The 57,344-nt window shown below is 49.3% G+C and overlaps 1 protein-coding gene across 1 annotated transcript; it reads right to left on the bottom strand.

The window, feature by feature from the left end:
• Positions 1-10,730: 10,730 nt before the first annotated feature.
• TMPRSS13 (transmembrane serine protease 13) lies at positions 10,731-39,266 on the bottom strand. The gene is made up of 13 exons (XM_041772025.1): positions 39,179-39,266; positions 28,156-28,390; positions 26,982-27,086; positions 24,549-24,671; positions 23,483-23,612; positions 21,601-21,693; positions 20,541-20,584; positions 19,089-19,251; positions 18,019-18,191; positions 15,373-15,471; positions 12,996-13,138; positions 12,683-12,835; positions 10,731-12,039 (listed from the first exon to the last, which is right to left on the bottom strand). Exons 1-13 carry the CDS (start codon positions 39,197-39,199, stop codon positions 12,013-12,015), a joined length of 1,509 nt encoding a protein of 502 aa, XP_041627959.1. The 5' UTR covers positions 39,200-39,266; the 3' UTR covers positions 10,731-12,012.
• Positions 39,267-57,344: the final 18,078 nt, after the last annotated feature.

The following is a 57,344-nucleotide window of genomic DNA, read 5'->3' as shown; positions in this document are numbered from 1 at the left end:
TACACCCTCGGACATACATGCCAGACACAAGGTCCTGCAGCTTCTTCAGCGTCCATGGGCCCCACTCCCCCCTTGGATCTCTGGGCTCCGACCTTTCCAGCCTTTGCATTCCTCAAACTGTGCTCCTCCTCCTGCTTCAGGAGGGAAAATAGGTGGGAAAACAGCAAACTGAGGAAGAAAGGCAGGAATGTGGGGAATGGCAGGAGATTCTCCTGGCAAGATGGCTCCCACTGAGGGTAGAAGAAGAGATATAAAGCTCTCTCTTCACCTGGAACACGTGTCTTTGGCTAGTGCCTCCTTAACCTTTGGATGTTAACTCTAATAGCCCTTTTTCAAGGAAACCTTTCCTGATTTCCTCTACTACCCTGGCCACCATCACTAGACCACAGCAGAGCCTAGTTATAAGTGGACATATCTTTTTTTTTTTGGACATATCTTCATATAGTTTTTATTCATGTGATTATGGCAGGGTTTGTAAAACTTTTAATTTTTTAAAAAGATTTTGTTGATTTATTTGAGAGAGAGAATGAATTGAGAGAGAGATAATGAGCAGGGAAAGAGGAAGAGGGAAAAGCAGACTCCCTGCCAAGCAGGGAGCTGGACACAAGGTCACAAGGTCAATCTCAGGATCCTGGGGTCATGACCTGAACCAAAAGACACTCAACCAACTAAGCCACCCAGGCGCCCTGGCAAGGTTTTTCTTTTTTTTTTTTTTTTTGTCTTTTGTTTTGTTTTGTTTTGTTTTGTTAATGTTTGACCCTATGAGAAAGGGGATCATGCTGAGTTTCTCACAGTTGCATCCCTACCTGGGCATCTACCTCATGGTAGATGCTCAGAAACCTTTGTTAAATGAATAAATGAACTCTCATACATGAGGGCAGCTCACACATACAGCAGGTATTCACACAAGAACACATTCACATGTACTCCCTCAAGTTTGCCCTCAGCATTCTTTGAAGAATAAGGTAGCCAACTTGGACACGTTTGAGGCATAGGAGTTAACGCAACTTTTCTGAAAAACAGCTCAGCATTTAGAATAGAAATGTAAGCAATCTTACTTATTGGAATTTACTTAGAAGACAATCACCTCAGAATAAAGCTGTGTGCAAAGAAATTCATGGCAACAGTGTTTATAAAGCAAACACTGGAAACTACCCCTACTTAGATGTCCACAGAGGAATATCCTATACAACGGAATATCCTACAACTGTTAAAGATGATAATATCCATCCCTTTGGGGAACATGCTTATTTCATGTTGTTGAGAAAATGAAGTCAAGATACAAAATAATCTGTAAAATATGATCTCATTTACATAAAACTGTAGCCCTCCCTCTATGGATGCATAGAGTTGTAGAAAGATATTGCCAAAATGCTAATAACATTTACCTTTGGAGGTGGGATTTTAAAAAATATTTTATTTATTTATTTGAGAGAGAGAGAGACCATGTGTGAGGTGGAGGGGCAGAGGAAGAGGGAGAAGCAGACTTCCCCCTGAGTGGGGCTGGATCCCAGCACCCTAAGATCATGACCTGAGCCAAAGGCAGGTGCTCAACCGACTGAGCCACCCAGGTGCCCCAGATGGTGAGGTTTAAAGTGATTTTTACTTTCTTCTTTGCAATAGCAAAGTTATATTGTTGTTATATTGTTATATTGTTGTTGAGAAATTAAATGAGATACAGTGTGTGATGATATGGAGAGTTTATCGTGTTATATTGTTATATTGTTGAGAAATTAAATGAGATAAAGTTATATTGTTGTTATATTGTTATATTATATATTGTTATATTATATATTGTTATATTGTTATATTATATTGTTGTTGAGAAATTAAATGAGATAAAGTGTGTGATTGTGATGATATGGAGAGTTTATCGCATGATAAACTCTTGGCACAAACAGTTCTCCTTATATTATTTGTATAGTTTCCAGGATTGTTTGGATTTTTAAAAATTCTCTTGTAATGAGAGATAAGTTACAAAATCACAAAGACAATGAAGCTTTTAAAAATAGATCCAGCTGGAAAGGGCCAAGGAGAAGACGCCATGATAAATGACAGATATGTGTCCTCTACCCCTACCTCAAATCCCACTTGCAGCATTTAACACAGTCCTCAGTACTAGTAAGGTACTTGTGACAATTTGTTGAATTTAACTGGATTTGGAGCATCCATTAGTCCAGTGAGAAAGTTTATCAGAGAAGAACCTGACAGAGTAGTGATCTCTAGTCCACCACAAGGCAGACCCCACCAAGACTTAATTGTTGATATTGAAGGCATTAGCCATGCTTCCCCAGTGAGGTAGAGGGATTGGAGTGTTTCTCTCTCTCTCTCTCTCTCTCTCTCTCTCTCTTCTTTAAAGATTCTATCTATTTATTTGAAAGAGAGAGAGCAAAGATTGAAAGGACAAGCAGGGAGTGGTGTGAGGGGCAGAGGGAGAAGCAAACTGCCTGCTGAGTGGGGAGCCCCATGTAGGACTGGATGCCAGAATCACGATGCGAGCCAATGGCAGACTCTTAACCAACGGAGCCACTCTGCTAACCCAATTAGAGTATCTCTAACTAGAATTAGAGCCCTTGCCTGGGATGCATCAAACCCAGGAAATTAAGGAAATGCAAATCCCCACTCTTCTTTCTCCCACCCACTGAGCTCTTCATTAAACTGCAGTTAAATTAACATCTCTCTTCTTCAACAAGACCCAACCATCACCACATAAAGCTGAAGAGCCTTGGGCTCCTTTAGGTGAGAGATGGTACGCTTTTTCCTGAAAATGGGCAGTGGAGGTAAGATAGACATGGTTCCCATAGAATTTCCAGGAAGTGACTATCCAAAGTCAACAGCTGTAAATTTCCATGTTTTGTCTTGTTGTGCAGTCTAATGTAGCAGCCCTCCAAGTGTGGGGGTGCCTGAGACATTCTCAGGGGATCAGCAGGTCAAAACTATTTTCATAATAATACTATGATGTCATTTGCCTTTTTCACTCTGTTGACATTTGTACCAATGGCACAAAAGCAATGGTGGGCAAACTGTTGGCTCCTTCACATGAGTCAAAGCAATGGCACCAAACTGTACTTCTTTTTTTTTTTTTTTTTTCTTTTTTTAAAATTTTCATTTATTTATGATAGTCACAGAGAGAGAGAGAGAGAGAGAGAGGCAGAGACACAGGCAGAGGGAGAAGCAGGCTCCATGCACCGGGAGCCCGACGTGGGATCCGATCCCGGGTCTCCAGGATCACGCCCTGGGCCAAAGGCAGGCGCCAAACCGCTGCGCCACCCAGGGATCCCCCAAACTGTACTTCTAGTCACTTTACCACCCCACACTGGCCAGTTTCCCTAAGGAACATCTTTGATGAAGCAGTAGATATTATTAATTATTAAAAGTTACTAATTTATTGATATTGCAATCCCAAATATATGTCTTTTCAATATTTAGTATGAAAAAAAATGAAAGCACTTCTGCCGTATATACCAAAATTCTAAGGTTGTTTCAAGAAAAAGCACTTGTATGTCTCAGCTGCAGGCTGAACTAGCCACTTTTTTCATGAAACACCATCCTTCCTTGAAAGAAGATTGACAAACTATGATTACTCTGACGTGATAGTTGGCAATCATTTTCTCAAAAATGAACAAAATGAGATTGTCACCTCAAAGAAAACATCTGACAGTGTTTGTTACTAATGATATAAACTTTCAATTGAAAATTAGAATTTTAGAAAATTTGGATCCTTCACCATGAGCTTCCCAATCCTTAAAGAATTTTCTGAATAGATATTATTTTTTATATTGTATAATGAAATGTGTCAACATTTGGAAGACATTCAGAACTCAGAACTAATATTTTCCAATTGATCGATGCATGATGTTACAAAATTAGGCATAGGTAAAACCCAAACAACATATCATAACACATCAAATACTGAAGCAAGTATGAGAATCCAGGTATCTTTTGTTAAAGCCAGATATTAAAGAGATTTGCAAAAATGTAAAACAATGCCGCTATTCTTATTTTTTGTTTAGAAAAAATATAGTTATTTTAATAAAATTATTATTTATATTAACATGTTATTAAATGTTTAGTTATAAATGTAATGAAATAGGTACAGGATCTGTATGCTGAAAACTATAAAACTTAAATGAAAGAAATAAAGAGAAATAAAGAGGAAAAAAAAAAAGAAAGAAATCAAGGAAAATCTAAATAAGTGTATAACACAGAGCATATGGGTGGCTCAGTCAGTTAAGCATCTTCCTTTGGCTCAGGTCATAATCCCAGGGTCCTGGGATGAGTCTGGCATCCACACTCTCTGCTCATCCGGGAACCTGCTTCTCCCTCTCCCTCAGCCTCTCCCCCTCACTTGTGCTTTCTCTCTTGCTCTCTTTCTCTCAAATAAATAAATAAAATCTTTATAAATAAGTAAATAAATAAAACACCATCCATGTTCATGGTTTGGAAGACTCAATAATTAACATGTTAATTCTCTCCAAATGGATTATAGATTTACCACAATCCCAATAAAAATTTCAACAGGATTCTTTGTAGATAGAGACAAGCTGGTTCTAAAACTTGTATGGAAATACAAGGAACCAGAATATCCAAAATTATTTTGAAAAAAATTTGGAGGACTCACCCTACCCACCTTTAAGACATATGGTAAAGCTGAGGTAGTTAAGTCAGGGTGGCATTTGTGAAAGGATGGACACATAGATCAATGGAATATTAGAGAGGCTAGAAATATACTCACACAAATATGCTCAATTGACTTTTGACAAAATGAAAAGGCAACTGAGTGGGAAAAGTGCAGTCTTCAATAAGTAGTGCTGGAACAACTGGACGTCCATTAACAAACAAATGAACCTCAGTCTAGATCACAATGATATCCAAAAGTTAACTAAATGGATCCCAATCCAAATAAAAAACATAAACAACAACATTCTCAAGAGGAAACATCAGAGAAAATCTTCATGAGCTCAGATTTGGCCAAGAGTTCTTAGCACAATCCAAAAGAAAAAAAAAAAAAGATCAATTGGAATTCAGTAAACTCACTTTTGCTCTAGAAGAGCACAATTAAGAGGATGAAAAGACAAGCCACAAAGAGAGAAAATATTTACAAATCACATAGTCAACAAAGACTAGTATCTAGAATATATAAAGACTTTCGGAATTCAATAATAATAAACAAACAACCCAACAAAGAAACAAGATCTGCACAGCCACTTAGTCAAAGAGGATCTACAGATGACACAATAACATATAAAAAGATGCTCAACATCATTAGTCATTAGAGAAATGCAAATTAAAACCACAATGAGATACCACTACACACCTATTAAAATGGCTACCATAAAAAATACAGACAATACCAATTACCAACTGGGAGGATGAGGAGCAAGTGGAACTCCTATACTGCAGGTGGGAATGCAGAATGGTACAGATCCTCTGAAAACAGCCTGGCAGTTTCTCATAAAGTTAAACATATGATCACCATATGGCCCAACAATCCCACCTATTGAATTTATCTGAGAGGAATGAAAACTTCAGTTACCTGAAAATCTGTACACTAGCATTGAAATCTATGCTCATCTGGATTTCTGCCATGATCTTATCAAAAAGGAATGGCTTTGACTCAAAAGAGAATGTATAGGCCTTTGTGTGATGTTGATGACAGACTGCCTGAACTGTCTCCAAGGAGAAGGGATTTGGGGGCTGAAGAGAGGACAGCTGCTAGATCCTGACCCAGGGAGAGGTAGATTCTCAAGTCTAGGGGTACAGAGAGCTGCAGAGTCAAGAGCTATTGCCCATCCCTATAAAATCCTCCAAGGGGCACCTGTGAGGGCTGCAGATTGAGCACCCAGCCTAGAAAGCAGGGTGCAAGCTCCTTCAAAGCATAGCATCCTGGGGAAGAATGGGATGAGGAATGCTTTCCTGGCTGGTAAGTTCAGAGTCAGATTTTAATCTACTTTTAAAAACAAAGGTGACATCATTTTTTTTTTTTTTAATTCAGACACACAGAGAGAGGTAGAGACATAGGCAGAGGGAGAAGCAGGTTCCCTGCGGAGAGCCCAGTGTGGGACTCGATCCCAGGACTCCGGGAACACAACCTGAGCCAAAGGCAGATGCTCAATTACTGAGCCACCCAGGCATACCAAGGTGATATCTCTTGTACCTTTCTGGCATGGAGCAAATTCCTACTGTCTCCATAGGGTGTTGGCTGGAACCCCAAAGAGCTAAAGGTGGTGTCCTGAGGAACTCTGCTTATGGAGCTTGTGGGAGACAGAAGAAGGAGCAGCCAAGGGCCAGAAGGAAGAGCTTAATGCCACAGAAGCTATGGCAATTTCACAAAGTAGGGAGTATTCAACAATTAAGTGCTGCAGGGAGTTCCAGTTGGATGAGTGCCATTGGATTTGGCAACTTGGTGGCTCACTGACATGATGGGGCAGGATCCAGACGGCTATGACTTGAGGAGTCCCCTCATAGTCCTTCACAGCCCTGAACCATCAGCTCCATTGGCTGAGCAGCCAAGTGCTACTGGGGCAGGGCCAGGGCCAGGTACCCATCCTGGTCCTGTTAGTGGCAAGAGAGAGCAGAGTAAGCTCAACCCAGTGGAGCTCCATGACTTGGAGAAACCACGAGTAGGAGATGTCCTACTCCCAGGTGGTAGTGTCACTTTCATAGAAGATCACCCCACTGCTATAAAACTAAGAGGAAGGTGGGCACCTGGGTGGCTCAATCACTTAGGCATTTGCCTTCAGCTCAGCTCGTGATCCCTTGTGTTCCAGGATGGAGCCCCACGTTGGAGTCCCTGCTCAGTGGGGAGTCTGTTTCTCCCCACCACCCCCCCTGCCCCGCTCCTGTGCTCTCTCTCTTTCTCAAGCAAATAAATACTTTTTTTTTTAAGATTTTATTTATTTATTGTCATGACAGACACACACGGAGAGAGGCAGAGACACAGGCAAGAGGGAGAAGTAGGCTCCATGCAGGGAGCCTGACATGGGACTCAATCCTGGATCTCCAGAATCACACCCAGGGCTAAAGGCGTCGCTAAACCATTGGGCCACCGAGGCTGCCCATAAATAAATACATTCTTAAAAAAAACCCAAAAACACAACTAAGAGGATTTATACAGAGAAACGCAAATTTCCTAAGAAACCTGAACCCTTTGAAGATTTATTGAAATTCTCCTCTCCTGTCTCATTTGTTTGCTGAAGCAGTGGAGATAGAGGTGAGGGATCTGGCCCTTTTGCTGCAAATTCAACATTTGTTTAGAGGTCTCAATAGGCCACTCACTTTGTCCTGCGTGTTTACAGATATCCTCCCATTTAATCCTGCAACAGCATGTGGGAGAGATACACCCACGTTGCATGAGGAAACAGAGAGGTTGGCTTGCCCAAGATCACATAGCGAAGTAAGTGGTGTAGCTGGAATTTGTGCCTCCAGGTACCTCGATTCCAACTTCGCTGCTCTCTCCACTAAAACATAGTGTAATTAGGAGGAATTCAAAGTAGATTCCTAGCTCCCTCCTTGTATGAAAAGTGAAGATCTTATCATGGGACGCAGGCCTTGGGCAGAGGAAGTATCCTGTTATGTCCACACCCTACATCCCACCGGCAGGAAATGAGCCATGTGGAACCAAAAGCCAGGCCGTGCCCTCCTCGTTGCCAAGGACTCATCTGAGAAAATCTCTGCCTGGATGATCCCGGCTGCTTATCTCCAGAGCATGGTCCTCCAGGTTCTGAGTGGACCCATTGTTAGGCCAGCGTGAGCTTGCTGCCCAGGTTGGGCAGCAGAATTCCAAGGAACAGGAAGCCTGGGTCAGTGCGGAGGAGGTAGAGAATGAGTGGCATGAGCCTCCCAGAGCCACCCACCCACACTGAGGAGACACGGAGGTATCCCGGGGTGACAGCTTGTTATGGCAGAGGAGAGCCTCCCAGAAACCATCCACTTGGGACGTGGGTGCAAGAGGAGTCAGGGGACCTCCTCCCATTCATAATGCATTTGTCTCAGGTTCTGGAAACTGCATGAGCTAAGCCTGCAGTCATGTGACACTTGGAGAGGTGTGCCCAGCCTTCTCCGTGAAGCCCTCCCGCCCTGCCCCTCCCGCGGCAGAGGCCTGGTGGAGAATGGAAAGATACTGAGAGGCAAGTGGCAGATCCCATGAGGTCACAGCTAGGAGCAACCTACCTGACTTGGGAAAGCAGCTTTTAAAATCAGACAGCCTGGATTCAAAGGCCAACGCGCCCACTTAGCTGCTGTGTAGTTCCGGCAAGCTTATTTCGCTTCCCTTGGCCTTTGCATCCTCATCCATTAAACAAGGATAATAGTGCCTACTCCGTGCTTTCAGGAGATAAGACACAGCGGGTGGTTAGCACATCATCTGGCACATAGCACGCATTCAGCAAATGCTAGCTAGCTCTTATCATCATTATCCTCATCATTATTATTACAGGGAGCTCTCCACGTGCAGCTCCCAATGTCCCCCCAAGTGCATCAGGACATTGGCTAAGCAATTATGGGAAACAATAGCCCTTGGGAATCTAACCAAACTCCAGAGGCAGCTGGATGGGCAGCGAGGCTGTAACTGGCTCTGTCTCCAGAAAACTATCATCTGCCCCACTCCCAACACACTCGCGTGGCCCTCCCCTCCTTCCCCAGGGTAAATTCAGCAGTCAATGGAGTTGACAAAGCCAGAGAGTCTGAGTGGTACCTGAAGATGCCTGGGATCCAGGGACAAGAGGACAATGTTACCAGCAACTCTCTCTTCACGCCCCCCACCCCCCCAACAAGTCCCAACCAACACATACACACACCTTCCTGGAAATTCTGGACCAATTTGGGAAGTCCCATCACCCCCTTCCATGATTCTTATGCCCTCTATAAATGTCCTGGGTTTAAGGAATGTGTTTTCCTTTTCCTACTGAGATACTGCCTTTTCTCTACCTTCTCTCTCCTACAACATGGACACCCCTGCATCCCTGCAAGTCACTTCTGCCCTAGGAAACCGGAAAGAAAGAGAGAGAAGGGCCCGGTTTCTAGGGAGAAAGGAACAGAAATGGCCCCAACTCTCGGCCACAAGGCCCAGCTTCTGAACTATGACCCGCTTCCTCTGGTGGGCGCAGATAGCTGGCTGTCCTCCCTTGTGAGTGCCTGCTCTTGCATGGGAGCTGACCAAGGACTGCATTTCCCTGTCCCATTTCATCTGGGTGGTGCCTAGATGTTGATACCTGTCACTTGGGAGTGGAAACGACAAGTATCACCTGTGGGTCACAGCATATTAAAAAGTAGATGTGTGCCCTTTGTGGTTTTTTCTCCCCTCCTTCCTGTGACAAGAAGAAGACAAAATCACATGGTAGAAAGAATCTGAGTCCCTAAAAAATAATGTAGAAGGAAGCCTCCTCACTGGATGTTTAGATGGATGAGAAAGCCACCGAGGTTGTGGAAAACTGTGGGATATTATTAGGGTAGCTGTACTATCTCTCCTGCTAGTACACTAAGCCTGGCACCTGCCCCTCCCCCATACCTTTTTGTTGGGATGGAGCCAGAAGAGAATTGAAGGAGGGACTTCCCCTCATACTGACATGAGAGAGTAACGAAAACAAATCTGAGGTGTCCAAAGGCCAGGCTCATGGGCACAGGCCTGGAAAATTCTGTGTTCATGGTCAGGAGCGGGAATGTACAGTGCAGCACTGGCCATTCATCAGTGGGATCATAATGATGGCAGTTAATATATTAAATGCACTAAAAGTAAGTGTGGAGCAAGAAGGGATAGACCTGGGGATCCCTGGATGGCTTAGTGGTTTAGTGGTTGCCTTGGGCCCAGGGCATGATCCTGGAGTCCCAGGATCGAGTCCCACATCAGGCTTCTGCACGGAATCTGCTTCTCCCTCTGCCTGTGTCTCTGCCTCTCTCTCTGTCTCTAATGAATAAATAAATAAAAATCTTAAAAAAAAAAAAAAAAGGAAGGGATAGATCTTTCAGAAGTCAATGGGACCACCTATCTAAGTTTCTTGGAAATGCTTGAGTAAGCTTTCGGGCTTTCTTATAATCATACTTCTTGCCGAGTTTGATAAAGGCAGAGGTAGAGAAAGAGGAAGAAGGAAAAGGAGAAAGAACAAGCACTGGAGTGCCCTTCACCCACCTCTGTCTGTTTTTTTGTGAAGGTTTACTTACTTTTTAAAGATTCCTTTCAAGCCTCACCTCCTCTGTGAAACCCTCCCTGACTTCTCCAAGTGCGATTGGTAGCTTCTAATCATGGTGTCCATACTCATCATAGCTTCCTACACTGGACCACAATCGTGAGTTCCTGAGGACACTGTCCTCATCTTTGTACCCCTGGGCTTGGCATGAGTACCTGGTTCAGAGTAGACACTGATATGGTGGGTAGGTGGCTGGCTGGCTAAATAAATATGCAGAACCCACAGCTGAGGAATCAAAGCTAAGAATCCAAACTGAGGCTGTCTGGGCACCTGGGTGGGCAATCTCAATTTTCAACCTTGGCATCAGGATATCCAATCACAAATTTTTCAGGTCACAAACATTTATTGCCAAAGATCATCGCCGGGGCTGCCGTAGACATGAATGTTGCCCAACCCCACCCCTACCCCCGCCCCCCCAGCCCTGATAACATGCAGCCAGCCCCCTCGGACTCTACCCAGCTTTGCTAACTAACTCCAGCCTGCTCTTCCAGGGTGGTCTAGCCCCCGGGGCAGCTGCCTGCCTGAGCTGGGCTGACCTGCTTGGACCTTGCCCCTGAGAGTCATAGCACCATGATGCAGGCCCAAGGAAAGAGAGAGAATGGACGGAGCAAGGAACAGGTGCCCCAGAGGGAAGGCTGGGGAAGGCCTGGGCCTCTAGCTGCATGGACGCCAGGCATGCTGATGGCTTATAGGAACAGGGCAACCCAGATCCTGAACATGGCTGTTCCGAGGGCCTGGGGACAGTGTCAGCTTTCTCTCCACGGCAGTGTTCATGGCAGTTCCTGGTTTCTGAAACAACTGAAACATTGAAAGGCGGAGAGGCTGGAAAGAAACTGCAAGGCCTGGGACAGCGCTGGGTACAAGGTGGGGGCCTGTCCACCTCGACTCTCTCAGGCTCTGAGGCCCACAGAGAAGCAGCAGCCATTTCTTCATATCCTGGTTGTGGCCTTTGGATGCAGCAACGGTGTGGTTCTCTGTGATGGATCTGCTCGCCAGCCCACATATGGACTCCCTTCCCTGAGTTCCCCAAAGGGGCTCCTTCCTCTGGTCCTCTGATGTCAGGAATATTAGCAGAGCTCTGGAATGTCGCAACTCCCATGAGTCCCTTGGAGTTTGGGGGGTGATGGATGCTGGCTCATCAGGCTCCCGGAATTTCTGGAGTATCTTTAAAAAATGCATCTACTTCCATTTCTTGAATATAAAAATAAAATAAAAATCTGCTCCAACTGCCTGTGACCAGACAAGAACAGTTGTGAGCCTGGACAGCCACAGTGCAGCCCACCTGTGTACCAGCAGGAGGTCTAAGAAAGGGCAGGAGACTGGTAATGCCAACGGGAGCATCTTCTGCTAGGGACAGCCCAGGTACTCCAACACTTGGCTGTCACCTGGGCTGCTGGTGGCTACTCCATCTGGGCTAGTCTCTGAGTCAGGGTCAGAAGAGCAAGAATTCTTGATGGGAACTTCCAGGCCCTTCTCTGGGCCCTGTTTGGGCTTCTCCTCCTTCTATTATGGATGCCCCTGCAGGAACCTCCACAGTGCCCAAACTGTTAACGCCAGGTGCTTTCCAGCCTGGGATTTGGGAAGAACTGATGGCTCTCCTGGTTTCTGAAGACCTTGGGAAAGCAACAAACACATACATGTGTGCATGCATGCACACGAACACACACATGCACACACGTGTGCACATTCACAGAGGCAGCAGATGGTGGAGGTGGGAGTAACAAAGGTGCCTGGTGGCCTTTAGCCCAGATGACACTGCAGGTGGCCCAGTCACTCCGGTCAGAGTCTTTGCAGCAGCCAGTGCTGTGAGGTGGGACAGGATAGCTGCTTAGGATTTCCGGAAGTGCACCTCCCTCTGAGGAGAGAACAGGGTGAGGCTGGCTCAGGGATACAGGTGTCGAAGGTGGGGGTTCAGGGCCTAAAATTCAGCCCAGCTGTCACAGGCACTGCTCCTCAGAGAGAGGTAGCAGGGAGGAGCCATGGAAGCAGGGAGACCCACTAGGTGGATTTCTGGAGCAGCCACCTGAGCTCTCTGCACTCCCCCCCTCGCTCAGGCAGAGGAGGGAAGGTGAATATACGCTCCTGCTTTACAGCGAAGGTGGCAGGTGCAGGGAAGGCAGGACCACCCTGGGTCAGCAGCAGGGGGGATGATCTGCTGTGAGACTAACTTCCTGCTAGGAGGGAGGCCTCCTACACACGTGTGTTCTCCAATGGGCTGTGTGAGCTCACGCGTTGGCCAGCCCTGCAGAGAGGACGGTGCTCCCAGGCCAGCACCCAGCCTGGGCCCACCCCTTCCAGCCCTTCAGAGGAAGGAAACGGAGGGAAACACAGGCAGCTGGGGCTGGCCCCACATTTGATTCCTGTCCTGTCCCGATCTTCCATACTTTCTGAACATCCCCAAACACAAGGGGGTGAGGGGAGGCCTGGGCCCTCTTCCAGGAACCCCACCTTGGGAGTTCCCAGTCTGCCCCGTGCAGTGCCCCCATGCAGGCTCTCACCTCCATCTTGCTGTAAATCCAGGGGAGGACTTCTGTCACTTTGGTGTACACACCGGGCTTGTTTCTCTGGCCACAGCCCGTGCCCCAGCTAGTGACTCCTGCCAGGTACCAGCGGTTGTTCTGCTCGCAGACCAGGGGTCCCCCGCTGTCTCCCTGTGAGGGGAGCACACATCTCAGCAGGGTGGGAGAGGTGGTCCTTGAGCAGGAAGTGGTGGGCACCTGATTCTCACCCCGAACCCAGCACCCCAGCCTTCCCCCACCACCCCTAGCCCCCGGCCCCCAGGACCTGAGCCCCACCCAGATGCAGCCTCACCTGGCAGGAGTCTCTGCCTCCCCGCAGGTCCCCAGCACACATCATCCTTGGGGTAAGGTAACTGTCATAGACCAAGAAGTCGTTGCATTTCTTAAAGTCGATGAGGTTGACCTGCACCTCCCGGAGGAAGGGAGAGGTCTTCTCTTCAGTGAAGTTGAGTTGAGGAAAGAGATGATGGGAAACGAGTGAGACCAGATCTGGACAGCTTCTCGACCTTTTAGTTGCTCTCCAGTGACTCAGACTCACTCCTTCCTGGGAGTGGAGGGTACCAGTCCCATGGCTGGCCACCCAGGACATATGGGCACTCACAGCCTCGCACCACACACAAGCCCCTACACGTAACACAGACACATACACGTGCAGAGACAAGCTCACGAGCCTATCGCGCTGCCTTCATGTTGCACAGTGCTATCCTGTATTCCAAGCATCATCAAATACATCATTTCGTTCATATCCAGTAACTATGTGCCCTAAAGAGGTATAATTAATCCATTTACAGTTGGAGAAACTCATGGCCGAAGGAGTGACTTGCCCACAGTTGCACAACTAGTCAGTTATGGAGCTGAGACCAGAACAAGGCTGCTCCTGGGCCAGTCACCACTCCATCTTGTTGAGCAAGGGAAAGGTGGCCCTGACCCCCGCAATTGGTCAAAGGCTGACAATGAGGCCAGCCAGGTACTCTGGAGCCAAGCATAAACAATCCTATAGAACCAACATCAGAGAATACCACTCTCTAATAGTGATGAAGGAAGGCAGAAGAAGACCGCTTCGTAATCTTGTTTAAGCATAAATGAAAACAAGGTAGGCTACAAACCACAAAAAAGCTAACCGTCCCTTCTCCGAGCCAATACGAGTGGCTACTGCTTCTTCACTGATTATAGTTTCAGATTCGGTTTATTCTTAACTCCTATTCTTAAATCCTAGATGGGATTATTAGGATGTCGAATCATTGAATTAACCCTGCTTCCTGAAAGCATCCAATCTAGAGAAATCTTCCACTTCTTTGAACCACCCCCCCCCCACCCGTCCCCAAACCATCCAGGTCCTCTGAGAAGTCCTTTCTAGCACTCTGTTATTAAGATTTCCATGGTTCTCCATGGTATATGGTCCCCTCAGTGCAGTGAGAAATGAACCCAACATGTTCGACTACAGGGGGTCTCCAGGTAGTCTTGGCTGGAGGGCATCGTCATACCAACGGCTTTGACATAGACTCAGGTAAATATACAGATTTCTCTCAGGTTAGTTTATAGGCTCTTACTTTGGAGCGCTCTGTGCCAAGCTGTTTAGGGGGGCACAGACACCTGGTGTGGTCTGCATTTAGGGGGACACAGGTACCTGGTATGGTCTGCATGTAGGGGGATGTAGAAACTTGGTGTGGTCTGCATTTAGAGGGTCACGGGAACCTAGTGCTGAGGTCTGAATTTAGGGGCCACAGGCACCTGGTGTGATCTGAATTTAGGGGGCCATAGGCACCTCGTGTGGTCTGCGTTGATGGAAGGATCTTAGCCAACCAAGTGGTGCCTACATGGTCTGAATACAGAATGCACAGTGTTGTCAATCCTGGAAATACTCTTCCTCTTTTTGTTAAGATACGTGAGTGAAGTGTTGGTATCTTCACCAGGAGGTGGCACCTGAGGGTTCTGGGGAAATAAACGTATAGGTCCCTATGAACAGATCTGTATATAAACACATTTTGTATACACTTATAGGAGAGCTTTTTTGAACTTCTATAGCTGTATGTAAAAGTACCTAAGATTGGTTAAGCCTGTGTCAACAGTTGGTATTTTTTTCACTTGTACATTTGGTACTTTTTCTTTTGATTGACTAAAGCTGCATATGCTAAAAAAACAAGCAAAAAAGTCTTTTTTTTCATTTTCTTTTCACTTTTTAAAAAAATTCAGAGTAATTTCAATTTAATGGGGGTCTTTCTCAACAGAAGTGTCAACCCAGAGCGTAGGAAACAACTGAGGCTCTGTGAGAAAGTGGTATGTATGATGCAGATAGCACCAGCCAACAGGTTCTAGATTATTCTAGACTTAGTTCTGTCTATCAGAAACTACCAGGGTGACCCTGGGCAAGTGACATAGCCCCAAAGGTCTTCAGTTTCCTCATTTGTAAAATGGGGAGAACGGGTCAAGGGTGGAATTCAGGAAACCAAAAGTTTCTAATAGGTGCTCTGAGATGTGACATAAACTGGTCTGCTGTGTGTAGGGGTGAGGCGAACACACACATCCACACCCAGGCCCATGGAGCTCTCTGCCCAAAACCTCATCTAGATAGGCCCTCCTCTATATACCCCGACACATCACCCGCACACTCTCCATACAGACACATGTGTACACACACAGAGACACAGCCTAGCATCTCTGCCTCTCACCATCAGTCTCCTTGGTCTTGCCAAAACCTGTGATCCAGCAGGTTTCATTGAGATTGAAGGTCTGTCCATGCATAGGGAGGCAGGCAGGGTGAATGTGAGCTGCAATAAGACCTCAAGGCATCAGAGCAGGGACAAGGCTGGATGTTTCAGCTGGGGTGGTAGTGTGAAAGGACAGGGGTATCAATGTCCAAGGACCCTCCCTCCTTGCCCCCAGTGTGGTTCTGAATCTTCCAGGGCCTCAAACTGACCAGGCAAGAAACTCAGTCACTTTATCTTGGCCCTCAGCATTCAAGTTGCTGCTGGAGTCCCTCAAGCATTCTGATCTCAGTGGGGGCCATGTGGGCAGAAGCATATGCCTTGGAAGCTCCCCAATGTCAAGCCAATCCCAATGGTCATAAGGGTCTCCCTTCTAAAGAGTGAGCTTCCTCCATGCCCACCCATCAGAGGAAGGAGCAGCAGCAGGCTAAGTCCCAGGCATTATCACCATGGCATCTCTCAGTCATGTGTCCAGCCTGGTTTGGGGACAGCACCTCCGGGCTGGTAATGGCCTGAGACACTCCCTCCAGGTCATACAAGCTCTCCAAGTGGGAAGAGCACATCCCTAGAGGCACAGAACCACTGCTCACTTGCTGCATTTAGAAGGTACTATTGTACACCTTGTCACAGCCCCCTCTAGGACTGGGATCTTTAGACAAACTAGGGCACAGACCACCAAACTCCAATTTGCAAGACAAAAATATCACTTGATAGAATGTTTGCAGTGTTCCCAAGTGTTTGTTATGCTCACCGCAGCTTACTGCACCTAGAATAGTGCCTGACACAAACTACTCAACAAACCTAAGGAAGAAAGGAAGAAGCGACATAGTGGAAGGGAGTGTGGGAGAGGGAATGAACTCTAGATTCTTCTACTACAAATTGGGCTCAAGTATTGGGGTCTAACATATTTGTCTGCTAGAGAATTAACAAACAAAAAAGAAATAAAGGTATGGCATCAATTATTAGCCAAAAAAATGCAAAACATAATTTCTTAAAATATGCTCATTTTTAAGATGTAGGGTCTTCAAAACATGTGATACAATTATATCCTCCATTCGTTTTTATGAGGAAGTTAAATTCATAAGTGAGTTTTCACAAGTCTTCTCAGATAGTATTGTGACTTGAAAGGGCTCTCCGCCCGCCAGAGGAGTTTAAGAAACTCTGCCCTGATTTCTAAACCAAAATTTAGGGCACGTGGTCTGATCAGAAGACTACGTAAATCTAAGCCGTGATTCTCAGACTGGAGGTGTGCTTCCTACGCAGGAGCCTATCAGAGTCTGGAGAGGGACTGCCATTGTCTGAAAAGCATATGCAACGTTATAATAGCTTTACAAATTACTTAATTTGATCTGGAATTCCAAATAACATTAAGGAGAGTTGGAAGTGATGGGAGATCTGGATGGTTAGTCAAATGGAGTCTGGGTTTGGCAAGGTTGGAAAGGCCTGTTCTGGTCCTGCAGACTGACGGGCCCCTCTTAGGTGAGCAGAGGACCACCCCTCACCTTGTAGTCCCAGGGGCTCCACGGAACAGACTGGGAGGCCCAGCAGAGGAGGAGTGGTTGGGGGGGATGCTGGCCCGCAGGTGGGCGGGGCTCTAGTGCCCTTTCCCCCTCCTCGTCACCCCACTCTGATGACCTAGTGTCTGACTCATAACGGACACCGCCTCTGTAATTAATGTGCCAGGAAAGACCAGCTCACAGGCTCAGAGCACGAGAAAGGCTGGACTAACCAGAGATCCCTCCAAGGCTTCCAGGAAACTCGGTCCACCTTACCTATCATTTTTCAGAGAAGCCCCATTTATGCCTCCTGGGCTCCCTCAGCTGTCCCCACCATCGTGTCATTGGTCTCTACTGTGTGTGTGTGTGTTACCCATTTTGTTCTCTTTGCCACTGCAAGTGCACGGTGCACTGCATAGCAGCAGACACACAGTAAGTATCCGATGAGGACACACAGGAGTGAGTGAATTAATGGATGAAACCTTCTTTAATCTCCTCCTGACAACTCCTCTAGCATCTCTATCGTGTGGCCAACCTCATGCCAATTCACTGTCTGTACCTGTGCTCGTTTTGTGTGCCCAACTGCAGTGATAGCAATTTGCCAGCAGAGAGCCTGGTGTGAAGAGCATTGCTCGGGAAGCAGACAGACCAGGATCCCGTCCTGGAGCTGCCACTTATTACTTCGTGGCCTTGGGAAATTTTCTCTCCCTAAAGCTCCATCTCCTCAAATATAAAACGAAGCTAATAATAGTACCTGCTCCACAGGATTGCCTGTGAAGAGTAAGTGATACCGCGGATGTAAAATGCCTACCGCAGAGCCCAGCCCCTGTTAAGTGCTCAATAAAGGAGTGAAACAATTCAGTGTATTTATATTGGTGAAGACCGGTATCCAAGACTTATCTCTGTCACCAACTTGCAATGTAAGATGTGTCATTTGGGACAACCTTATTTCCAGCCTCTGGGCCTCAGTGTCTCCCATGGTAAAGCAGAGATGTTCCATTAAATGATCCCCAAGAGCCTCTCACTTCCACCATGCTGAGGCTCTGGGACCCCTGGATGCTGCAAGGCTGGGCCCCAGGGGCTGCCTGGAGGAGCTGGGGTGGCTGTGACTCACCAGATAGGGTCAGGGGCTTGGAGAGCCGCATGAGGGCGATGTCATAGTCGTCCTCCTCATCCGTGTAGTTCCCGTTGATGATGATCTGGGAGATGGAGGCTGCCTCAGGCAGCTGGAGGAGGTTGCTGGTACCTGCGTAGACCTTCCAGCCTTCCAGGATCTTCTCCCGGGTCCTGCAAGAGCCACAAGGGAGCATAGTCTAGCTTCTTGTCTGGCGGAGGCCCCCTGGCAGCATCTGCCACGTAAGAGAAGCTGCAGCTGCAACACCAGCTCACAGGCAGGGGGATGGATGAAATGACCTCTGAAGGGAGCCTTCCATCTTAGCCCAGGGCTCCAGAACAATCCCCTGTCTCCAAAATCCTGTCTGGAATTGGCCACCCAGCAGCTCACAAAAATAAAGAGGAGGGATGGGCGCAATCTCTAAGCATCGACCCCATTGTCTCCTCTGCACGCCACCAACCTTCCTGTGAGGTGGACAGGACACTTCTCAGCAGTATTATCCTCAGTAGAAATGGAGCTTTAGACAGAACAAAAGGGACCTGCCGAAGACTCACTCACTGCTGGGGAAGCCAATGCCCCTGAGGCCTTGTCCTTAGAGCCCTTTCCTGCCCACCAGCCCAAAGGGACAAGCCTGGCTGGTGACAGTTAGAAGCTGACTGCACCACGCTGCCTGCGATCCCCATCCCTCCATTCCCGGGACAGCATTCCTGAGTCCTCAGGCTCCTCTCCTGGAAGCTCCGGTTGGAGGAAGTGGCAACAAACCCAAAGCCTCTTTATTTCACCCCGTTCTTCAGGGATAGGCTCGTGAGCCTGTCTCACCCTCCTCCAGGCCATCAAGGTTAATTTTCTCATTCTGGGCCTCGCTCAGAGCGAGTAACCCCAATGCATGGTCCCAGGACCAAATGGCAACTGCAGATCATGGCCCCGGCCACACCAGCACTGCCTGGTCCTGGGGGCCCCATCTCCCGACCCAAGCCCTCCTCCGCAGAGAGACAAGTCAGTCTGCCAGGAGCCCTGCCTGGTGCTCCCGACCCTGGGGGCACAGAGGCACCCACCCCTCGGGCACTTACACAAAGAAGCAGTGGGCGGCGGTGAGCACCCACTGGGCGTCGATCAGCGTGCCCCCGCAAATGTGTGTGGTGCCATAGTGTAGACTGACTTGCCAGGGCCACTTGCTCTCTGGGGCCAGCGCCCCTCCCACGATCCGCCCGGTCAGGGCCCTCAGCCCACAGTCTGGGGAGAAGCAGAAGAGATGAACCGTGACCTCTGCTGCTCTCAGAGCCGCCCCCGTGCTCCCTGGGCCTGGGCCAGGCTTAGGCAGCCCCCTGCTGAGGGCACCCCTCGGCCCACGGACACAGCTTTGCTCACTGAATCTGATGTGGCCTGGCTGTTTCCTGCCAGGACAGAGGTCCCACCGGGAGGGTCAGATTTCTGGGATCGCCTGGTGGGAAGTTCCATCCTAGGCAGCTTCCTCGTCCCCCACCCCCTACTCAGTCATTCTTTCCTTAACTTGACCAGCGCTCTCTCAGTGCCTGAAGCTTGGGGCACTGTACCAAGCACCAAGGTCATGATGGTGAATCCCAGGGTTGCCATCAGGAGCCTGGGGAGGCAGACCAAGTCTGATGTGACCCTGAATTGATGAGCCCTGTCACAGCATTTCAGAACAAAGGAGAAATTAACTTTCCATGATATGCAGGTGGGTCTATGCCCATATGGATCCCCAGAGGGTCATTTAGTGCTACTGGGGACCCTGCACGTACCCCCAAGGAAACACTTCCAAGCATGTTCTGGAGTCATCCCCCCAAAATTGTGGACAAGGCAGTCCTTGGAGTTTGTTCAGACATGTGCCCTTTTTTCTTCGAAGGGGGAGAATGGTCTGAGGGGTGGACACTCTGTCCACAGCAACCCTGTCCATAGCCCTGTGCCCACCTGCTCTGGGGAGCATCCCCCGCCCTTCATCACTGAGAACACAGCACTTGTAGGCTGGTTAACAGCTTGGGCTTTGGGGTCAGGCCCAAGGTCAGATACCAGCTCCTCACCTACCAGCAGTCTGACCGTAGGCAAGACAAACATTTTGGTCTCTTATCAGTAAGTGGGCAGTGATGGCACCTGCCTCACGAGAACCAGAAGCAATTGTTTATCAAGAGTCAGTAAGAGTAGAATATACTCAGTAAATGTTGGCCCTAGATCCAGTTCCACATCTATTGATCTGAGAGCTTTCTGCTGATCCAGACTAGCTCCCCCAGTCCTCCCTACCACCCAGCTTCCAAGAGATTTGAATGGCTGCCCCCCTATGAACAAGGTTGCTAGGCTGAGCGGAGTCAGGAGAAGGGGAAGTGCTACCCTGACACTGTCCTAGTGCCTTACAGGGAACCCAGCCCCTAAGCAGGCCTGCTGGTTAAGACCATCTTCCTGGCCGGGACGCCCACGGCTGGCCATCTCCCCCACAGAGGCCCCACCCCTCTGCTCCCTGACTCCCACCCCACACAGGCCACAGTCCAGGAGGAAGAGCATCTTCTTACGGGAACACTGGAGAGAGACATACCGCTGGGAAGGGCATTCAGACCTGCACGAAGGGACACGGAAGATGGGGAAAGGGCACATTAGATATCTCCTCCAGGAAGCCTTCCCTGATTGACTCCTTCTAAGTTCCTATGCCATTTCCTTTGCTTGAGATTAAAGATTCTGATCTCCCTCCAAGAGAGACAGACCCTTCTGGTGCTTTCTTCAGGAATGGGGATGGCTCAGTGCAAACCATCCCCACTCTTGTCCCCACCTCCACCCCCACTTTTCTTATGGTAGATTGCACACATTGGGTAGATAGATCCACGTCCTCTATACCCATGACTTCATTGTCCCAGCACCTTTCCACAGCTGAGCAGGTAGCCTGACCCTCCTCTGCCAGTTCCTCAGTGCTCCACCGGCAATGCAGCATGCAAAACAGCTAGCAGGAAGCAAGCAGCTGGGCTGCAGCTAATTCCCTTCTCCTCCCTCCCCTCTCCATCCCTTTTTCTCTGGGAGCCTGGCTCGGTCTTTCCCTCCCCAAGGTAAACACTGCTAGCTGGTGGAGCCCCCCCTCCACCCTCCCCTCAGTGGGCTGGGGACAAGGGCAGGGCCATAGTGCACAGATGACAGATGGCAAGGCCCAGGAGGGGGCTGGTGCCTCTCAGCCACGCCTCCCTGTCCCTGACCACATGCGCCTGGCCCTCCTCCTGTGGCTGCTCCCCCTCCCACTAACCCTAATGATGTTTTCCCTCCTCACTCCAAGCCCACTCCCTACAGTAGCTTCCAATCCAAACACCTGGCGGGCTGGCAGCCCCAAGGTTTATTCATTCTCTCTGGCACCCAGATAAATGCTTGGGCCACCCTGGACCTTGAGGCTGTCTCTGCTCCAAGCTTCGGTAAGAACTTTCAAGTCAGGAGACAGATGGCAAATGAAGACTGTTTTTGGAATGCTCAGGACATGCACAATGGACTCCAGGAGGCAGGGTCCCCAAAAAGCCAAAGGGGCAAGACTCCCTGACTCAAAGCCCTCCCCATTTCCCTGCCCACAGGCCCACAGCCTGGCCCATACTGCCACACCTGTAGAGGCTTTCCTGGAGGGTAGAGTTGTATTTGGAGATGGAGAAGCTGTGGACAAGATCCCTATGGGCCACCTCGGTTGTCCGGTAAGCACTGTAAGAGAGGGGAGCAAAAGAAGAATGAGCCCCCTTGAGACAAACTGCCCTCCTTCCCGGTGCCCCAGAGGCATCATAGTCCTGCTGGCAGCGACCAGAGGTGGTTAAGGCCCAATACACTCAGTTCCCACCCACTGTCCCCAGGAGCCCTGTGCACTCGCCTGATAGCGGAATTAGCACCCCCTGGGAACTTGTTAGAAATGCAAATTCTTGGGTCCTCGTAACCCTAGACCCACTGAATCAGAAACTCTGGTTCTATATTTTAGCTGGTTCTCCTCCGGGTAATTCTGATTCATATGCAAGTTCGAGAAACACTAACCTGGCCCTTTTCTAGCCAAACTGTGATCCACGGGCCAGCAGCAGTAGGACCCCAAACCTGCTGAGCCAGACTCTGCATTTTAAAGATCTCCAAGTTATGGCTTTGCACGTTAAAGTCTGAGCACCTTGCACTTGCCTCCTGGATCTCAGACCACAGTGCACATAAGAATCGCCTTGGGGCATTTGTTAAGCAGGTTTTAAATCCTAATCCAGAGATTCTGATTTTGGGGGTGCATTTTAACAATTCTGATGGGGTTGATCTATGGACCACTATCAGTGTGGCACTTCTGTGCATTTCTAGAACACGGTGTGCCCTTGCATGAGAGTGTGCCTTTTGCGTGGGCTGTTCCTCTCCCTAGGGGCTCCTCCGTTCCCTGCCCTCCGCCAGGTGCAGTCAGGTGCCCTCTGTTGCGTGCCTACAGCGCTTCTCGCAGATCCTTATCCTCACACATAGCACCGTGCTGTGGTTATCGGGTTAAGCCTCTCCCACCAAACACCTTGTTGGAGGTTCTCCAGGGGCAGGGATCTTGTCAGGGTGCCACATGGTCTCTGGCCCATATCAAATCTCAATTGTGTTCTTTGAACAAATGACACTATCTTCTGAAGCCCAAGGGAGGCTCCGATTTGCATAAGGTCGCACGACTCAGTGATAAAAGTTATTCTGACTTCTTCCAGCCAGATCCCCCAGATTCCCCTCTCCCAGGTCAGAACTCTGCAGCAGAGGTGAGAGCGGAGGGCAGCATCTAAGTCCTAGCCTCTGAGCCCTGGTCTTCAGGTGCTTCTTCTGCAGAGAGTCCGCACTGACAGCCTAAACCCTCTTCGCCACAACCTCACACACATTGGTGAACCCCAAAACTCAGAGAGGAAAGATGGACTTGGCAATGTGGCCTGGAAACAAGGGGAGCACAGGGGACTGTTTCAAAGGGGAAGACTGTCATAATCCTGCTCCCTGCTCCTCCCACCAGCATCTGCTTTGGTGTAAAATCTTTAGAGCCAAAGATTTTAAGACTTTGGCTGGCCTCAGCTGCCCCTCTCCATCCCCCTTTGATGAGGTCCAGCTCAAGCCACAGCTGCTGTAGCTCAGAGCCTGAGCCTCTATCTCCCAGCTGTGAGGACAAGACAAGGCCTGCCCAAAGCCCTACCTGCCCCCCAACAGGGCCACCATGATCATTAAATGTGATCACGGACACAAGGCCGCTTTGATGCAGAGATCATGCAGGACTGTGCTCCTACTGCATGTCTACAAATCATGACTTTGGCCTCATGAGGAACACTTGCTCCCAGACTTCGGCTCCTAGGGCCACTGTCCCTTTGAATAACTCAAGAGTGTCCTGAGCTAGGGCCTCCACCCTGGTCCTCAAGAGTCCTTTTAACAGGAGTTTCCCATGATGAGCCTGAGACGCCCTTGCAAAGAGCACAAGACATCCCTGAAGCTGGGATCCCCGGCGCAGGGAGGGGAGGAGGTTTACCTCACGAAACCCAGCTGCTGGCAGGTCTTCTCCGAGTAGGAATCATTCCAGCTGTCACTGCAAATGGGAAGCCACTGGTGGGAGGACCCAGAGTAGACTTGAAGCAGAGACTTGTCCCAGTCAAACCTCACTGCCGGACAAGAGAAGGGCAGAGCAGGTCTCAGTACCCAGTTCTTGAGCAATGTACCGAGTAAGGCTCTGAGATGCTCCTGTCCTGAGTCTCAATGCAGGTCTTTGGAGTAAAATCGCTGAGGCCTGGGGAAGGTCAGGGAGCCAGACCCAGGAGGTAATGATCACCAGCCAGGGCTCAGAAGCCCCGGATGCTAAGGAAAGGCAGAGCCAAGGCAGGGGCGGGGGGCCATGCAGAGAGCTGTCTATGCAACAGACCCCAAGGGACTGTTGCTGGGAAAAGGGGTGAGCACTGCCAGGAGCCATCACCCCAAGGAGGCAGTGACATGCCCGAACAAGAGAGTGAGGAGGGGAATACAGGCTATGATCGGACCACGTGTTCAGTCACAGAGAGATGTGGTCATGGGCAATGACACACAGGTGAAAGGCCCCCAAAGACACCGACATGATGCTGGACACAGACAAGGCACCAAAAAACCACCAAAGATCAGAGCTCAAAGAGATCTTTGGGCTCACCTAGGCCAGCCCTTGACAAACTGACCTTTATGAAACCATAGGGGTGCCAGGTCGGAGGTCACCTGCTAGGCAAAGACGAGGGACATGTAGACCGGGCCCTGGACCCCACGCCTGCCTCCAGCCAGAGTAGCTGTATTTTATCTGATACTCAGGAGCGGTCAAATTCTGAGAACCCACTAATCTTGTTCAGTTCACTCGTTTCAAATTTGGAAAATGAAGCCCAGAGAAGGTAAGTGACTTGCCCGAGTCACACAGCACTCAAAGCCAGTTTCAGACCCCAGTCTACTATGACTAGAAAGCTCCGACTCTCTGTCCATTGGCTCCCATGTGAGCTGATACACATTTTTCAGTCACCAGAGTACACACACACACACAGACACACACCCTCAAGCACACATGCACTCATGCCCCGCGTCCTTACCACAGCCCAGCTCATCACTCCTCAGCTTACAGTCCACGACCCCATCACAGCGCACAGCATGGGTGGGGCAGCTCTCCACCGGCTCCTTGTACTTGATCCCCGTGTGGCCTCGCCAGAAGTAGACTGGAAAACAGTGAAGCAGACAGCTGGGTCACCACCAGCCCCGGGAGACAAGACACTAAGCAGCCCGAGGCCCTGGGGGTTCGGAGACACCGACCTGCAATCCCTCTCGGACTCTGGGGCTCTCTTCCCCCATCTGTATGGAGAGAAAGGCTGCTCAGGAATGCTCCAGAAAGCTCTGGAAAGCTCCTGCAAGCAGGGCAGCACCAGGCAGACTCGAGCAGCCCCCCAGAGAGAGAGAGGTGGGGAGAGAGGGAGGGAGGTGCAGAGGTGGGCACTGGAAGCTCCAGTGCCCTACATTGGCCAGAGTGGCAACCAGAGAAAGCCCTCCTCCAGAATCCCAGAGCCAGCCTCTCAGAGCCCCCCTGGCATCCCGTCATCCCTGTGCTCTGTGGGTCACAGCAGAGAAATTTCTGTCTCCACAGTCCATACACACAAGCACTACCCATGCTGTCTTCTCAAAGGCTGGTCTTTTGGTCCCAGAAGCTCCTGGATCTTCATCCTCCCTCTCCCCTAAACAAGCAATGTCCTCTTTGCTCAGCTCTCACCCCATTGTTTGTCTTTATGCCTTAAAATGTCTGTCCTTTCAAAGGGCAAATTGAGGTGGCTGATTCCCAAGACCCCAGGCTTTACAAACTATGCGTGAAAGTCAGCCTCGTGACCCCCTCTGTCTGGAACAGTAACCTCTTCTCAAGCTAGGATCCCTTCCCTCCTGCCTGGAGACACCTTGCCTTGGATGCCCAAGAAACCTGAGTTCTAACTCCTTGCACTGCCCCTCATCCTCAGCCTGACCCCCGCTGGCCCTACCATGCACTCGGGCACCCATGGTGAAGGTCACCCTGTGTGTCTGCCCCTTGCAGACCTGGACACCAATGCCACCTAATGTTTTGCACTTGTCCCTCCTGGAATGCCCGCAGAGCCACCATGCAAGGGTCACCTTGACAGTCAGTGGATGCCAGGACGCGTTGTGAAACCACACTGTGATTATAACTATAACCGGAAAAAAAAAAAAAAATAACTATAACCGGGAGGCCACCCTTGGATGCCATCTCATCCCTCCATGCGTTGGTCATTCCTACTGCTCCGAGGACTACCAGGGGTGGGAGGGGCAGGAAAAGCAGAGCAGCGCATCCTGGCTGGAGGTTCACATGGACACCATGTGGCAGGCACTGTGCTGAGGCCTTTATGTGCATTGTGACAATGATGCTAGCACCTTGTCAGGCAGGTGGTGGGACCCCGAGGCTTGGAAAGTTAATTAATTTGCTTCAGTCACACAGCTGGCAAGTGGCAGAGCCAGGATGCTATGGGGGAGCCGTGCCGTGCCCTTAACCAGCTCGCTACCTCCTCCCGCGTCATGCTCGTCCTGGAGCAGCCTTGCCAGTCCTGGTTTCCGTACACTCACGCACCTGGCTCCTCCCCACACTGTGCTGCCTCTTGAACAGAAGGCTTCCCCGCTAGCCTGGCCTTTGAAGCTCTCTACCTTGCAGCTCAGCCTTACCCAACCAGGCAGACAGACCCCAAGTCCCCAAATACTCTTTTCCTCTATGGCTAAGCAGTTCCCTTCCTCCTCCCCGGGCTGACCTTGCCACGGTCCCCTACATTTCCCGCAGCTGCGTATCCCACTCAGATGCTCTCCCATCTTCCGGGCCATCACCTGACCCTTCACGAGCTGGTCTCTGCCACCCCGGCCCACATAGCTGTCACCTCTTCTCGACAGTCACATTTGGCCTCCCCTCTGCAGAGAGCCCTGGGCCATGTCCTATCTTTTCCAAAGTGTGTGTGTGTTTGGGTGGAGGGTGGGGAGGGGGCTGAGGAGGCCTGAACCCTGGAACCCTTTATCCCATTGTCTGGAAATACCCCAGAGACTTTCTATAATCAGTGCTCATATTTTTTTTTAATAATTAGCATTTATAGATTTTGTGCCAGGCACTGTGCCATTATGTCATTTACGGCTCGTAACCCAGTGAAGTCTTTATGAGAGCTGACTGGGCATGTGCATAGTCAGTCAAATGCATTGAATGAAAGAAATCCCACTCAAGGATGCAGAAACTGAGCCCAGAGTGTCTAACTCTCCCAAGCAAGATGGGCAGGAAGTAGCACCAGTGCAGCCTGAGCCCGGTTCCCCCAACCTAGCTGCTCAAAGGGCCTGGAGACACTGTGGTCCACGGCCTTTCGCAGGAGTGTCTGTGGGGCACAGTAGCCAGGCGAGTGTGTGTTCCCCACTCCTGGCTCCCTGCTGTGTGCCCCCATCCGGGGACCCCAACCCACCCCACCATGACCAGAACCTTCCCCCGGTCCCTCCCTTGAACTCACGGAGAATGATGAGTGACACCACGAGGGCGATGAGGAGGAGGACACATCCGATGAGCGGCAGCCGCTTCTGGCCCTCCTGCCAGGTGAACTTGGGCAAGCCGATACCTAGGAGTGGCCGCAGCAGGGGGTGGTAAGGCCATGGGTGAGAGGTCTGGTACAGAGGAGGAGGGGGAGGGAGGCAGGCTGGCCCGGGAGGGCCCGTTAGGACCGCTCCACTCAAGGATATGGCACCACCCCGACCCCCGACAGCTCCCTTAGCTGAGCATCTCCGACGGGCCAGCCGGGCACTTGCGAGTGTCCTCCGGTGGAATTCTCACAGCAACCGTGTGAGCTGGGTGCTGTTGCCCTCATTTTATAGGTGGGGAGACGGAGGTTCACGAAAGTTAAAGAACTTGCTCGAGGGTGCTGGACTAGTGAACAGCAGGGCGGGATGTCCCATGATGTGTGCCTCATGCCAGAGGCCACCACACCAGAGTGCCTCACCAACCCTTGCGAGGGCAGGACGGTGAGAGGGGCCCCAAATATGGGATCCTCGGCCCGGCCAGTTTGTATGGTGATGGTGGGGACAGTCTGAAGTCTATGACAGGCAGAGGGCAGCGCTGAGATGGGCAGAAACCCTGTTTCGTCAGGGGCAGAGCCAGCCCCAAGGCCCATCCAGCAGCTCTGGCTTCCAGCAGCTGACCCAGGTAGGCCAGGTTGAAAAGACGGAGGTGGAGAGTGCCTGCCTGGTCAGAATTTCCTCCTTCCCTCCTCTCCCCATAGATGGGCCCAGGATCAGGACCCTGCTCCAGGGCAGACCCCTGCCTCCCAGCACATCCACGGGGCAGCCTAAGGGAAGGACTCCAGTCTCCCGCCAGAGTCCTTGCTCTTGAAATCCGCACTCTGACTCACACTGCGCAGCCTCCAAAGTCACAGCTGCTTTGTTGGTCCTGGTTTCTTCTCCCCTACCCCATTTGCCCCAATTTTCCACTGTGTTGGGCCTGCATGTAATGGCTCCTTTCTGCCCCCCACCTCCCCAGGCCCCCCACTGCCCACACCTGACTACTCCCCCTGCTTCCCACACATCACTAGCCAAGGGATAGAGGAAGAGCAGGGAGTGCCAACTCTGAGATTTCCTCCCCACCCGTCACCTGCTTCCCCGTTCCTCTCCCTCCCCTGCAGTGTCCCCCCTTACCTGTGCTCTCCTCGGTGGCTCTGGTGGCTGGCGCTGACCTGGCAGGAGATGCCCGGATGGGCACGGCCCCCACTGGTGTTGCTCTAACAAGGTACACTCTCGTTGGAGAGGATGTCGTGGAGGCTGACCTGGCAGACGATGACCTGGAAGGGGAGGCCCGGGCTGGAGTTCCCCGGGCTGGGGACGCCCCGGCTGGAGACGTCCTTGCTGGAGATGTCCTGGCTGGGGAAGCATTCTGAAAGCAGAGTGAAGGGTATCCCTTAGGCTGCTCCCCTGAGGACCCACCCAGCTATCAGCCCAGCTGAGCCAAGAGATACATGCTCTGGGGCAAGCAGCTAGGTGGGGAGCAAACCGCCCCTGCCATCACCACTGCCATCACCTCCTCACCCTGGCAGGGAAGCAGTTGAGAAGAGAGTGTCCCGGGATGGAGTGCAAGTTCAAAGAGCCTGCACTTGCCAGCTCCCTACAGTCTCCCTGCATCACAGGGACCTGCGGAGGTGGGCAGAGAGCAGTGGGCCATCTGCCTGGGGCTTGGGGACCCTTGCTTTGGCTACATGTGTCTAGGGACCCTCCTTCTGAGGGTTGCTCAAGATGTAAAAGCTGGTGTGGCAGGACCAAGGTCTCCCTCTGATCAGCCACTGGACCCCTCCTCATCTCAAGAAGAAGGAAGGTGAAAACAGGCTCTTCTGGGAAACCCGGAGGGACCAGTCCTAGTCCCAGTCCCAGCTCTCCCTAGACATACAACTTTGAGGAAGCCACATAAAGAACAAAGATAACTTCAGAGAAAACACTTTAACACTACTGCCCAGGTGTGTAAGGATTTTTAGTGAGAAAGCTCATGCAACTTGCATCTCCATTGGGCCATTGGGACTTGGCTTCCAGGTCCCAGACAAAGAACTCTTTTTCTAGAATCTGTTTGGAAAGTAAAAAATTGCTCAAGGAGGTGGGGAGACTAATCACCCTTCCCTCCCTCTCCACTTCCACACCCCCCACACCCCTGCCCTTTCCTCGTGTGTGCGCCAGATTTGTAAAACCCCATTCTTACTATGAGCTGTCATCAAAAAGCGTGAAAAGCATTGCTTAAGAAAAGCCCTGGCCTGCCTTGTACCCCACCATTCTCAGCAATTCCAGACTTGTCTTGCTCACTCGGACACCTGTATGCACACCACACACACTCACACACACATGTGCTCACTCACCAATGCATCAGGGAGAGCGGAGAGGCAAAATCGGAAGAAGGTATAGGCTGGGGTAGCAGTCCACACCACTCTTCGACAAGATCCTTAGCCCGACTCAGCTCCAGGGGGAGTGGTTTGTTCATTCAGATTTAACACTCTAATGGCTGGTTATAGAAGACTTTGCATGCTCCAAGGGCTTTGTATGTGTTTACTCACTTAATCCTCAGAACAGAACCACTCCCATTTTGCAGAGAGACAAAGCGATGGGATCAAGTTGTCATAGCCGGGGACTGCTTCTGTGAGCTGGAGAGCCGGAGTGTGAGTCCAGAAAGCCAGGCTCGGAGGCCAGCTCAACCTTGAGGCATTGCTGCCTCTCTGAGGAGCGACTCCTTATGTAATCCAGCAGCCAGCTGGCCTTAGTCGGCAATCAGGGAACACTGGTCCTGTTTCTCCCTGGAAAGTGGAGCCTTTGGGGTGCTCTAAATCTAAGAGGGAGCAGTCCAGGGAACGAACAGGAGTGGCATGGATGGTGAGGGCAGCGCACCTGTGCTGGGGGCACAGTCAGCAGGGCTGTGCAGAGGGGGCAGGCTCTGGACCCCTGGCACCTGTTTCCATCCCTCATCTGCCACCGTGCTTAACACTGGACACGATTAGGAAGCAAACCAGTTCAGGAAAAGCCCTCGTTGTTAGAACACCAGCCCAAGTCAACACCATCATCCCTATCAGGCAGGGGTTTGGATTTAACTTTTTATTTTTATTTTATTTATTTATTCATGAGAGACACAGAGAGAGAGGCAGAGACATAGGCAGAGGGAGAAGCAGGCTCCCTGTGGGGGGGGGGGGGGATGCGGGACTCAATTCCAGGACCCCGGGATCATGAACTGAGCCAAAGGCAGATGCTTAACTGCTGAGCCACGCAGGTGCCCCTGGTTTTACTATTTTTAACTCTCTTTTCTAAGAGTCAGAAGGAACTGATTTGGTCACTGCCTCATTGTTCTGGAGGTCGCAAAATGGATTCAAGGAGGAACCTCGAGTCTCTGGCCACACTCAGCTTAGTATGGGCAGGGACCAGGACCCATTACTCCAGGGAGTTACTGGGGTTAATTAATGGATATCCGTAAGAGATCCAGGTGCTTGGGCCAGCCAAGCAGGGACACAGTTGTGTGTGTTTAGGGATCTGAAGGGCATGCAGCTGGCCCAGCTGGCCCAGAGCTCAGATTCCCCTCTCACCTCCCCTATCTAGAGACTAGATCTCCAGAAGGGGAAAACAGATGAGCCCGCAGATGCTTCAAGGGGAGCAGGACTGGGGTTGGGGGCAAGGAGAGGCAGAGAGGAAATGCTGAAATATAGCATGCATCAGCCGACAGCACTGGCTTTGGAGTCAGGCAGATCCAGGGCACCATCCTACCTCCAGGTGTGTCACCTCGGGCAGGACACTTAACCTTCCTTTTTCTTTTTCTTTTTTCTTTTTTTTTTGAAATATATTTTATTTTTTTTTAATTAACTTTTATTGGTGTTCAATTTACCAACATACAGAAAAAACACCCAGTGCTCATCCCGTCAAGTGTCCACCTCAGTGCCCGTCACCCATTCCCCTCCAACACCCGCCCTCCTCCCCTTCCACCACCCCTAGTTCGTTTCCCCGAGTTAGGAGTCTTTATGTTCTGTCTCCCTTCCTGATATTTCCCAACATTTCTTTTCCCTTCCTTTATATTCCCTTTCACTATTATTCATATTCCCCAAATAAATGAGAACATACACTGTTTGTCCTTCTCCGATTGACTTATTTCACTCAGCATAATACCCTCCAGTTCCATCCACGTTGAAGCAAATGTGGAACAATCCACAAAAACAAGGACTGAATAGATATGATGACACTAAACCTTTTTCTTTTTCTTAATTTGTAGAATAGGACTAATGATCTTGAGGATTCAAGGAGGTAACACAGAAAATGTCTCGCCTGGGTCTGGCACACAGCAGCCAGGCGGGAAATGAGAATCTCCCTCCGCTTTTGCACTGGCCCACACAACACCCACCTTGCTGAGATTTAACAGCCGTGGGCCTTACCGATGGGCCGAAAGGTGGGAGCTCATCTTAGAGAAAAAAGAGGGTGCTAGACAAAGACCAGACTAAAGTTCTTCAATGAGAGAGACAAACCCAGGCTGTGTAGAGCCTGTGCTGGCCACCAATGGTGGCCCGAGCCTTGGCACCTGCCTGGGACCCTGGCTAGCATCAGGCATGTCAACTAGCCTGCCAGCCTTCCCTCCCTGCTATGCTCACACTACAGGCCTTTCCCACCCTTGGGGGCAAATTCCCATTACACGATGCAAGAAAATGATAATAGCTCACCATATATGGTACTTTAGAATGACAATAAATTTCCATGTCTGTGGTCTCACAAGGTCCTCACTCCAACCCTGAATATTTTTAGAAGCCCCTTTTACAGATGACAAAACCAAGGTGCAAGGCTCAGATTGCTTAGAATCACAATCAGGATTCTTCCCCAAGCCTGTGTGTGTGGGTCCCCTGCCTTCTCAAGTCAGCAGCAAGAGCCCCCGACACAGTCTTCTCCTGGCACCCGTACACAGGGTGCTCCTTCTGCATTTGTGACCTTGCCTGAGAACTGGGGCCTGGGGCCTTACAGGCTGGGAGTGCCATGGGGAGCCCGGAGATAAGGCCAGTGGTTCTACAGTGATCTCACTCTTGTGGAACTTTCTGGTGGGTCCCATGGCCTGCCAAGATTTGATGGAGCCTGGGGACGGGAGAGGCCCCATGCCAGGTAACAAGCTCGGTCTACACCAGCGGGTGACTCTGGGCCTATGGCTCCACCTCTTCACACTCCCAGTTTCCTCATCTGTAAGGTGAGCCAGTCACCAGCTTCATAGCACTGGAGTGATAGGTGCTGTATGTACAGTAAGGACTCGGTGCCCATTAGCAGTGACAGTGGCCGGTCATCTGTCTGTTAAAGATGCTGGACTTTAAGTAGAAAAATCTGTGTTCAAATATGACTGCGTGAATTCCTGAACGGTCTGCCCTGGGCAAGTAAAGGGAACGCGTCTGTCTCAATGTGCGTGAGATGGGGATGACCTTGCCTCCCTCCCCCAGATAACTGCAGGATAAACATGGAAGAACCTGGTCCACAATTGTGTTTCACATCGTAGCAAAGGCCGAAGCCCAGTAGGGACTTAGCTTGACCCCATTTCGACCTTATCACAGCTCTCTATGGGAGGTATTGTTAACCCCATTTTATGGATTTTGAAACTGAGGTCCCAGGAGGTTAAGAACATACCCAAACCCACCTCTCAGGTAAGTGACAGGGCTCGAATCCTGCCCAGGCAGGATCTGGACCCACAGTATCACGAGTGTCACCAGTAACTTCCTTCACTTCCTTGAGGCTGACAGCGTGCGAAGAGCTTCCACACCCATTATTTCCTGGGATCCTCATGGGGTCTTGCTCGCAAATTGGGCAGGAACTATGGCCCCTGGTTTATTCTTGAGGAAACCGGGGTAGGGGACCAGACAGCATGCCTAGAGCCCCTGAACCAGTTGGTGGGCTTGTGGGGACTTCCCACAACCTTCTGATTTCACATTCAAGAGCTCAGGCTGTCCCCACTGGAGTAGGACCCCAGGGCCCTGGTCCTGGTGCCACTTCACCAGGGCAGGAAAAAGGGACCTGGGATGGGCTGGTGGAGGCCCAGCGGGAGGAGGTGGGAAGGCTGGGGGAGGCTGAGCAGTGGGAGGGAGTTAGATCAGAGATGTGGGGGGAGGGGGGCTTGGTGGAAAGCTCAGGGCAGCCAGAAAGGCACAGGGGTCTCCCAGCCTTCCTTGGCCAAGCCTTTCCCCAGTGCTTATCCCACCACACGAAGGTCTCAACATGCGTACCCATGGCCTCGGCCCCCAAGGAAGCAGGGAGAAGAGTCCCTGGGGAGGTGAGCTGGGGTCTGGGCAGGAGACTCCCATGGGTCCCTCTACCCGGAGTCTGGAGAGAACTAGGGCATGTAAAATGCGACCGATCTTGGGCTCAGTACCCAAGGGTCTGGGAGGGGGTGAGTCATCCTCAGCCAGTCTCTAAAGCTGCCACCTTAGCCTCAGCAGCCTGTGAAAGCCCTCCCAGGTCTGGGGGGCAGGGGCAGAGGTGGGGGCATGGAGGGGAGGCTGGGCCTTGGGGGTAGACAGGGCCCCAGAGGCCTCAGTAGAGCAAGCACTCTGGTGTCAGAGCTGGTGGGAGGCACATGCAGAGGTTTGGGCCTCAAAGACAAGGCAAAGAGAAGAGGCCTGACCCCATGTTCCCCATGAGAGCTGCCATGTGGGAAACCCTGAATCCCAGCAGGATGGACGGGCAGCCCCAAGACCAGAGGAAGGCAGCCTCCATGGTGAGGCCGTCTGCTCCATCCCCCTGACTCTGAACCTCAATCTGAAGCATCGCAGGATGCTGAGAAGAGCTCCCATTTTCCAGGACCACTAGAATAGGTTCCACAGCCATTCTTTACCCAATTCATGGCCTGCCACCCCACCTGCTGGAAGTTCCTCCTCATGTCTAACCCATTATAGCAGTAACTCATTTCCTTTCCTCAATTCTTAGCCAGCAGCTACTGAGATTCCAGCCGCCCTCCTGGTGGCCTGGCCTCACCCTCAGAGCAGATGCCTCCAGTAGGTGGGAAAGAGGGTGGGAGGACACTTTGTGCCCAGAGCGCCAGGATCCAAGGGGCTGAGCCCAGGCCAGAACCAGCCCAACTCCTGGCCTTCGCCAGTGAGCAGAAGACCCAGCAACGGAATTCAGATGACCCACTCCAGGCTCCCCACGACCCGCCTGCAGGCGAGAGGCTCCTCAGCCTGTCTGGGGGCAGATGGACAGGGCCGAGCCAGAGGGTGGGTGACTCTAGGCCACTTCCCTGACCAAGCACTGCCAGTCATTCTTTCCTGGCCCTGCCTCTCCTCCCCGCCCCAGGCCCTACAGGGTGGTCTCTGGGGTCAGCCCCTGGGGTAATCCGTGGTTTCCCGTGGCAGAGCCTGTCCCGTGGGCCCTCACCTGCTGGGGGATGGCTGTGAGAGGACAAGGACCCCCGTGGCCCTGCCCTTGGTGTCTCTCCACGTCCTGCCAGCCCAGCCAGCCATGCCAGGGAGGAGGGGGTCCTCTGCTGCACTGTGCCCTGTGGGAGCCACCTCAAGGATGGCTCAGTTTTGTGGCTGCTGCCAAGGATTGAGCTCCGGGCTTTGCTTAGCGACTGTGCTCCAACCACAGGAGGCGGCCTCGACTCTGGAATAGAGGCACCATGGCTGCTCAGAGCCCACAGCAGGCAGGGAGAAGAATCTAGTAAAGGGCTCCTGTGGGAACATCCACCCAGGCAGCAGCAGCCATAACGCAACTTCAGGACCCAAGGGCAGATCCACCAGGGCCCATTCAAGTCCAGTCAAAGCTGGCAGGGCCTCCCTCCTCTGCCCTGCACCCTCCCTTCAGAGAGCCTCCACCCCAGGGCAGGCTGGGCACATCACTGGCTGCCAGGGCTAGAAGGATCTTGAAAACCCTCTAGTTGTAGTTCCTTTAGCCTACTGATAAGGTGATGAAGGCCCAGAAACGCAATGCAACTAGTCTAAGGGCACACAGCCAGTTGAGGGCAGGGCCCAAAACAGAACCTTCTGGCTCCTGACCTCGGGCTGCTGCACATCACTGTGCTCTCCCAGCACCCTTTACCAGGCTCCAGTGGGGAAGGACTCCCCACCAGACTTAGGCCCCTGTGGCAGCTTCTTTCTCCCGGTGATCCTGAGTATCAAGGATGTTCAGGATGGGGGGCAGAGGCAGGACCCTAGCCTGGCACCCCAGCCTCCCAGGCTAGGCAGGAAGAGATGCCCCAGTCCCCACTAGAAGCACCAGGAAAAATCAGGAGCTTCCTTGGGCAAGACCTAAGTGGGCCCTGTGCCTGTCAGGATGCTGGGGAGCCCATGGGCCATGGTAGGGGAGCCCTGAACCCATCCCACTGTGGATGGGACTGTGCTTGAACTGGCCTCCAAGGAACTGATCTGAACTGGGACGGAGTGGATCATGCTTCTTTTCCTTCCTCCTCAGCCCAGGCTTCCTTGGACCTCTAGGTACACACGGCTTCCTCCTACTCCCCCCTCCCTGAACCCAGAGAAATTCCACAAATGCAGTCTCCCCTCAGAGCACAGCCAGATTCCCCAGCACCCCCTTCCAAACTGGGAAACCCCTGGAATCAAACTGGGCTCCAGACAAGAAGCCAAGCGGAGGCCTCCCCTGCAGCAGGCTTGGGAGGCCAGGGGAGTCTTGCTTCTGCTCCCAACCGTGCATGACCTTAAGGACAGTTGTATCCCTCTCCGGGTTTCTGCTCCCTGACCTAAAAAAGGAAGGGAGCAGACAAATTGGCTGTTTTGAAGCAGGGTTCCCAGAGCATTAGAGGTTCCATGGAAATACCTCCGCGACTATTGTAGCAGGGAAAGGGCTTGGAGTCCTTCACCCCACTTCAGACAGAGGAGATCCACTTCACAGTTGTGTACAATGGGCTCTACATACGGTTTCATTTGACAAAAGAGGCTGCTACAAAGGACTTGAAAATTGCCAGCCTGGGCGAGCACTGAAGTTCCTTCTAGTTTACGATGATGCCTCATGAAAAAGCCTCGGGGAATCCCTCTTAGACCAGACTCAAAACACCTCCTTGTCCATTCATTCATGTGTTCATTCATTCATTTGTCCATTCATCAAAGAGGTTAAAGAACACCCAGGACTTACTGCTGCCAAGCAAATAACCTTTGATCACCCAGGGTCTTGCTGCCTCAGTTTCTGCCCCCACCCCCCATGTGCCTTCTGTGCCAACGCTGGGGAAGTGACACCGTTCAGGGCTGGTACATAATGGAGGTTCCCTGGACAGTCCTATCAGAGGAGCCACACTCCATGAGGTCCTGCCAGGGTCCCGACAAAGACCCCCAGGTTCCCCATGATGGCTTCCCTCGTGCTTCCCCCCCAGCACCCTGGCCACCTGGCTGGGCACGGTCTACCACCGCTGTTGCCGTACCAAGAGGAAGTTGTTTTGCCAAAACAAGACACTTAAGCTAAGTGGCTATTGTTACATCAGCTGGCCTTCCCGCCCAGCACCCAAACCTGGAGCCCCGTACACACACTCCCACACATTCTCATTCACATTTGCCAAGTCACAGGGACAATGCAGGGGGAGGCAGGGAGGGATGGGCCAGGTGGAAGGTTGCCCAGCACCAATGACAACATAAAACACAGAGGTCTCAGGTGAGGGCAGCATCCCTGTAGGGCCAAAGGCCAGGTGCCAAGGGTCCTGAGGGAGCCTGCACTATGGGGTCAAAGGCACAATGACCTGACCCCATTGGTTGGCTATCTTAGGAACCTGCCCAGCCCCTGCAGGGGAGAGTACCTCATCCTGAACCAGCCCTGGGTCTGCCAACCACTCTCTGGTCCATGACCTCTGAGGTCTTTGACTAAGTGAGAACCTGCTCTATTATAAGAAGACTCGGTCTACAATGGATTGCTGCTTTAGCAGTGGGTCCATCAGTCTTTCTTTAATAAGCATTGCACTTCTGTAAGCATTAAGAATGTGAGGCCTATGGAAAACAACACAAAACACACACTACTATTCAAGAACAAATGCACATGTCCTATTCAGGGTGGCACACCTGCAATCCCATTCCATGTAATTCCAAAGACTGTCATGGAACCAGAAAGGGACCTGGGGGTGGAGCGGGAAGCAATTTGTCCAACCCTCATTTTTGGTAGGTGGAAAAGCTGAGGCATGGAGAGATTTGTCCACATCATTAGAGGAGTCAGGGCTAGACCCTAGATGATGATAGGAGGAGGAGGAGAAGGAGGAGGAGGAGGAGGAGGATAATCTGAACGCTCTGTGACTCTCTCTCTCTCTCTGCCAGATGCTATTTAAAAAGGGCCTCATAACTGAAAGTCACTAGGCTAAGGCTCCTTGAAGTTGACACTATCTTTATTCATTTTACAGATGAAGAAACTGAGGTACAAAAAGGTTGATTTTCCCAAAGTCACAGGTGACCTGGAACTTGGTCAGTGTTCTACCCATATCATGCAGCTTCTCCTTCGAAGACAGAGAAGCTTTCTCACCTCCTGTCCAAGGTCCCCCGTGAAGACCCAACCAACTCACACAGGAGCTTCATCAGGCTTAAGTCCCTTGCCCACCATCTTCCTCAATACTTTATGGAGCCAAAGAACCAAAACCACAATGTACATCTGTCTGCCATGAAGCCCTCGGAGAGAAGGCATGGCCATAGACAATCAGTTTCTCCCAATCTCCCCTTAACTGGCCTGAAGAAATCTTCTACAAAGAACCCCAGACAGCTCTCCCTGCCCCGACCCGAGGCTCACTATCTTGAAAGTTCTGCCTTAAACAAGGGGGTGAATTTCAGAATCTTAAATTAGGAAGTAGTGGTTTAGTTCTTTCACTCCAAAGTAAGTTAGGACGGCCTCCCAGAACGAATATGGTGCCCACCACACCACGTAACACTTCTTCCATCAGGATGAAAAGTCTGCTCCCCACTCTGTGCCCCTCTGGTGACCTTCCATGTTGGTCCCTAATTCTGGAAAGATGAGCATCGTAGGCAGATGTCACCTCCATCACCCTGCCTGGGGACCGGCCTTAACCTCCTTTGGACAAATCAGCCCTTCTCCCCATTGTATTTAGAGATCAAGTTTAGGCCCCCAGAAAGTCACCAACAAACATGCCCAATGGCTGTGACTGTGAGTTCACCTTCCCCACACCTCAGACAAAACTCTATTCTGCCCTGTGCACTGCCTTTACTGCTCACCAGCAGCTCTAGGAAGCTAGAGGCCTAGGACCAAATGACTTTGGTGAGGTGGAGACAGGAACCCAGGAGAACAGTGCAGAGGTTGGGAGGGAAACCTCGGAAAGAAAAGTCAAAAGGGGCCTGGAACAATGGTGGAAAAGATGGTGGTAAAGGTTGCAGAGAAGTATCTGGGGTTCAGAATGGACCACAAGCCACCTATAAGCACAGCACATAGGCTGAGCTGATCCTTCTCAAACCCAGAGCTGCCCCATCCTTCCCAGAGTCTCTGATTCTACTACTTCAGTGAAGAATAAAAGAAGATGAAGAGAAGTAGAAAGCAAGACCTCAGGAGAAGTTAGAGCACAAGAAGAATGTCCCTCAAGAAAAGAAAGCTGAGGCACAGCTGAACAAAATCTTTGGAAGCCTTTGCGTCTATAACTGTCTTTTCCACGGACAACATCCTAGCTGCTCTCTGCCACCACCAAGAACAGAAGAGGAAAGGAACCTGAGTTGTGGCAGAAGGAATTACGCTCAGACATAAGAATCATTTTCCAAGCATGAATATCGTGAAGCCTGAAAATAAGTGACCAAAGGAGATTGAAAAAAATCCCCTGGAAGATCTTAAAAACAAAGGAAGTCACATTTTCTAAGATGGTTTAGGAGCCTAGTGAAGGGGTTAGCCAAGGTAACCTTGAAGCCCAGCTAGAATGCTAAGTTCCGGTGATTTCTCAAGCCGGCAAAAGTGATGATCTAACAGCATTAATGCCCTGGCCAGGGTGTTTCACAGGCCACAGAGCAGGAGCTCAACATTCAGGCACAGCCCTGTGGTGCTTCCCGACCAGATCCCAAATCCCATCGGCTCCTCCCCGGGGCCCCTCCTGGAAATCGGGATAGAAGGAGGCTGAGCAATCCCAATCCCAAGTAGCTTCAAGTAAGAAAAGGCTCATTCAACTTCCCCCAAAACCTGAGGCATACAGGTGGCCGGGCCCCACCTATCTTGCAGCCCTGCCCCTGCTTCCCCGGCGCTGGGAAGTTCTGGCCCAAGGCCTGTAACCACTCACCCGGCTGCTGTCCCTTTCCATGGTCTCCCGAGGGGTGAGGCTTCTGGGCTCAGCTGATGTCCACAGGAAGATCCATGTTGGCCCCTGTCTTCCCCGGCATGTGGAGAAAAAGGGGGCTGGAAGGCTGAGGGCCAGCCCCCACCAGATGGGGCGGGGAAGCGGGTTGGGACGTGTGAGGTAATCTCAAGTATAAACAACACCACAGAACTAGCCAGACCTGTCCCTCTCCTCTCCTCCGAGGCCATCCCAGTTACTCAGCGAATACCAAATACCAAATACCGGGAGTGTGAAGTTACCTCTACCCCTGAAACTGCCCCCACAGAGTCAGCTATGAGGAAATGAGGGGTTCCAGAATGCTTCTTTCAGAGGGAGCATTCTCAGAGGGAAAAATCCAGGCCCTGTGAAGACCATCGTAGGCCTGTCAACCTGAGCACCTCAAACAGATGCTCCAGCGCCCTCTGAGGCAGGTCTGTGTTTCCACAGGGAACATCCAAGGCCAGGGACCGGGGCCCCAACCAGGGCAGGACGGTGTCATCCTTCATCTCCAAGGACCACGTGTCTAAATCCCCAATCAAGGTACACTGCGTGGCAAAATTTCCATTTTCTGAACGATTTCTACGAAAACTCTTACCAAAGAAATTAAAATCAAACAACCTCTAATTATGCACATAGTGAATTTCCTCAACTGAAAACAATAAAACATCATGAAACAACACATCAAAAGCCAATTAGAATAAAACATGGAAGTATCTGAATGGAAACCGTTCTAAGAAATAGTGGCTGACTCATGGTCCCCTAGCTACTGCCCATTCTGCGCCTCAGAGTCAGAAGTAACAAAGGAAGAGCCTCCTCCAAAGGGGGTGCTTAGCACCCCCAACCCCAGAAGAGTTGCTTCTGCGAGGTCTCAGGTGAGCTTTAGGAAGGATTTGTGTGACTGGGCACTCGGGGGCCCAGAGGTCGTGAATGGCAGTCTTCTTAGATTGAAGAAGATTGATTCCTTCTTAGGTTGAAGGAAGCGCAGAGACCATGCAGTGATTCGGTCCTCTCCTTTTACAGATGGAGAAACAGACTGGGAGCCTGAGGAATCCACACAAATCAAGGGAACAAACAGCAGTGACGACAATGACAAGGCGCTGGATCTCCTGCCGAATGCTCTACATACAGTAACGCGCGTCATCTTCACAACAATGCTGTTCATCTGTCCCTCATTCATTCACCCAGCAAATATCCAAGTGCTTCTGATGCACTTGGCACTGCTCTGGGTGCTGGGGACACAGGGACAAAGCAGGCAAATACCCTGCTCCATGGCACTGGCATTGGGAGAGAGGTAGGACCAACAAAAATAAGCAGATAGATGATGATGATGATGATGATGATGGCTAGATAGATGACAAAGCAGCATATGAGAAATTGAGAAGTTCTATCAAGAAAAATAAAGCAGGGAGGGGGATCGAGAGGGCTGGGAGCAGAGTGACAGTCTGAGACAGGGCAGTCAAGGAGCCCTTCACTGAGGTGACACTTGAGCAAAGACTCAAAGTAAGTGACCACTTTTCTCCCCATTTACATGTGAGAAAACTTCTAGCTCAGAATGGAAGTTGTCAGCTCCCACTTCAGGTGCTGGGAAGGGAAATCTAATCCCTTAATCTAATCCCAAGGCAGAAGGATGGAGGCGAGGATGTTTGGAGGGCCCAAATAGGGACCCCGAGGTTAACCAATCTTGTGTTATATTTGGTGTCACATTCCTGACTCCCCAAGAGAGCAGAACTGAGCTGCAGGCCACATCCCCTTCCTGCTGCCTTGACCAGCCTGCCATGGCAGAGACCCAGTCCTGAGGAGATGCATCCTCTTCCCTCTCTCCAAGGGACCAACGGGCCCCCACTCTGGCCACCAGGGAGCTAGGAGGCTTCCCCAAGCCTTGGCGCTCATCACTCCATTCCCCAGCAGACCCCTGGCCTCCCAGGATCACCCTCCAGCATTTTCTCCCACATTTTCCCACCGGGAAATGGGAAGAGCTCAGACTAGGGGTTCTGGGCCAAGGGGAGCAGGCGAAAACCCCGACTCGGAGGTGTAAGCCGACTACAAGAAGTCGGAGGTCTTCAGATGGAACATCTGGGAAGAGGCGATGACAGGTCAGACCAGAGAACGTGTCTGGCACCGGGTGGGCCCTGAAGAAATGTCAGGTTTATTTCTTGCCGTTTCGTCAGAGACACTAGTTGGCCTGTCCCAGCCTCCTTGCTGGCCGAGCCACCGACCCATAAGGAGCCCCGCCAGCCTGGGTTCAGCTCGGTGACCGCTGGCCGCTCAGCACCAAGCCCCACCGCAAGCTGCTGGGCGAGGGGCAGCGAGGACCAGAAAGGCGGGGACCCTGCGTGGAGGAGAACACACGGCGTAGGTGTTCAGGCTGGAGCGGAGGTGAAACACTGAGGAATAGAATTCTTTGCTCATAGTTTTCTTATTTCTAGAGGGAAGGGGCTAGGGTGGCATAAGACCCTGACTCTCCCCCAACAGAGCTGGCCTTGGAGGCTTACTCCTGCCCGCGACTTTGGCACCTGAACTTGGCCAGGCTCTGCCCTCACCTGCTTCCTCGGAAGGAAGGAGATACCTGTCCACCCATCCCTGCCTCCCTCTGACAATCCACTTTTGTTTGCCTCCCTCCCTCCGGCCCCGTTTCCTGCCCCCTTCCTCTAGCTCCCTAGCCCATGACTACCCGCTACCCAGAGGCACCCCAGACCCAGGTGTCCATTTGCCCTACCTTTCCCAATCCCCAGTGGGGACCTCAGGCCAGCAGCCAGGCCCCATTCATACCCGGTCACTTCCCACCTCCTGGTTATTTCCATCTGAGGCTGAGTTTTACGTAAGAGAATACATCTGCCATGCAAATGAGCATGGGCCTCAAGGTGGTCAGAGGGAGACTGGGAGGAGCAACAGAAGCCTCACTTCTATTTTGGGACTAAAGTCCCAGCTCTCTGCTTCCATGACTGCTCCCGCTGCCACCACCAACTCCTTCCTGGGGCCACCGATGGAAGTAGGGCTCTCGGCCATTCCAGTCCTACTTTGTCACTGAAGTTTCTCTTTTCTGGGTCCTCCATCAGCTTCACTCCCAGCTCACCACCTGAGCTCCCTCCGTGGAACCCCCGAGGACCCATCCCTCACCTCTGCACCCCATTTCCTAACTTCTCCATCACTCAGAGCACAACAGAGGGGCTTCCGTCGGGGCCTGAGGGGGCCAGACCCAGACCACATGCTCAGAGGCCAGGCAGGCAGAGAGGAGACGCTGAGCCCACCCTGGAGGAAGAGTCGGCAGGAGCAAGCCCCTGAGCCAGAGCCTGCGCTCCCCTGCCCCTCGGCACAGCACACCTCTCTGAGCACAGAGCAGCCGGGCCACTGCCCTGGACGCACACCAGGTGTCCTGTCACTGTGCTCCCAGATATTGCAAAGGGAGGCCAGGTAGGGTGGAGGTTATTTTTTTTTTCAAGCCGAGAGAAACAGCCCATAAGACTAAACCAAGTCCTGGTCCCCAGCTGGCCTCTCAGCCCACCCTAAGGAAGGCTTATAGGGCCTCTGCTGGTGAGGCAACTCTGTGGCTCCCTATTTCCAGCAGATATTGGGCCTCTCATCCGGTGATGGGGACAGGAGAGGGAGGGAGGACAGGCACATCCAGGAGAGGATGCCAGAAAATAAACATGAGCAGGGAGCCTGAGGTTGGTCAAAAGACCATCTGATGGCCCCACAGCGGGTCTGATGGCAGAGTCTAGAACCATAAACCCAGGAGCCCATGTTTCTCTTAGTCATGGGCTTTACTGCCCCCTGTGTCTTGTTGGGGACCAGCAGGAGCCAGGGAGGAACAAAGCCCTGTACTTCTCCCTATAATAGTCCCTGTGCTCGTGGAATCATCAAAACCCCATGACTAGATGGGATAAACTGGTTTAGAAGCCTCTGGTAGAACCATCAGCACCCTCAGCACACGTGCTCCCCCCCACCCCCACCTGCCCCGCACTGTTGAAGAGTGGGCAGTGAGCACTGGATGATGGGAGGCTGGCCTTGCCCGTAGGGTCTCCCAGGCCAGGACAGCTGAATCTTCCCAGGTGGGCCTCTGGGACGCCCTTACCTGGTAGCTGCCCAGCTGTCCCCAGATGGCTCCCAGGAGTAGGAAATACCACCATCTGACTATTCAGATGCTACCTGTTTCCAAAGAAAAATTTGACACAGTTGTTCATCCTCATGATTCACCCACACCCGTTTCTCTGTAGTTTCCAGTTCCCCTCCATGGGGACACACTGCAAACGTCAAATCCCACTTCCTCATGACTGCCCTCTCTTACTTGAGGGCAACAGTTTGGTGAGCCCAGGAGCCTGCCTGCCCTCTTCCACCTGAACACACCTACTTCCTTCACTTGTTCCTGGTGTGAGGTGATTTCAAGTCCCCTCACCTCCATGGATTTCTCCAAGACAAGCCCCACAGACTCTGTGGCTCTCCTGAAGTGTCGGCTCAGAGACAGGGCTCCCCATCCATATTTACATGGGCTCTCCCTTCCGGTAAGACCTACCAGTTATTCACTGGAACTACCCATTGGGCTGCTCCTATTTCCACAGAACTGGAGCAGTTGCAGACAGACCAACAGTCCAGCCATGCTGATGGCCATGGGGGACCTAAGCCCCCCCCAGAGGCAAACATGAGCCCACCTGCACACAGCTAGAGCCAAACATTCACAGAACAAGTGAGGATGAACCAGAAGCCTACTACATTGAACATGAGACTCCCACATTCAGACAGGAATGCCTTTACTCCCCTCTGATCCATCTGAGAAGGCTTTCTGGAGGAGGGAGTGAGATTCCAGAAGGTTCTAGAAAGACGGGCAGTAAGACAGCCTGGCATTCTGGGGCTGTCACAGGGAGCTTGATAGGCAGGGAAGGGAAGGACCATTCAGAGCAGTGAGTGTTGAATGGTCTGTGGAATGGACTTTGAGATCAGATAGTCATGGGATCACAGCTCTTCCAGGTATTACCTCTATGTCTTTGGGCAAGTTACTTACTCTCCTAGCACCCCAGCTTCCTCATCCATAAAATGGGGATAATTGTTCCTTCAAATAAAGTATGTATGTCCATTCAGTGAGATCGTTTGTATAACACATTCGGCACAGGACCTGGTACGTAGTGCCCACCAATAAATAGTAGACATTATGATATGATTATTATAATTTCTAAGTTTGGTGGAATAACAGTCCTCTGTGCAGGTGTGGAGAGTATTAAGATGTGTACTTTGAATCCAAAGCCCAAACACAAAGGTCCTTAGCTGGTAGTCTGGCAGAGAAAGCCCCAGGCTAAGACTCAGGGCCAGGCTTCTGTTACTTCTAAGCAACTTTTCCCCGGGGCCCCAGAGCTCAGCTTTCTCATCTTTAAAAGGTGAGGTCCCTTTCAAGTCTGCAGAGCCTAGTAATCTTTCAGCAGAGAGACCTGGCACAAGAAAAGAGAGCCAAGAAAGGTAGTCAGGTGGTTTAGAGCTTCTTGCCAAAGAATGGAGACACAGAGGATCCAAAGGAAACAGAGTCACGGTTTGAGGAGGAAGAAAATGCCCCCAAATGTTGTCCAGAGAGACAGGAACAGAAGAACCATCAGAAACCAGGCAGAAAGAGAAAACAGCTGCAATGAGCAATAAACAAAAATTTTGTGTAGAAGCTATAGACATATATTCATGGTGAAAAATAACAAAAGCACCAGGAAATAAATATGCAAAGCACTTGCACAGACATGTATTATTTTATTTCATCCTCAGAACACAATTGCATGCAGTTATTATTACTCTCCCTTTTTGCAACTGAGAAGCAAAGACTCGAAGAAATAAGCGCCCCGGTGTCAACAGCTTCTAAGGGACAGAACTAATGCTCAAATCCACGCTTTCAGCCACCACCTCTCTCTGCTCTCAACCATGAAGTGTCATCAGTAACAGAAAGGTATAATGGATCATTATACTTTTAAGTGTTCTTGAATATCAATACACTGTTTTAATAAGAAAGCTGAACGTGTTGAGTTTGTTCATTCTTGTTAGAACCTTTATGTTTTTCACAACCCGGAGTATTTTTTAAAAAATATTTTGATGCAATTCTTTACCTAGCTTAATTTTTTTCAGCTGTTCCAGATGTGTTTTTATCAGAGCAGATGAAAAGTGGGAAGTCGCTGAAGGTGAACCACTGCAGGTCCCCAGATTAATCACGTTGTGTTTTGCCAACTGTCACCAAGAAACAGACATTTATATTGTCTGCTTGGTGAAAGGGAAATGTTACGCCTTTTGAATTTTTTGCTTTTCAAATGTGAATCATTAAAAAAGATACAAAGCTATCCAGACTTTAAAGCTAGTTAACATGAGAAACTTCAGGTATCTGAGCATGTGGCTACATTATTCCATTTCTCCTATTGGCATTTCAAAGTTTGAAAATAAAGCATGAGCTTTTCTGTTGTTTTTGTCTCTCAAAAGACTTCTCAGTTTAGAACAAATTAATCTAAAAGAATATGGGGGAAGGTGAGTGGGGGGATGGGGTAATTGGGTGATGGGCATTAAGGAAGGCACTTGATGAGATGAGCACTGGGTGTTATATGTTGGTAAATTGAATTTAAATAAAAAATATAAAACATATATAAAAAAGAATGTGGGTTTTTTCCCATGCACAGAGATGTTAAGACTTTGAATAACAATCACATTTGCAAAACACTTTCTCTTTGTTTATGTCATCTAGCCCTTAGGATATCCATGGTAGGAGGAAAAAGTAGCAATCTCGGGAAATCCCAGAGAGGCTCCAAGTCCCAGGGGTGGCCTGGCTGAGCCTGGCTGTAGCTGAAGGACCTCCAAGACTGCTCCATCCCGAACAGCCTGAGAAGCCCTTAATAACTATGTGCAACATACAATGCATGCAGATATGAATACTATCCTTGAACCTGCCCCTATTGCCAACATAAAGCACCCTTCTTAAGGATGATGCCTGTTGACCCAAGTCCAGCCCTGGCTTGGCCACTTCCCAGAAGTGGAACCTTGGCCCATCACTTCGTTCAACTGCCATCCAGCACAGATAAGTAGTGCTCTGTCTGCCTACGGCCCCTAGGAAACTGAAGTATTCTAAGAACATCAGACATTATTACTAGAAGCTTAAAACTATATGAACAGGTCTCCCTATGGTTGTCTTCACTCCACACTGGAGCTCTACTAGGTGCCCTGTTGTAACACATTAGAATTCATGGTCAGCCTTCTATGTTATATTGTTTTTCTTCTCAATCTTAGTTTTCCCATATGGAGGGGTCTTGGTGTTCCTGGTAGTTCCTGATAATGGCCCCCTTAATCATAGAAACACTGAGGTAGGGCAGGACAAGGTTTCTGGAAGATCTCCACTAGCCTTTGGGCTGTGACTGCTCTTTGGACCACCCACTAGATGGCTGTTCCATCCAAAACATTAGAATAACTCCTAGATCCCTTTCTTGAGTAAAACCAGAAGACTCAGGCCCACCACCCAAGGTTAGCACATGGAACAATTTGCTGGGATGTGTTCCTTTCCACTTAGCAAATCAAAGCCCACTTACTCAGCCCCTAAAATCTTGCTTAATTTTTAGACATTTGTAAGCAATTATTGACTATGTACCTATCATGTTCCAAGTACCACTCAGGCCACTAAAATAGAGCCAGAGAACTCAACATGGTGCTCTCCTCATGGACCTTTCCCTCCATCCTCACTCTCCTCACCTTAGGATTTTGCTACCAGAAAAAAAGCTAATGTATATTGGTATAACATTTTAGTTTAATGGCCACACCAACCTTTTGAGTAGGTATTTTTATTTCCATTTTATAGATGAAGAAGCAATCAAGTCTCAAAAAGGATAATTTGCCTAAGACCACATAGCTAGTAAGTGCTAGAAATGGGGAATCCAATCTGTTTGACTCTCTGAAACTGCTTTTGATGCCACTCTGTGGTCCTCTATACAGTCCCCCCATCCAATGCCAACTTCGTAGAAATCTTAGTGGTCATTCAGTCTTCCAGGAAAATCATGAAACTTTTTTTTTTTAAGATTTTATTTATTTATTCATGAGAGGCACAGAGGGAGAGGCAGAGATATAGGCAGAGGGAGAAACAGGCTCCCTGTGGGGAGCCCAATGCAGGACTCGATCCCAGGACTCTGGGATCATGACCTGAGCTGAAGGCAGATGCTCAACCACTGAGCCACCCAGGTGCCCTAATTCATGAAGCTTTATTTTTTTTTAATTTTTTTTTAAATTTTATTTATTTATGATAGGCACACAGTGAGAGAGAGAGAGAGGCAGAGACATAGGCAGGGGGAGAAGCAGGCTCCATGCACCGGGAGCCCGACGTGGGATTCGATCCCGGGTCTCCAGGATCGCGCCCTGGGCCAAAGGCAGGCGCCAAAACGCTGCGCCACCCAGGGATCCCTATGAAGCTTTAAATAAGGTCTGTTCTCTCAGAGACTCTTGGAGAGTGTTACTTGACAAATCTTTGTTCCAGACAAGTTTCCAATTTTCTCTGCAGTTGGTTTTCTGCTGTAAGTTAGCTCCTTATCTATAAGGCAACATAACATGTTAAGAGCACAGAGTAGAATGGGGTGCCTGGGTGACACAGTTGGTTAAACTTCCAACTCTTGATTTAGGATCAGGTTGTAATCTGAGGGTCGTGAGATTGAGCCTCAAGTCAGGCTTAACACTCAATGTGGAATCTGCTTGGGACTCTCTCTCCCTCTCCCTCTGCCCCTACCTGCCCCCTACCCCACTCTCACTTTCTCTCTCTTAGGTAGATAAGTAAATCCTTAAAAAAAGAAGAAGAAAAATGTAGACTATGGTCAAGAAAAATAAAATAACAGCCTAGTTTGGAATTCTGATGATATTACTTACAAATTTATTATCTGAATCTGTCTTGTTGTCTGTTAAAGAGTGGGAATAACAATACCCATCCCATGGGTTATAATATCCCATTATTGTCCCATGGAGTTATAAGGACTGAAGAAGATAACAATAAAATGGTAGTATCACACAACTTTTCTCTTAATCCCAATTTTTTTCGATAATTTTGGATATTGGGACTTTTCAATATGTTTACAAAGTCTAAATCATCAAGCATTGCAAACTGCTCTCTAGCTGGAGTAAGATAATTGTGGGGGAAAACTGTGTTCTTCCTGTATTTCTCCCTCACCGCCACAGTCATAACACTTCAGACATCAGATGTGTCAGGGTTTTGCGCATAAACCAAGCAATTCTGTGACACCAGCTGGGTGTCCTACAATTTAACTCAATGCTGACACCATCTACCTGGAGATAGCATCAGATCCCACAGGTTGTAGACTCAATCCCACGAGACTGTTCCCAACCCCAACTTCAGCCACCAATCAGAAGTAGTGGGTCTCTAAGTTACTCACAGCTTCTGTCCAATTTGGCTATATATTGGAGGTTCCTATGACCTCCTTCCCCTTAGATTCAATCATTTGCTAGAATGGCTCACAGAACTCAGGGAAACACTTATATGTTTATGAGTTTACTAAAGGATATGAAAAAGGATACAGGTGAACAGCCAGATGAAGAGACACATAGGGCAGGGTCTATAAGGGTTCTGAATGCAGGAGCATCTATCCCTGTGGAGCTGGGGTGCCACACTCTCCCAGTGTGTGGATTTGTCCACCAACCTGGAAGCCCCTGAGCCCCATACTATTGAGATATTTATGGAAGCTTCCTTACCCAGGCACAATCAGTTATTACCTCCATTCCCAGCCCCTCTCCCCTCCCTAGAAAACAGGGAACAGGGTTGAAAGTTCCAAGCTTCTAATCATGACATGGTCTTTCCGGAGACCAGGCCCCAACCAGGAGCCCATCCAGAGTTGCCTCATTAGAACAAAAGATACTCTTATCACCCAGGAAATTCCAAGGGTCTTAGGAGCCCTGAGTCAGAAACTAGGGTCAAAGACTAAATATTGGAATAAAAGATTCTCCTAGCACCCCTATTTACAAGGGTTTCAGGAGCCCCATGTCACAAACTTAAGACAGAGACATATATTTCTTATTATTTCCCAATGTATCTCATTCAATTTAGACAGTATGACTTTTATTTGAACTAATTGCCAAAATCTAGAAATCCAAAGAAATCTGGGCTGCCTTCCAAGATGGGCCAATACTTTGTCCATAACATGCACTAAGTACTTACTAATTGATTGATAAAACTCTTTTGTATCCCCCTCACAATGCCTAACACAAATCCAAGCAGTCAGTTTGTCAGTCAACAAGTCTTCGTTGAATCTCTACTATGTGCCAATCAGGCTTACTTAATAACTAACTTGCTTCCACTGCTATCTCCATCACACACGTGCACACACACACACACACACACACACACACAATACTACTGCAAAGAGGATCCACCTCACAGGGCCATGATACGAACATGGCCGGTACGAACCAGGATGATGTGCTTAGAGCCATTGCACAGTCTCAGTGCTCAGTAGATGTTCACAATCAGACTTGGTTACAGAACATCAGAACTAGAAAGGACCTCAGAAATCCTCTTTTCTGAATCATTCATTTAAATTTCTGAGTCTGGGGGTAATCCTCTGACACCTTGTGGCAGAGTCTTTGAGAAACCAGGATAAAAAAGACCTGCTTCCTGCACCCGACCTTCACCGCCAAGCCTCAGCCCACACCTTGAAGTCTGAAGATTGCCCAAGGCTGCTTTGGTTCAATACCAAACCACAGGCCCTGGTATACCAAGATTAAAGCTTTGAGGCAAACCACGAGGTTAACCAGTCAGCTTGCCTCAGCCCTGGCTGGAACAACCATGGCCCCATCTGCTCTGGATTCCAGTTCGGGAGTGAGGATTGAAGAAGGCCAGAGAGCCCTCCTGCACAGCCACTACTACCCCTCCCAGTGCTGAGTGTCCTGGCTTTCCACTTGTCCCAGGTGTCTGGAAGATCTAGTTCTCCCAGTCTGCACTGGGGCCAAAGCCGATGTGATGCAATATGGCCCCAGTCATCAGCCCCAAGTTCAGTTTAATTATTCACATGTGCAGATGACACATAGAGAGGGGCTAAGGAGTGGTAATTACCCGGGTGGGGTTACAGAGCCCAGGTGACTAAGAGAATACTTTGCTCTAGCTGCAGAGAGCTAGGAAGAAAATTACCAAGAGCCCCTTCTGGGCCTGGACCCTGACTGGCCCTCCAGGACATCATTTCCATGAGGTGTCCCACAGCACCCCTGAGGTCCTTTCTAGTTCTGACATTCTGTAACCAAGTCTGGGCATTTCCTATAAATGGAAACATATACTATGTAGCCTATTGTAACTGGCTTCTTTCACTCATCATAATTTTCAAGATCCACTCATAGTGGAGCTTGTATCAAAACCTAATTCCTGGGGCACCTGGATGGCTCAGTCAGTAGAGCATGTAACTCTTGATTTCGGGGCTGTGAGTTTGAGCCCCATATGGGGTGTACAGATTACTTAAAAATAAGACCTTTAAAAAAGCATTTCATCCCTTTTTATTAAGGAATAATAATCCATTGTATTTTTATGCTATGCTTAGTTGATCCAGTTGTCAGTTGATGGGCATTCGGGATTGTTACTGGGTTACTGTCAGTTGATGGGCACTTTTTGGCTATTACAAATAATGCTGCTATGCGTATTTATATGCAACTGTTTGTGTGGATATATGCTTTCAGTTCCATTTAGCATATACCCAGGAATGGAATTGCTGGGGCATATGATAATTCCACACTTAACTTTTTGAGAGATTTTTCCACAAAATATTTTGAAGGCCTTCCTATGTGCCAGGCCCGGGCCGGGTACTAGGTATTCTGAACAAACCTAATGAAAATATCTGATCAAACTTTAGTGAACAAAGCAGATGCGATCCCTGTCCTTGTGGAGCTCAAATTCTAATAAGGAAGACAGGAAGTAAGCAAGTAAAAGTAACTAGGCAAAATCATTACACACAGTGATGAAAAGAAAACCAATGAATCAGGGCAGATGGAAGGAGTTGCTTTGGATGGAGCAGTTAGGAAAGGTCCCAGAGAAAGAGCCAGTCAGGCAGATTAGAGGCATGTTCTAGGTAGAAGGAAGAGTTCAGTGAGTTCGAGACACCAAAACAGGAGCATCGTGGTGGGAGTGGAATCCACAAGGCCATAGAGGTCCTATGGCCCTACAGATCACAGGCAGTGTTCTGAATTTTATTCTGCATGCAATGAAAAGCCATTGTGTCCTCTTAAGTAAGTGGTTGGGGAGTGGAGGGGATAGTAGCATGAGCTGATTCTTTTTAAATTTATTTAAATTTATTTTTTTAAAGAAAACTCAACACCCAACATGGGGCTCAGACTCACAGCCCTGAGATCAAGAGTCACATCTTTACTGCTGGAGCCAGCCAGGCTCCCGCTTTTTTTTTTTTTTTTTAACAGATTACATGAACTAGAATTTATGTACAAATAAACTTCACCTTTCTAGAGTACGAAGTTTGATGAGCTTTGACAAATATCACCATTGCAAAGCTATGATCACAATCAAAATATACAGTATTTCCATCTCCCCACAGGTTTTTCTAATGCTTTTTCCAATCAATCCTCTGTCCACACCCAGCCCCTGCCGACCACAGATTCATTTCTTTGTGCCTTTCTCAAATGTCATATAAATTTAGCCATATACTACTTAGCATGTGGCTTCTTTCATTTGGCATGATGTTCTTGAGATTAATCCATGGTGGAATATGGAAAAAGTTTGTTCCCTCTTTATTGCTGGTGTATTCCAATTATATGGTTATGCCACAATTTGTCCCTTGACTAGTTGATTGACATTTGGGTTACTTTTAGTGGTTAATACGAACAAAGATTCTATGGATATTCATGAACATCTTTGTATGAACATGTTTTCTCTCAAGTGAATTATATCTAAGAGTAGAATTGCTAGGTCATGCAGTAAGTTTATGTTTAAATTTATAAAAAATACAAAACTGGGCTTCTGCGTGGCTCAGTTGGTAAAGCATCTGACTTTTGATTTGGGCTCAGGTCATAATCTCAGGGTAGTGGGATTGAGCCTTGTGTTGGGCCCCATGCTCGGTGCAGAGTCTGCTTGAAATTCTCTCTCTCTGCCCCTCCCCCTATTTGTGCAAGAAATAAATAAATAAATAAATAAATAAATAAATAAATAAAATTTTACAAAAATACTGAACTGGTCTCTAAAGTGACTTTATCACTTCACATCCCCACCAACAATGGATGAGAATTCAAGTTGTTTTGCATCCTTACCAACACTTAGTATTGTCACCTTGTTTAATTCAGCTATGCCAGTGGGTGTGTACTTGTATTTAAACGTAATTTCAATTTGCATTTCCCTAACATCTGAATGTCGAGCATCTTTTCCTGTGCTGATTGGCATTTCCATGTTTTCTTTGGTGAAGTGTGTGCTCAAATCTTTTTGTTCCACTCTCCTGTTTCTATCCAGTTGTTCCTTTCTTTATTATTGAGTTGTAAGAGTTCTCTGTATAGTCTGAAAACAAGATGTACACCCTCAATATATGTTTTCAAGTATTTTCTCTAATCTGTGGCCTATTTTGTCATTTTCTTGACAGTGTCTTTTAAAAAGCATTTTTTAATGAAATCCAATTCATCAACTTTTTCCTTTGCAGTTTGTGTTTTGTATTACTTACCTAAAAACCTTTGCCTAACCTGAGAGATTTTTTCTCCTATTTTCCTCTAGAACTTTTATAGTTTTAGCTTTCACATTTAGATCTATGATCCATTTCAAGTTAATGTTTGTGTATGGTATGAGATAAGGGTCAAAGTCCTTTTCTTTTTTTCTTTTTTGTGAATATCCAGTTGTTCCAGTACTGTTGGTTGAAAAGATTATCTTTTACCCATTGAATTACCTTAGCACCTTTGTCAAAAACTCAATTGATCATCTGGACCTAGAGATCTCTTTCAGCTTCTCTGGTGAGGAGTGAGAGAGGCTAAGAAAAAGAAAGGCCAAGGCAGAGGTGGGAAAGAGGAAGGGGTATCATTGATTGAATCCAGGCCTAGTGGGTATGCCCAGATGGAATCAGTTAGGAGCCCAGGTAGTCAGAGGTAGAAGACCAAGAGACTAGCAAAGGAGAGAAAAAGGGAGAGAGAAGAGAAAGGTACCCTTCTGTCATTGATAGAAACAATGATAGCAACACAGGTCAGTTCTTGGAGTTGGGGGATAATTAATTAATGGATTTCCAGGTATAAATAATTCGCCATGGATCAGAATCAGAACACAGAAAAGGCTTTAGAGTATCTAGAGCAATGGTTCTCAAACTTGGCCTCATACAGCATCACTGATAGGTAGGTATCTTGACAAATCTCCGGAAGTAAATTCTGGACATTGGTATTTTCAAAGTACTTTCTTGGTTTTAATTAGCATCCAGGACTGAGATCCCCTGTTCTAGTTCAACTTTATCTTACAGAGGAGGAAGTTGAGAAGCAGAGTTGGGCAGAGGCTAGAACAGAGATTCCTGGGACTCAGGGAGTTCCCAGGATGCAAGATGTTCAGTTCTAAAGCCAGGAGAGTCCCACCACGTGGGACTTTCGGTGCCAAAATTGGGAAAGTCCTGAGTAAACCAGAAAGAGTTGGTCATTCTACCTAAAATGTTCATCTCCCTATTTCCAGTAGCTCTTTCCACTTACAATGATAGACTTAAAATGATCAGTGAATCCCGTACAACCAACTGGGTATCTTGCTATTTAATCAAACCCATAATGTAGTAGAACTTTCATTTCTAGTTGCCCCTCAGGACATGACATCTCCCCGATTCAGATACATGCAGTCACTCATCAATTAGCCTCTGAGAGGCCAGAAGTCAGGGTGGAAATAAGTGCTTAGTAGTAGCCACAACTAGCTTTGCTCAGACATGTTTCCATGCTGGTTTCCTGCCTCTGTGGGCGGATGGAGGGCTTCTCTCCCAGCTAAATTCTCCTAAGACAAGCTTTCACATCCCCATGTACCTCTCCTCCATAGCACTTAACACAATAGTAAACTCATATTTGTATGATAACCTGTTGATGTTTGTCTTTTGTTAAGATTTTAAACATATTGAAGATGGAGCCATGCCTCTTTCAGCTCATTGCTACATCTCACTACTTAGCACAGTATCTGGCACATAGTAGGTGTTCAACAAATGGGTGAATGCATACATGCATACATGAATGAATAATGAATATCCTTACCTATTATTATGCCCAAGGAACAACACTGATGTGTATCTTTATACCACCAGGAGATTTCAAGCCAGTAGGGGTTAAGTGTTAAGTCCTTGCTTAGTGGGGTACACACTGTTATGATAAATGTAATCCACATTCATCTGAAATATAGAGAGAGGTACAGGAATGATAATGAGGTTGGTGATGTCCTCGCGAAGAGGCCTCTCTTTGTTACCTGCTTCCTAAGACACGGCGGCTTCTGCTCAATCCATATTCAGTCCATGCACCTCTCTGACTCAGTGACCTTTGACATCTTTATTAATATCTGTGACACTCAGGGCTTGCCAGGCTGGGCCCCTGTCACATTCCTAGTACCTCATTGCAGATGGCACATGGATTTATCATCATCATCATCATCATCATCATCAGATCTTTCGTGAACATCCTTGTGTTCTAGTCACCATACTGAAAGTTGGAGAAGCAGGGGTTGGGGTGGGAGCTGTGAAGATAATAGTGACTAATAAAGCATAATTCCTGATCGAGCATGTTTTACCATTCTGCTGGTTGGAGAGATAAGATATGTACTTAGAAAAAGCTTATCAGACAGTGGGGTAGTTTATAATAAATGCCAGAGATGTGGTACAGCTGATAAGTGTACCTCCAGTTTCAGAGGAAGGAGAGTAGAAGATAGAACTGAGGGTTGGGCGGGGCTGGGATATTCTCCACTGTGTCACCCAGAGCCCCCATTCTCCACACTCAGACACCAGCCCTTGGCCTTCACTCCCATCCTCTACTATACTGCCCAACTCAAAAGGAACAGGATATGGGTATCTTTGAGGAAACGTTTGCAATGTCCCTCGGGACCAGATGCAATGCTTTGTGCCTTTATGAGCACTTATTTAATGCCAATGAATGTAGAGTGAGTGAATGAGTCAAGACCACCCCAACTGCACCCATCACCTCAGATATAATGAGGTGGTACAGTCGCCCTGGGTCTCAACCCACTGAACCTAGTGAGGAACAACTAGTGGATGAAGTCATCCTGGTGAGTCATTTCCTGGGATGTAGCCTGGAAAGCAATCTCCCACGTTGTTCACTCAGATTTCTAGCACTTGGCTTAGGGTGCCACCTGGTGACACCCCTAGGTAAAGCTCTCCTGCTCTCCTGCTCACTCCAGGCTGGCCAGCCTCAGAATCCTCCAGGCTGAGAAACACCAGAGACCAGGACCCCAAGGTCTCAGTTCTGCAAAATAGCAGAATCAACCATCTTCCAACCTCCCCTCCTGCATTCCTGCTGTGTGGCCTTGGCCATGAGCATCTTCTCAAGGGAAAATGACACCTGTATGTCAGCTTCTTAAATGTCCCTAAAGCATCCAGCTGTCTGGAGTTACCTGATGCTTCCCAGGCCATGTATGGGAGGGGGGGAATCCAGGATCACTTGCCACACCTCGAAGGATTCTGGAGGAGGGCTTGCACTTCCCAGTATTACCTATAGATCTACACTCAATCGGAACGCTGGCTCACTGCTCTGGGTATTACGTGCTGCTCCTTTTCTGTACCATGTAACCCCAGTCTCTTTACTCCTCAAAGTGCACCTACCAAAGGCAGTGCATGTGACACACTTTACAAGGTTTAGAGTCAGAGAGGAGGAATCAAGAAGGAAGTTACATTGGCAAATAACTCAATGCTGAGCAAGGGAAGAGGAGGGCTAAGGTCAACATGATACTATATACAGACTTAACCTTGTTGTGGGAAAACAGTCTTCAATACAGCACAGGTCAGTTCCAGACAAGAACACTGTATGGACAGGATACCCTGCCCCCATGATGCTTCTTATATTCTAGCAGAAGGATATGGGAGATAAACAACTAGCTGGCAAATAATTAATTACTTCTGTGGTGATATATGTTATAAAGAAAATAAAGTAATAGGGAATGGCTGGTGGGCAAAGGGACACACCTTTATAGAATGGCGTCAGGGATGACTTCTCCAAGAAGGTGACCCGTGAGCCAAGACCCAAAGACTGAGGAGGAGACAGTGAGAGATGGAGAGGACAAGAGTGAACAGTGAGGAAGAACAAGGCAAGGACTCAGAGTAATGGCCCTTCCCCCCTGGGGGGAGGTGTCAAAAAGAGGCCCCAAAAGCAAGGTAACCAAGGTGACTCTAAAGGATGGGAATATCAGTGCACCGGTTCAGTTCGTTAGGTGTGCGATGAGGGATACAGTGTGGTCCCTCATTTTCAGTAAATTGATCACACAAATGATTTTTGCAAGGGGGTTTTTACTTTTTGCTTTTGTTTCCATTCTGGTTTTGGTAGAAACCAAGGGAAGAACTGAGAACTGCCACTCATGGAGCAGAACAGAAAACACACATCTGAAAAGAGAAGCTCAGAGCTGAAGGCAGGCACGAGCGAGCTCATGGGTCCCTGGCAGTTCCTCTAGAGCAGGGCTCGGACCACACCAGGCCTGGGGCAGGGGGGCAAGCTCATCTTAGCTCGCTCCCAGGGAGCAGGCTGGCATGACTGACATTTAGGTTATAATTCCCACCTTTAATGTGTATTTACAAGCACTTTACTCCCAATATCACATTCTATCTTTGCACCGAGGCACATTGTTATTTCCAACTTTACAGATGAGGCAGCTCAAGGCCTAGAGAAGCAAAGCAACTTGCTGCTAAGTGGGAGGGGTAGGATTTGAATTTGGGTCTGACTGTAACCCCATGCTCTGAACTACGCTCTCTATAAGACATACGAAAATGAGTCTAAATGTGAACGCTCCTCCTGTTTGCTCGCCCCAACATCCAGACACACAGAGACACAAGAAATTCCTCACTCTTTTGAATCCATCAAAGCAGTTGGTCTGGTGAAATTTAAAAGAAATCTCAACTACATAGAGCAGTGGTTCTCATCCAGGGCACATTTGGTGATGTCGGAGACATTTTTTGTTGTCACAACTGGTGGTGGCAGGTGGGTGCCACTGGTAGCTAAGGGGTAG

The sequence above is a fragment of the Vulpes lagopus genome, chromosome 10 (assembly GCF_018345385.1).
Source record: "Vulpes lagopus strain Blue_001 chromosome 10, ASM1834538v1, whole genome shotgun sequence".
Classification (NCBI taxonomy): Eukaryota; Metazoa; Chordata; class Mammalia; order Carnivora; family Canidae; genus Vulpes; species Vulpes lagopus.
Note: the sequence above shows the minus strand (reverse complement) of the source record. Positions and strands in the feature narration are given on the sequence as shown.

Bases quoted from the DNA above. Each gene is read 5' to 3' on its own strand.
- TMPRSS13 (XM_041772025.1), bottom strand. From the start codon at position 39,199: ATGGAAAGGGACAGCAGCCGG. The intron at 21,694-23,482 runs GTAAACCTCCTC...CCTCTCTTACAG, and splicing joins CAGCAGCTGGGTTTCGTGAG to TGCTTACCGGACAACCGAGG. The intron at 12,836-12,995 runs GTGAGGCTGCAT...CTCCCCTCACAG, and splicing joins GAGGCAGAGACTCCTGCCAG to GGAGACAGCGGGGGACCCCT.